Here is a 72,089-nt window from a genome sequence, read left to right as displayed (position 1 = left end):
GTGGAAGTGACTAATACCAGGGGGTACAGATCGAGTGAAGAGACAGAGACTGTTTTCCCAGGGTGGAAGTGACTAATACCAGGGGGTACAGATCGAGTGAAGAGACAGAGACTGTTTTCCCAGAGTGGAAGTGACTAATACCAGGGGGTACAGATCGAGTGAAGAGACAGAGACTGTTTTCCCAGGGTGGAAGTGACTAATACCAGGGGTACAGATCGAGTGAAGAGACAGAGACTGTTTTCCCAGGGTGGAAGTGACGAATACCAGGGGGTACAGATCGAGTGAAGAGACAGAGACTGTTTTCCCAGGGTGGAAGTGACTAATACCAGAGGTACAGATCGAGTGAAGAGACAGAGACTGTTTTCCCAGTGTGGAAGTGACTAATACCAGGGGGTACAGATCGAGTGGAGACTGTTTTCTCAGGGTGGAAGTGACTAATACCAGGGGGCACAGATCGAGTGAAGAGACAGAGACTGTATTCCCAGGGTGGAAGTGACTAATACCAGGGGGTACAGATCGAGTGAAGAGACAGAGACTGTTTTCCCAGGGTGGAAGTGACTAATACCAGGGGGTACAGATCGAGTGAAGAGACAGAGACTGTTTTCCCAGGGTGGAAGTGACTAATACCAGGGGTACAGATCGAGTGAAGAGACAGAGACTGTTTTCCCAGGGTGGAAGTGACCAATACCAGGGGGTATAGATCGAGTGAAGAGACAGAGACACTTTTCCCAGGGTGGAAGTGACTAATACCAGGGGGTACAGATCGAGTGAAGAGACAGAGACTGTTTTCCCAGGGTGGATGTGACTAATACCAGGGGTACAGATCGAGTGAAGAGACAGGGACTGTTTTCCCATGGTGGAAGTGACTAATACCGGGGGGTACAGATCGAGTGAAGAGACAGAGACTGTTTTCCCAGGGTGGAAGTGACTAATACCGGGGGGTACAGATCGAGTGAAGAGACAGAGACTGTTTTCCCAGGGTGGAAGTGACTAAAACCAGGGGGTACAGATCGAGTGAAGAGACAGAGACTGTTTTCCCAGGGTGGAAGTGAGTAATACCAGGGGTACAGATCGAGTGAAGAGACAGAGACTGTTTTCCCAGGGTGGAAGTGACTAATACCAGGGGTACAGATCGAGTGAAGAGACAGAGACTGTTTTCCCAGGGTGGAAGTGACTAATACCAGGGGTACAGATCGAGTGAAGAGACAGACACTGTTTTCCCAGGGTGGAAGTGACTAATACCAGGGGGTACAGATCGAGTGAAGAGACAGAGACTGTTTTCCCAGGGTGGAAGTGACTAATACCAGGGGTACAGATCGAGTGAAGAGACAGAGACTGTTTTCCCAGGGTGGAAGTGACTAATACCAGGGGGTACAGATCGAGTGAAGAGACAGAGACTGTTTTCCCACGGTGTAAGTGACTAATACCAGGGGTACAGATCGAGTGGAGAGACAGAGACTGTTTTCCCAGGGTGGAAGTGACTAATACCAGGTGGTACAGATTGAGTGAAGAGACAGAGACTGTTTTCCCAGGGTGGAAGTGACTAATACCAGGGGTACAGATTGAGTGAAGAGACAGAGTCTGTTTCCCCAGGGTGGAAGTGACTAATACCAGGGGGTACAGATCGAGTGAAGAGACAGAGACTGTTTTCCCAGGGTGGAAGTGACTAATACCAGGGGGTATAGATCGAATGAAGAGACAGAGACTGTTTTCCCAGGGGGGAAGTGACTAATACCAGGGGGTACAGATTGAGTGAAGAGACAGAGACTGTTTTCCCAGGGTGGAAGTGGCTAATACCAGGGGTATAGATCGAGTGAAGAGACAGAGACTGTTTTCCCAGGGTGGAAGTGACTAATACCAGAGGGTACAGATCGAGTGAAGAGACAGAGACTGTTTTCCCAGGGTGGAAGTGACGAATACCAGGGGGTACAGATCGAGTGAAAAGACAGAGACTGTTTTCCCAGGGTGGAAGTGACTAATATCAGGGGGTACTGATCGAGTGAAGAGACAGAGACTGTTTCCCCAGGGTGGAAGTGACTAATACCAGGGGGTACAGATCGAGTGAAGAGACAGAGACTGTCTTCCCAGGGTGGAAGTGACTAATACCAGGGGGTACAGATCGAGTGAAGAGACAGAGACTGTTTTCCCAGGGTGGAAGTGGCTAATACCAGGGGTATAGATCGAGTGAAGAGACAGAGACTGTTTTCCCAGGGTGGAAGTGGCTAATACCAGGGGTATAGATCGAGTGAAGAGACAGAGACTGTTTTCCCAGGGTGGAAGTGACTAATACCAGGGGGTACAGATCGAGTGAAGAGACAGAGACTGTTTTCCCAGGGTGGAAGTGACTAATACCAGGGGGTACAGATCGAGTGAAGAGACAGAGACTGTTTTCCCAGAGTGGAAGTGACTAATACCAGGGGTACAGATCGAGTGAAGAGACAGAGACTGTTTCCCCAGGGTGGAAGTGACTAATACCAGGGGGTACAGATCGAGTGAAGAGACAGAGACTGTCTTCACAGGGTGGAAGTGGCTAATACCAGGGGTATAGATCGAGTGAAGAGACAGAGACTGTTTTCCCAGGGTGGAAGTGACTAATACCAGGGGGTACAGATCGAGTGAAGAGACAGAGACTGTTTTCCCAGGGTGGAAGTGACTAATACCAGGGGGTATAGATCGAGTGAAGAGACAGAGACTGTTTTCCCAGGGTGGAAGTGACTAATACCAGGGGTACAGATCGAGTGAAGAGACAGAGACTGTTTTCCCAGGGTGGAAGTGACTAATACCAGGGGGTACAGATCGAGTGAAGAGACAGAGACTGTTTTCCCAGGGTGGAAGTGACTAATACCAGGGGGTACAGATCGAGTGAAGAGACAGAGACTGTTTTCCCAGGGTGGAAGTGACTAATACCAGGGGTACAGATCGAGTGAAGAGACAGGGACTGTTTTCCCAGGGTGGAAGTGACTAATACCAGGGGTACAGATCGAGTGAAGAGACAGAGACTGTTTTCCCAGGGTGGAAGTGACTAATACCAGGGGTACAGATCGAGTGAAGAGACAGAGACTGTTTTCCCAGGGTGGAAGTGACTAATACCAGGGGGTACAGATCGAGTGAAGAGACAGAGACTCTTTTCCCAGTGTGGAAGTGACTAATACCAGGGGGTACAGATCGAGTGAAGAGACAGAGACTGTTTTCCCAGGGTGGAAGTGACTAATACCAGGGGGTACAGATCGAGTGAAGAGACAGAGACTGTTTTCCCAGGGGGGAAGTGACTAATACCAGGGGGTCCAGATCGAGTGGAGAGACAGAGACTGTTTTCCCAGGGTGGAAGTGACGAATACCAGGGGGTACAGATCGAGTGAAGAGACAGAGACTGTTTTCCCAGGGGGGAAGTGACTAATACCAGGGGTACAGATCGAGTGAAGAGACAGAGACTGTTTTCCCAGGGGGGAAGTGACTAATACCAGGGGTACAGATCGAGTGAAGAGACAGAGACTGTTTTCCCAGGGTGGAAGTGACTAATACCAGGGGGTACAGATCGAGTGAAGAGACAGAGGCTGTTTTCCCAGGGGGGAAGTGACTAATACCAGGGGGTACAGATCGAGTGAAGAGACAGAGACTGTTTTCCCACGGTGGAAGTGACTAATACCAGGGGGTACAGATCGAGTGAAGAGACAGAGACTGTTTTCCCAGGGTGGAAGTGACTAATACCAGGGGTACAGATCGAGTGAAGAGACAGAGACTGTTTTCCCAGGGTGGAAGTGACTAATACCAGGGGTACAGATCGAGTGAAGAGACAGAGACTGTTTTCCCAGGGTGGAAGTGACTAATACCAGGGGGTACAGATCGAGTGAAGAGACAGAGACTGTTTTCCCAGGGTGGAAGTGACTAATACCAGGGGCTACAGATCGAGTGAAGAGACAGAGACTGTTTTCCCACGGTGTAAGTGACTAATACCAGGGGTACAGATCGAGTGAAGAGACAGAGACTGTCTTCCCAGGGTGGAAGTGACTAATACCAGGGGTACAGATCGAGTGAAGAGACAGAGACTGTATTCCCAGGGTGGAAGTGACTAATACCAGGGGGTCCAGATCGAGTGGAGAGACAGAGACTGTTTTCCCAGGGTGGAAGTGACTAATACCAGGGGGTACAGATCGAGTGAAGAGACAGAGACTGTTTTCCCAGGGTGGAAGTGACTAATACCAGGGGGTACAGATCGAGTGAAGAGACAGAGACTGTTTTCCCAGGGTGGAAGTGACTAATACCAGGGGGTACAGATCGAGTGAAGAGACAGAGACTGTTTTCCCAGAGTGGAAGTGACTAATACCAGGGGGTACAGATCGAGTGAAGAGACAGAGACTGTTTTCCCAGGGTGGAAGTGACTAATACCAGGGGTACAGATCGAGTGAAGAGACAGAGACTGTTTTCCCAGGGTGGAAGTGACGAATACCAGGGGGTACAGATCGAGTGAAGAGACAGAGACTGTTTTCCCAGGGTGGAAGTGACTAATACCAGAGGTACAGATCGAGTGAAGAGACAGAGACTGTTTTCCCAGTGTGGAAGTGACTAATACCAGGGGGTACAGATCGAGTGGAGACTGTTTTCTCAGGGTGGAAGTGACTAATACCAGGGGGCACAGATCGAGTGAAGAGACAGAGACTGTTTTCCCAGGGTGGAAGTGACGAATACCAGGGGGTACAGATCGAGTGAAAAGACAGAGACTGTTTTCCCAGGGTGGAAGTGACTAATATCAGGGGGTACTGATCGAGTGAAGAGACAGAGACTGTTTCCCCAGGGTGGAAGTGACTAATACCAGGGGGTACAGATCGAGTGAAGAGACAGAGACTGTCTTCCCAGGGTGGAAGTGACTAATACCAGGGGGTACAGATCGAGTGAAGAGACAGAGACTGTTTTCCCAGGGTGGAAGTGGCTAATACCAGGGGTATAGATCGAGTGAAGAGACAGAGACTGTTTTCCCAGGGTGGAAGTGGCTAATACCAGGGGTATAGATCGAGTGAAGAGACAGAGACTGTTTTCCCAGGGTGGAAGTGACTAATACCAGGGGGTACAGATCGAGTGAAGAGACAGAGACTGTTTTCCCAGGGTGGAAGTGACTAATACCAGGGGGTACAGATCGAGTGAAGAGACAGAGACTGTTTTCCCAGAGTGGAAGTGACTAATACCAGGGGTACAGATCGAGTGAAGAGACAGAGACTGTTTCCCCAGGGTGGAAGTGACTAATACCAGGGGGTACAGATCGAGTGAAGAGACAGAGACTGTCTTCACAGGGTGGAAGTGGCTAATACCAGGGGTATAGATCGAGTGAAGAGACAGAGACTGTTTTCCCAGGGTGGAAGTGACTAATACCAGGGGGTACAGATCGAGTGAAGAGACAGAGACTGTTTTCCCAGGGTGGAAGTGACTAATACCAGGGGGTATAGATCGAGTGAAGAGACAGAGACTGTTTTCCCAGGGTGGAAGTGACTAATACCAGGGGTACAGATCGAGTGAAGAGACAGAGACTGTTTTCCCAGGGTGGAAGTGACTAATACCAGGGGGTACAGATCGAGTGAAGAGACAGAGACTGTTTTCCCAGGGTGGAAGTGACTAATACCAGGGGGTACAGATCGAGTGAAGAGACAGAGACTGTTTTCCCAGGGTGGAAGTGACTAATACCAGGGGTACAGATCGAGTGAAGAGACAGGGACTGTTTTCCCAGGGTGGAAGTGACTAATACCAGGGGTACAGATCGAGTGAAGAGACAGAGACTGTTTTCCCAGGGTGGAAGTGACTAATACCAGGGGTACAGATCGAGTGAAGAGACAGAGACTGTTTTCCCAGGGTGGAAGTGACTAATACCAGGGGGTACAGATCGAGTGAAGAGACAGAGACTCTTTTCCCAGTGTGGAAGTGACTAATACCAGGGGGTACAGATCGAGTGAAGAGACAGAGACTGTTTTCCCAGGGTGGAAGTGACTAATACCAGGGGGTACAGATCGAGTGAAGAGACAGAGACTGTTTTCCCAGGGGGGAAGTGACTAATACCAGGGGGTCCAGATCGAGTGGAGAGACAGAGACTGTTTTCCCAGGGTGGAAGTGACGAATACCAGGGGGTACAGATCGAGTGAAGAGACAGAGACTGTTTTCCCAGGGGGGAAGTGACTAATACCAGGGGTACAGATCGAGTGAAGAGACAGAGACTGTTTTCCCAGGGGGGAAGTGACTAATACCAGGGGTACAGATCGAGTGAAGAGACAGAGACTGTTTTCCCAGGGTGGAAGTGACTAATACCAGGGGGTACAGATCGAGTGAAGAGACAGAGGCTGTTTTCCCAGGGGGGAAGTGACTAATACCAGGGGGTACAGATCGAGTGAAGAGACAGAGACTGTTTTCCCACGGTGGAAGTGACTAATACCAGGGGGTACAGATCGAGTGAAGAGACAGAGACTGTTTTCCCAGGGTGGAAGTGACTAATACCAGGGGTACAGATCGAGTGAAGAGACAGAGACTGTTTTCCCAGGGTGGAAGTGACTAATACCAGGGGTACAGATCGAGTGAAGAGACAGAGACTGTTTTCCCAGGGTGGAAGTGACTAATACCAGGGGGTACAGATCGAGTGAAGAGACAGAGACTGTTTTCCCAGGGTGGAAGTGACTAATACCAGGGGCTACAGATCGAGTGAAGAGACAGAGACTGTTTTCCCACGGTGTAAGTGACTAATACCAGGGGTACAGATCGAGTGAAGAGACAGAGACTGTCTTCCCAGGGTGGAAGTGACTAATACCAGGGGTACAGATCGAGTGAAGAGACAGAGACTGTATTCCCAGGGTGGAAGTGACTAATACCAGGGGGTCCAGATCGAGTGGAGAGACAGAGACTGTTTTCCCAGGGTGGAAGTGACTAATACCAGGGGGTACAGATCGAGTGAAGAGACAGAGACTGTTTTCCCAGGGTGGAAGTGACTAATACCAGGGGGTACAGATCGAGTGAAGAGACAGAGACTGTTTTCCCAGGGTGGAAGTGACTAATACCAGGGGGTACAGATCGAGTGAAGAGACAGAGACTGTTTTCCCAGAGTGGAAGTGACTAATACCAGGGGGTACAGATCGAGTGAAGAGACAGAGACTGTTTTCCCAGGGTGGAAGTGACTAATACCAGGGGTACAGATCGAGTGAAGAGACAGAGACTGTTTTCCCAGGGTGGAAGTGACGAATACCAGGGGGTACAGATCGAGTGAAGAGACAGAGACTGTTTTCCCAGGGTGGAAGTGACTAATACCAGAGGTACAGATCGAGTGAAGAGACAGAGACTGTTTTCCCAGTGTGGAAGTGACTAATACCAGGGGGTACAGATCGAGTGGAGACTGTTTTCTCAGGGTGGAAGTGACTAATACCAGGGGGCACAGATCGAGTGAAGAGACAGAGACTGTTTTCCCAGGGTGGAAGTGGCTAATACCAGGGGTATAGATCGAGTGAAGAGACAGAGACTGTTTTCCCAGGGTGGAAGTGGCTAATACCAGGGGTATAGATCGAGTGAAGAGACAGAGACTGTTTTCCCAGGGTGGAAGTGACTAATACCAGGGGGTACAGATCGAGTGAAGAGACAGAGACTGTTTTCCCAGGGTGGAAGTGACTAATACCAGGGGGTACAGATCGAGTGAAGAGACAGAGACTGTTTTCCCAGAGTGGAAGTGACTAATACCAGGGGTACAGATCGAGTGAAGAGACAGAGACTGTTTCCCCAGGGTGGAAGTGACTAATACCAGGGGGTACAGATCGAGTGAAGAGACAGAGACTGTCTTCCCAGGGTGGAAGTGGCTAATACCAGGGGTATAGATCGAGTGAAGAGACAGAGACTGTTTTCCCAGGGTGGAAGTGACTAATACCAGGGGGTACAGATCGAGTGAAGAGACAGAGACTGTTTTCCCAGGGTGGAAGTGACTAATACCAGGGGGTATAGATCGAGTGAAGAGACAGAGACTGTTTTCCCAGGGTGGAAGTGACTAATACCAGGGGTACAGATCGAGTGAAGAGACAGAGACTGTTTTCCCAGGGTGGAAGTGACTAATACCAGGGGGTACAGATCGAGTGAAGAGACAGAGACTGTTTTCCCAGGGTGGAAGTGACTAATACCAGGGGGTACAGATCGAGTGAAGAGACAGAGACTGTTTTCCCAGGGTGGAAGTGACTAATACCAGGGGTACAGATCGAGTGAAGAGACAGGGACTGTTTTCCCAGGGTGGAAGTGACTAATACCAGGGGTACAGATCGAGTGAAGAGACAGAGACTGTTTTCCCAGGGTGGAAGTGACTAATACCAGGGGTACAGATCGAGTGAAGAGACAGAGACTGTTTTCCCAGGGTGGAAGTGACTAATACCAGGGGGTACAGATCGAGTGAAGAGACAGAGACTCTTTTCCCAGTGTGGAAGTGACTAATACCAGGGGGTACAGATCGAGTGAAGAGACAGAGACTGTTTTCCCAGGGTGGAAGTGACTAATACCAGGGGGTACAGATCGAGTGAAGAGACAGAGACTGTTTTCCCAGGGGGGAAGTGACTAATACCAGGGGGTCCAGATCGAGTGGAGAGACAGAGACTGTTTTCCCAGGGTGGAAGTGACGAATACCAGGGGGTACAGATCGAGTGAAGAGACAGAGACTGTTTTCCCAGGGGGGAAGTGACTAATACCAGGGGTACAGATCGAGTGAAGAGACAGAGACTGTTTTCCCAGGGGGGAAGTGACTAATACCAGGGGTACAGATCGAGTGAAGAGACAGAGACTGTTTTCCCAGGGTGGAAGTGACTAATACCAGGGGGTACAGATCGAGTGAAGAGACAGAGGCTGTTTTCCCAGGGGGGAAGTGACTAATACCAGGGGGTACAGATCGAGTGAAGAGACAGAGACTGTTTTCCCACGGTGGAAGTGACTAATACCAGGGGGTACAGATCGAGTGAAGAGACAGAGACTGTTTTCCCAGGGTGGAAGTGACTAATACCAGGGGTACAGATCGAGTGAAGAGACAGAGACTGTTTTCCCAGGGTGGAAGTGACTAATACCAGGGGTACAGATCGAGTGAAGAGACAGAGACTGTTTTCCCAGGGTGGAAGTGACTAATACCAGGGGGTACAGATCGAGTGAAGAGACAGAGACTGTTTTCCCAGGGTGGAAGTGACTAATACCAGGGGGTACAGATCGAGTGAAGAGACGGAGACTGTTTTCCCAGGGTGGAAGTGACTAATACCAGGGGCTACAGATCGAGTGAAGAGACAGAGACTGTTTTCCCACGGTGTAAGTGACTAATACCAGGGGTACAGATCGAGTGAAGAGACAGAGACTGTCTTCCCAGGGTGGAAGTGACTAATACCAGGGGTACAGATCGAGTGAAGAGACAGAGACTGTATTCCCAGGGTGGAAGTGACTAATACCAGGGGGTCCAGATCGAGTGGAGAGACAGAGACTGTTTTCCCAGGGTGGAAGTGACTAATACCAGGGGGTACAGATCGAGTGAAGAGACAGAGACTGTTTTCCCAGGGTGGAAGTGACTAATACCAGGGGGTACAGATCGAGTGAAGAGACAGAGACTGTTTTCCCAGGGTGGAAGTGACTAATACCAGGGGGTACAGATCGAGTGAAGAGACAGAGACTGTTTTCCCAGAGTGGAAGTGACTAATACCAGGGGGTACAGATCGAGTGAAGAGACAGAGACTGTTTTCCCAGGGTGGAAGTGACTAATACCAGGGGTACAGATCGAGTGAAGAGACAGAGACTGTTTTCCCAGGGTGGAAGTGACGAATACCAGGGGGTACAGATCGAGTGAAGAGACAGAGACTGTTTTCCCAGGGTGGAAGTGACTAATACCAGAGGTACAGATCGAGTGAAGAGACAGAGACTGTTTTCCCAGTGTGGAAGTGACTAATACCAGGGGGTACAGATCGAGTGGAGACTGTTTTCTCAGGGTGGAAGTGACTAATACCAGGGGGCACAGATCGAGTGAAGAGACAGAGACTGTTTTCCCAGGGTGGAAGTGACTAATACCAGAGGGTACAGATCGAGTGAAGAGACAGAGACTGTTTTCCCAGGGTGGAAGTGACTAATACCAGGGGGTACAGATCGAGTGAAGAGACAGAGACTGTTTTCCCAGGGTGGAAGTGACTAATACCAGGGGTACAGATCGAGTGAAGAGACAGAGACTGTTTTCCCAGGGTGGAAGTGACCAATACCAGGGGGTATAGATCGAGTGAAGAGACAGAGACACTTTTCCCAGGGTGGAAGTGACTAATACCAGGGGGTACAGATCGAGTGAAGAGACAGAGACTGTTTTCCCAGGGTGGATGTGACTAATACCAGGGGTACAGATCGAGTGAAGAGACAGGGACTGTTTTCCCATGGTGGAAGTGACTAATACCGGGGGGTACAGATCGAGTGAAGAGACAGAGACTGTTTTCCCAGGGTGGAAGTGACTAATACCAGGGGTACAGATCGAGTGAAGAGACAGAGACTGTTTTCCCAGGGTGGAAGTGACCAATACCAGGGGGTATAGATCGAGTGAAGAGACAGAGACACTTTTCCCAGGGTGGAAGTGACTAATACCAGGGGGTACAGATCGAGTGAAGAGACAGAGACTGTTTTCCCAGGGTGGATGTGACTAATACCAGGGGTACAGATCGAGTGAAGAGACAGGGACTGTTTTCCCATGGTGGAAGTGACTAATACCGGGGGGTACAGATCGAGTGAAGAGACAGAGACTGTTTTCCCAGGGTGGAAGTGACTAATACCGGGGGGTACAGATCGAGTGAAGAGACAGAGACTGTTTTCCCAGGGTGGAAGTGACTAAAACCAGGGGGTACAGATCGAGTGAAGAGACAGAGACTGTTTTCCCAGGGTGGAAGTGAGTAATACCAGGGGTACAGATCGAGAGAAGAGACAGAGACTGTTTTCCCAGGGTGGAAGTGACTAATACCAGGGGTACAGATCGAGTGAAGAGACAGAGACTGTTTTCCCAGGGTGGAAGTGACTAATACCAGGGGTACAGATCGAGTGAAGAGACAGACACTGTTTTCCCAGGGTGGAAGTGACTAATACCAGGGGGTACAGATCGAGTGAAGAGACAGAGACTGTTTTCCCAGGGTGGAAGTGACTAATACCAGGGGTACAGATCGAGTGAAGAGACAGAGACTGTTTTCCCAGGGTGGAAGTGACTAATACCAGGGGGTACAGATCGAGTGAAGAGACAGAGACTGTTTTCCCACGGTGTAAGTGACTAATACCAGGGGTACAGATCGAGTGGAGAGACAGAGACTGTTTTCCCAGGGTGGAAGTGACTAATACCAGGGGGTACAGATTGAGTGAAGAGACAGAGACTGTTTTCCCAGGGTGGAAGTGACTAATACCAGGGGTACAGATTGAGTGAAGAGACAGAGTCTGTTTCCCCAGGGTGGAAGTGACTAATACCAGGGGGTACAGATCGAGTGAAGAGACAGAGACTGTTTTCCCAGGGTGGAAGTGACTAATACCAGGGGGTATAGATCGAATGAAGAGACAGAGACTGTTTTCCCAGGGGGGAAGTGACTAATACCAGGGGGTACAGATTGAGTGAAGAGACAGAGACTGTTTTCCCAGGGTGGAAGTGGCTAATACCAGGGGTATAGATCGAGTGAAGAGACAGAGACTGTTTTCCCAGGGTGGAAGTGACTAATACCAGAGGGTACAGATCGAGTGAAGAGACAGAGACTGTTTTCCCAGGGTGGAAGTGACGAATACCAGGGGGTACAGATCGAGTGAAAAGACAGAGACTGTTTCCCCAGGGTGGAAGTGACTAATATCAGGGGGTACTGATCGAGTGAAGAGACAGAGACTGTCTTCCCAGGGTGGAAGTGGCTAATACCAGGGGTATAGATCGAGTGAAGAGACAGAGACTGTTTTCCCAGGGTGGAAGTGACTAATACCAGGGGGTACAGATCGAGTGAAGAGACAGAGACTGTTTTCCCAGGGTGGAAGTGACTAATACCAGGGGGTATAGATCGAGTGAAGAGACAGAGACTGTTTTCCCAGGGTGGAAGTGACTAATACCAGGGGTACAGATCGAGTGAAGAGACAGAGACTGTTTTCCCAGGGTGGAAGTGACTAATACCAGGGGGTACAGATCGAGTGAAGAGACAGAGACTGTTTTCCCAGGGTGGAAGTGACTAATACCAGGGGGTACAGATCGAGTGAAGAGACAGAGACTGTTTTCCCAGGGTGGAAGTGACTAATACCAGGGGTACAGATCGAGTGAAGAGACAGGGACTGTTTTCCCAGGGTGGAAGTGACTAATACCAGGGGTACAGATCGAGTGAAGAGACAGAGACTGTTTTCCCAGGGTGGAAGTGACTAATACCAGGGGTACAGATCGAGTGAAGAGACAGAGACTGTTTTCCCAGGGTGGAAGTGACTAATACCAGGGGGTACAGATCGAGTGAAGAGACAGAGACTCTTTTCCCAGTGTGGAAGTGACTAATACCAGGGGGTACAGATCGAGTGAAGAGACAGAGACTGTTTTCCCAGGGTGGAAGTGACTAATACCAGGGGGTACAGATCGAGTGAAGAGACAGAGACTGTTTTCCCAGGGGGGAAGTGACTAATACCAGGGGGTCCAGATCGAGTGGAGAGACAGAGACTGTTTTCCCAGGGTGGAAGTGACGAATACCAGGGGGTACAGATCGAGTGAAGAGACAGAGACTGTTTTCCCAGGGGGGAAGTGACTAATACCAGGGGTACAGATCGAGTGAAGAGACAGAGACTGTTTTCCCAGGGGGGAAGTGACTAATACCAGGGGTACAGATCGAGTGAAGAGACAGAGACTGTTTTCCCAGGGTGGAAGTGACTAATACCAGGGGGTACAGATCGAGTGAAGAGACAGAGGCTGTTTTCCCAGGGGGGAAGTGACTAATACCAGGGGGTACAGATCGAGTGAAGAGACAGAGACTGTTTTCCCACGGTGGAAGTGACTAATACCAGGGGGTACAGATCGAGTGAAGAGACAGAGACTGTTTTCCCAGGGTGGAAGTGACTAATACCAGGGGTACAGATCGAGTGAAGAGACAGAGACTGTTTTCCCAGGGTGGAAGTGACTAATACCAGGGGTACAGATCGAGTGAAGAGACAGAGACTGTTTTCCCAGGGTGGAAGTGACTAATACCAGGGGGTACAGATCGAGTGAAGAGACAGAGACTGTTTTCCCAGGGTGGAAGTGACTAATACCAGGGGGTACAGATCGAGTGAAGAGACGGAGACTGTTTTCCCAGGGTGGAAGTGACTAATACCAGGGGCTACAGATCGAGTGAAGAGACAGAGACTGTTTTCCCACGGTGTAAGTGACTAATACCAGGGGTACAGATCGAGTGAAGAGACAGAGACTGTCTTCCCAGGGTGGAAGTGACTAATACCAGGGGTACAGATCGAGTGAAGAGACAGAGACTGTATTCCCAGGGTGGAAGTGACTAATACCAGGGGGTCCAGATCGAGTGGAGAGACAGAGACTGTTTTCCCAGGGTGGAAGTGACTAATACCAGGGGGTACAGATCGAGTGAAGAGACAGAGACTGTTTTCCCAGGGTGGAAGTGACTAATACCAGGGGGTACAGATCGAGTGAAGAGACAGAGACTGTTTTCCCAGGGTGGAAGTGACTAATACCAGGGGGTACAGATCGAGTGAAGAGACAGAGACTGTTTTCCCAGAGTGGAAGTGACTAATACCAGGGGGTACAGATCGAGTGAAGAGACAGAGACTGTTTTCCCAGGGTGGAAGTGACTAATACCAGGGGTACAGATCGAGTGAAGAGACAGAGACTGTTTTCCCAGGGTGGAAGTGACGAATACCAGGGGGTACAGATCGAGTGAAGAGACAGAGACTGTTTTCCCAGGGTGGAAGTGACTAATACCAGAGGTACAGATCGAGTGAAGAGACAGAGACTGTTTTCCCAGTGTGGAAGTGACTAATACCAGGGGGTACAGATCGAGTGGAGACTGTTTTCTCAGGGTGGAAGTGACTAATACCAGGGGGCACAGATCGAGTGAAGAGACAGAGACTGTTTTCCCAGGGTGGAAGTGGCTAATACCAGGGGTATAGATCGAGTGAAGAGACAGAGACTGTTTTCCCAGGGTGGAAGTGGCTAATACCAGGGGTATAGATCGAGTGAAGAGACAGAGACTGTTTTCCCAGGGTGGAAGTGACTAATACCAGGGGGTACAGATCGAGTGAAGAGACAGAGACTGTTTTCCCAGGGTGGAAGTGACTAATACCAGGGGGTACAGATCGAGTGAAGAGACAGAGACTGTTTTCCCAGAGTGGAAGTGACTAATACCAGGGGTACAGATCGAGTGAAGAGACAGAGACTGTTTCCCCAGGGTGGAAGTGACTAATACCAGGGGGTACAGATCGAGTGAAGAGACAGAGACTGTCTTCCCAGGGTGGAAGTGGCTAATACCAGGGGTATAGATCGAGTGAAGAGACAGAGACTGTTTTCCCAGGGTGGAAGTGACTAATACCAGGGGGTACAGATCGAGTGAAGAGACAGAGACTGTTTTCCCAGGGTGGAAGTGACTAATACCAGGGGGTATAGATCGAGTGAAGAGACAGAGACTGTTTTCCCAGGGTGGAAGTGACTAATACCAGGGGTACAGATCGAGTGAAGAGACAGAGACTGTTTTCCCAGGGTGGAAGTGACTAATACCAGGGGGTACAGATCGAGTGAAGAGACAGAGACTGTTTTCCCAGGGTGGAAGTGACTAATACCAGGGGGTACAGATCGAGTGAAGAGACAGAGACTGTTTTCCCAGGGTGGAAGTGACTAATACCAGGGGTACAGATCGAGTGAAGAGACAGGGACTGTTTTCCCAGGGTGGAAGTGACTAATACCAGGGGTACAGATCGAGTGAAGAGACAGAGACTGTTTTCCCAGGGTGGAAGTGACTAATACCAGGGGTACAGATCGAGTGAAGAGACAGAGACTGTTTTCCCAGGGTGGAAGTGACTAATACCAGGGGGTACAGATCGAGTGAAGAGACAGAGACTCTTTTCCCAGTGTGGAAGTGACTAATACCAGGGGGTACAGATCGAGTGAAGAGACAGAGACTGTTTTCCCAGGGTGGAAGTGACTAATACCAGGGGGTACAGATCGAGTGAAGAGACAGAGACTGTTTTCCCAGGGGGGAAGTGACTAATACCAGGGGGTCCAGATCGAGTGGAGAGACAGAGACTGTTTTCCCAGGGTGGAAGTGACGAATACCAGGGGGTACAGATCGAGTGAAGAGACAGAGACTGTTTTCCCAGGGGGGAAGTGACTAATACCAGGGGTACAGATCGAGTGAAGAGACAGAGACTGTTTTCCCAGGGGGGAAGTGACTAATACCAGGGGTACAGATCGAGTGAAGAGACAGAGACTGTTTTCCCAGGGTGGAAGTGACTAATACCAGGGGGTACAGATCGAGTGAAGAGACAGAGGCTGTTTTCCCAGGGGGGAAGTGACTAATACCAGGGGGTACAGATCGAGTGAAGAGACAGAGACTGTTTTCCCAGGGTGGAAGTGACTAATACCAGGGGGTACAGATCGAGTGAAGAGACAGAGACTGTTTTCCCAGGGTGGAAGTGACTAATACCAGGGGTACAGATCGAGTGAAGAGACAGAGACTGTTTCCCCTGGGTGGAAGTGACTAATACCAGGGGGTACAGATCGAGTGAAGAGACAGAGACTGTTTTCCCAGGGTTGAAGTGACTAATACCAGGGGGTACAGATCGAGTGAAGAGACAGAGACTGTTTTCCCAGGGTGGAAGTGGCTAATACCAGGGGTACAGATCGAGTGAAGAGACAGAGACTGTTTTCCCAGGGTGGAAGTGACTAATACCAGGGGGTATAGATCGAGTGAAGAGACAGAGACTGTTTTCCCAGGGTGGAAGTGGCTAATACCAGGGGTACAGATCGAGTGAAGAGACAGAGACTGTTTTCCCAGGGTGGAAGTGACTAATACCAGGGGGTATAGATCGAGTGAAGAGACAGAGACTGTTTTCCCAGGGTGGAAGTGACTAATACCAGGGGTACAGATCGAGTGAAGAGACAGAGACTGTTTTCCCATTGTGGAAGTGACTAATACCAGGGGTACAGATCGAGTGAAGAGACAGAGACTGTTTTCCCAGGGTGGAAGTGACTAATACCAGGGGTACAGATCGAGTGAAGAGACAGAGACTGTTTTCCCAGGGTGGAAGTGACTAATACCAGGGGTACAGATCGAGTGAAGAGACAGAGACTGTTTTCCCAGGGTGGAAGTGACTAATACCAGGGGGTACAGATCGAGTGAAGAGACAGAGACTGTTTTCCCAGGGTGGAAGTGACTAATACCAGGGGGTACAGATCGAGTGAAGAGACAGAGACTGTTTTCCCAGGGTGGAAGTGACTAATACCAGGGGTACAGATCGAGCGAACAGACAGAGACTGTTTTCCCAGGGGGGAAGTGACTAATACCAGGGGTACAGATCGAGTGAAGAGACAGAGACTGTTTTCCCATTGTGGAAGTGACTAATACCAGGGGTACAGATCGAGTGAAGAGACAGAGACTGTTTTCTCAGGGTGGAAGTGACTAATACCGGTGGGCAGAGTTTTAAGGTGTTTGGAAGAAAGTATCGAGTGGATGGGAGAGGAAGGTGTTTTTACACAGAGGGTGATTTGTGTGTGAAAAACCCAGCCGGTAAACGCAGGTACATTAGCAGCATTTAAGAAACTCTCAGATAGGTACATGGACAATAGAAAAATTGAGAGGTGTGCAGGTGGGTTTAGATTAATCTTAGAGTCGTTTAAAAGGCCAGCACTGCAGTGTGGGCTGAAGGGCCTGTACCGTTCTATGTTCTACGTCACAGGTCTAGCTGGGCAGCGTCACTTGGAACCGGGGGGGTGGGGTAATATGAGGGAGGTGATCACTGACCACGAGCAGGTCAGCAAACTAGAAAACACAGCCCACTCTGTGTGTTAATGACTTGGGACCTCCCAGAATTTCCCCCAAACCCCCAATGCCCCAGTGTCACTGGGTATGGTTACCTACCTGTACAATACACAGCGTTACTCCAGGGTGTCGGCTTCAGCCAATACACAAAATAACCAGAGCAGTTTTTCACCCTGATCTCCCATCTCAAGAAATAGGTGTTGTTATGAGAAGTGAAGCAGACGGTCCTGGTCACCTCCCCCTCTCCCACGTTGGGATGGGGACCTGGAATGAGATTTATAAACACTGTAAAATGTACCCGGTCCCACAGTACAGCGGGGAATGTGAATCAGGACCCACTGTAAATCAGTGGTTCACAACCCACGGTCCGGTCCGGCCTCAGTCAGCACTGAGCTGCTGCCCTCTCCCTCTCCACCCCACCCTCCCCACAGCAGCACCTTCATCTTCTGAATGAGCCTCCCATGAGGGACCTTGTCAAACATCTGGGGATCTCACTGAAACCTATTGAATATTGAAAGGCCTGGATAGAGTGGACATGGAGAGGATGTTTCCTGTAGTGGAGGAGTCTGGGACCGGAGGGAACAGCCTCAGAACACAGGAGCCTCCCTTTAGAAGAGAAATAAGGAAGAATTTCTACAGACAGAAGGTGGTGAATCTGAGGAATTCATTGCCACAAGTGGCTGTGGAAGTCACGTCATTTGTAAATGTAAAGTGGAGTTGATAGCTTCTTCATTCATGAGGGTGTCAAAGGTTATGAGGGGAAGGCATGAGAATGGGACTGGGTGGGATAGTAAATCAGCCATGATGTAATGGTGTTTCAGACTCAATGGGCTGAATGGCCTAATTCTGCACCTCTCTCTGATGAGCTTATGGTCTAAAATCCATGAAGACAACATCCACAGCTCTACCTTCATCAGTCACCTCTGTCGACCCCTCAACAAACTCAAGCACGGCAGTAAGTCATGACCTGCCCTGCAGAAAGAGATGCTGACCATCCCTCATTCACCCACGGTCTGCCCAATGCTCAGAAGTCCCATCCGTAAGAATCCTCTCCACTGCCTTCCCTACCATTGATGTGAGACTTACTGGTCTGAGAGTCACAGAAAGCTACAGCACAGAAACAGGCCCTTCGGCCCATCCAATCCATGCTGAACCATTTAAACTGCCTTGTTCCATCAACCTGCACCTGGACCACAGCCGTCCATCTCTCCCATCCACGTACCAACCAAACTTCTCTTAAACATTGAAATCGAAATGGCATCCACCACTTGCTCAGGCAGCTCGATCCACACTGTAGTTTCCAGGATAATTCCTGTTTCCCAACATTTCCTCCACATTTGAACTGAATGTTCAGACCATTCTATTTATTTCTCTATTTGGCAATCGAGTGTGGTGTAGGGCCTTTTGACCCTTTGAGCCACAATAGCCCAGTGACCCTCAACAACACCAATTAACCCAAACCTAATCCTGGGACAATTTACAGTGACCAATGAACCCACCCGGTACGTCTTTGGACAGTGGGAGGAAACCGGAGAACCCGGGGAAAACCCATGTATTCCATGGGGAGGACGGACAGAGACTCCTTACAGATGACACTGGAATTGAACTCTGAACTCCGACACCCCGAGCTGTAATAGTGACGTGCTAACTGCTACGTTACCAAGGCAACCATTAATTTATCCCACTAATTGGTGAACGATGATGTCTGCAAACTCCCCCACCACTGAAATGAGTCTGCGGTCATTGAAACTCCTCCGGGTCGTATCCAGAATGGGGTCAGTGGGCAGATCAGTTCTGTAACCCAACTCCAGGAAGTTGTCACTCATCCACCGGACTCCATGACGATACAGGACCGTAGAGCGGTCTGAGTGACTGTGGGGAGACCTCTCAGGGAGATGGGGTTCTCTGTCCACGCTAGGGTCCTCTGAAGAGATCCGGGTCATCAGCTTGACCCTCCCCAAAAATAACCGAGCCCCACTGATGTAAACTCTGACCCTACCGTTTAACCAGCCTGGGGTATTCCCGGAGCAGCGATACTGTGGAACAACCGTCTCGGGAATCTTCCATCCTCTGGAACTGAAACAACAATCAGAGAGTCAGTCCCTGATCTGAGGGAGTTTATTCACTCAGAGAGACATGGGAAATTACACTCACCCTGTCCGTACCCAGTCTCTGGTCAATAACCCCAATCCTGGGAATTCCCTCTCTGTTGTACATCCCCCATGTCTCTACCCTGAGAATGCGGGATCTCCCCTCTCCCTGTATTTACTCCCCATCTCAGTGTAGTCACTGCATTTCCCATTCACACACCCCTTGTTCCCCTGTTTACATTCCCCTTCGGTGTCCAGTTTCTCAGTGATTATCTCCTCACTTTACCTGTTAAATCTGTACCATCCCACTGCAAGATTTCCATCATCCATCCTTTGTCCACCAGTACACTCAGTGTTGGGACAATTCGTGCTCCTCCAGGGCTGATCCAGGACGGTGTGGTTTACACACGGATCACCGAGTGCGGAGTCTGTGACTGAGGGACACAACGATGTTCAGTGTTAATGTACAGCTCACGTTCCCCATCCTCCTTCTCTGCCAAACACAACACCCATCTGCACTTACACCCTCAGCAACCTGGGCACAAATAATTATTTTTTATCCATCAAAAGGGATGAGAGTTTCAGAGATTGAGCCAGTGTTTAACTGTCCCACCAGAGGCGCCCCTGAGAATGTGGTGGTGGTGGCCTGTCCTTGGCCTGTTGCAATCCTTGATGTGTGGGGAAACCCACAATGATTTCAGGAGTTCCAGGGTTTTGACCCAGTGACACTGAGGGAGCAGCAAAGTATTTCCAAGATATGGCAATATGCAATTTGGAGGAAATCAGCCAGCTGTCTATAGCCCCCTCTCAACATCCCTCCTCCACTCCAGTCCCCTCTCAACATCCCTCCTCCTCACCAGTCCCCTCTCAACATCCCTCCTCCTCACCAGTCCCCTCTCAACGTCCCTCCTCCACTCCAGTCCCCTCTCAACGTCCCTCCTCCACTCTAGTCCCCTCAGTGTCCCTCCTCCACTCCAATCTCCTCTCTTCATCCCACAGCTCATTACTCTCTCCTCTCCCCTGGACGTGTCCATCTATATGCCCCATTTCCCTACTCCCTCCTCTCTTCCTCATTCACCTTTCCCTCGTCACTCTCCTCCACTCTCCCTTTCGGGCCAGTAAGCCCATGCTGTCCCTGTGACCAATTAGCCGACTAACCCGTATCTCTTTGCAATGTGGGTGGTTACAGGAACAGAGACATGGGAGAGGGGGAAACACCTAAACACTGTCCCTCTCTCCCTCCACTGTCCCTCCTCGACAATCTGTCACTCCCGGAGACTCCCAATAGCAGAATTGGGATGAAATTCTAGGACTGACCATGGGATGCAGCGTTCCCTTTGATGATTCCTACCTCTCATTCCCGAGCACTGTCCAGTTGTGGGCCTGTGAACGTCCGGGATACCTTTTCACCACATCCACTGTTACCCCCCCCACAAACCTTCTGTCACCTCTCTCAGCACCACTCCTCCCCCACTGTCCACTCTCATCCCACATCCCAGACCTCTCTCCCATCCCCAACTACTCTCCCTTTCCTACTTCCCTCCACCCCAGTCTCTCCCATCCTGTCCCTCCCTTCTCCAATATTCCAATCCCCTCCCCTCCATTAAAAACTTCACGAGGTCCTAGATTAGGTGCGTGGGGGGCGGGGGGTGGCTTCTGGTCACCTCAGTCTAGGAAGGTTGTGGAAGCTTTAGAAATGGTACAAAGCAGATTTACCAGGACAACACCTGGATCTGGGAGCACGTCTTCTGAGAAATGTTTGAGGGAGCTGGAGTTTCCCTCTTTGGGTCGATGGAGGATGAGAGGTGATTGACAGAGGTGTACAAGCTGATAAGAGACATAAATCGAGTGAAGAGACAGAGACTGTCTTCCCAGGGTGGAAGTGACTAATACCAGGGGTATAGATCGAGTGAAGAGACAGAGACTGTTTTCTCAGGGTGGAAGTGACTAATACCGGTGGGCAGAGTTTTAAGGTGTTTGGAAGAAAGTATCGAGTGGATGGGAGAGGAAGGTGTTTTTACACAGAGGGTGATTTGTGTGTGAAACACCCAGCCGGTAAACGCAGGTACATTAGCAGCATTTAAGAAACTCTCAGATAGGCACATGGACAATAGAAAAATTGAGAGGTGTGCAGGAGGGTTTAGATTAATCTTAGAGTCGTTTAAAAGGCCAGCACTGCAGTGTGGGCTGAAGGGCCTGTACCGTTCTATGTTCTACGTCACAGGTCTAGCTGGGCAGCGTCACTTGGAACCGGGGGGGTGGGGTAATATGAGGGAGGTGATCACTGACCACGAGCAGGTCAGCAAACTAGAAAACACAGCCCACTCTGTGTGTTAATGACTTGGGACCTCCCAGAATTTCCCCCAAACCCCCAATGCCCCAGTGTCACTGGGTATGGTTACCTACCTGTACAATACACAGCGTTACTCCAGGGTGTCGGCTTCAGCCAATAGACAAAATAACCAGAGCAGTTTTTCACCCTGATCTCCCATCTCAAGAAATAGGTGTTGTTATGAGAAGTGAAGCAGACGGTCCTGGTCACCTCCCCCTCTCCCACGTTGGGATGGGGACCTGGAATGAGATTTATAAACACTGTAAAATGTACCCGGTCCCACAGTACAGCGGGGAATGTGAATCAGGACCCACTGTAAATCAGTGGTTCACAACCCACGGTCCGGTCCGGCCTCAGTCAGCACTGAGCTGCTGCCCTCTCCCTCTCCACCCCACCCTCCCCACAGCAGCACCTTCATCTTCTGAATGAGCGCCCCATGAGGGACCTTGTCAAACGTCTGGGGATCTCACTGAAACCTATCGAATATTGAAAGGCCTGGATACAGTGGACATGGAGAGGATGTTTCCTGTAGTGGAGGAGTCTGGGACCGGAGGGAACAGCCTCAGAACACAGGAGCCTCCCTTTAGAAGAGAAATAAGGAAGAATTTCTACAGACAGAAGGTGGTGAATCTGAGGAATTCATTGCCACAAGTGGCTGTGGAAGTCACATCATTTGTAAATGTAAAGTGGAGTTAATAGCTTCTTCATTCATGAGGGTGTCAAAGGTTATGAGGGGAAGGCATGAGAATGGGACTGGGTGGGATAGTAAATCAGCCATGATGTAATGGTGTTTCAGACTCAATGGGCTGAATGGCCTAATTCTGCACCTCTCTCTGATGAGCTTATGGTCTAAAATCCATGAAGACAACATCCACAGCTCTACCTTCATCAGTCACCTCTGTCGACCCCTCAACAAACTCAAGCACGGCAGTAAGTCATGACCTGCCCTGCAGAAAGAGATGCTGACCATCCCTCATTCACCCACGGTCTGCCCAATGCTCAGAAGTCCCATCCGTAAGAATCCTCTCCACTGCCTTCCCTACCACTGACGTGAGACTTACTGGTCAGAGAGTCACAGAAAGCTACAGCACAGAAACAGGCCCTTCGGCCCATCCAATCCATGCTGAACCATTTAAACTGCCTTGTTCCATCAACCTGCACCCGGACCACAGCCGTCCATCTCTCCCATCCACGTACCAACCAAACTTCTCTTAAACATTGAAATCGAAATGGCATCCACCACTTGCTCAGGCAGCTCGATCCACACTGTAGTTTCCAGGATAATTCCTGTTTCCCAACATTTTCTCCACATTTGAACTGAATGTTCAGACCATTCTATTTATTTCTCTATTTGGCAATCGAGTGTGGTGTAGGGCCTTTTAACCCTTTGAGCCACAATAGCCCAGTGACCCTCAACAACACCAATTAACCCAAACCTAATCCTGGGACAATTTACAGTGACCAATGAACCCACCCGGTACGTCTTTGGACAGTGGGAGGAAACCGGAGAACCCGGAGAAAACCCATGCATTCCATGGGGAGGACGGACAGAGACTCCTTACAGATGACACTGGAATTGAACTCTGAACTCCGACACCCCGAGCTGTAATAGTGACGTGCTAACTGCTACGTTACCAAGGCAACCATTAAATTATCCCACTAACTGGTGAACAATGATGTCTGCAGACTCCCCCAACTCCCTGGAGATTGCCCCACCACTGAAATGAGTCTGGGGACATTGAAACTCCTCCGGGTCGTATCCAGAATGGGGTCAGTGGGCAGATCAGTTCTGTAACCCAACTCCAGGAAGTTGTCACTCCTCCACCGGACTCCATGACGATACAGGACCGTAGAGCGGTCTGAGTGACTGTGGGGAGACCTCTCAGGGAGATGGGGTTCTCTGTCCACGCTAGGGCCCTCTGAAGAGATCCGGGTCATCAGTTTGACCCTCCCCAAAAATAACCGAGCCCCACTGATGTAAACTCTGACCCTACCGTTTAACCAGCCTGGGGTATTCCCGGAGCAGCGATACTGTGGAACAACCGTCTCGGGAATCTTCCATCCTCTGGAACTGAAACAACAATCAGAGAGTCAGTCCCTGATCTGAGGGAGTTTATTCACTCAGAGAGACATGGGAAATTACACTCACCCTGTCCGTACCCAGTCTCTGGTCAATAACCCCAATCCTGGGAATTCCCTCTCTGTTGTACATCCCCCATGTCTCTACCCTGAGAATGCGGGATCTCCCCTCTCCCTGTATTTACTCCCCATCTCAGTGTAGTCACTGCATTTCCCATTCACACACCCCTTGTTCCCCTGTTTACATTCCCCTTCTGTGTCCAGTTTCTCAGTGATTATCTCCTCACTTTACCTGTTAAATCTGTACCATCCCACTGCAAGATTTCCATCATCCATCCATTGTCCACCAGTACACTCAGTGTTGGAACAATCCGTGCTCCTCCAGGGCTGATCCAGGACGGTGTGGTTTACACACGGATCACCGAGTGTGGAGTCTGTGACTGAGGGACAGAACGATGTTCAGTGTTAATGTACAGCTCACGTTCCCCATCCTCCTTCTCTGCCAAACACAACACCCATCTGCACTTACACCCTCAGCAACCTGGGCACAAATAATTATTTTTTATCCATCAAAAGGGATGAGAGTTTCAGAGATTGAGCCAGTGTTTAACTGTCCCACCAGAGGCGCCCCTGAGAAGGTGGTGGTGGTGGCCTCTCCTTGGCCTGTTGCAATCCTTGATGTGTGGGGACACCCACAATGATTTCAGGAGTTCCAGGGTTTTGACCCAGTGACACTGAGGGAGCAGCAAAGTATTTCCAAGATATGGCAATATGCAATTTGGAGGAAATCAGCCAGCTGTCTATAGCCCCCTCTCAACATCCCTCCTCCACTCCAGTCCCCTCTCAACATCCCTCCTCCTCACCAGTCCCCTCTCAACATCCCTCCTCCTCACCAGTCCCCTCTCAACGTCCCTCCTCCACTCCAGTCCCCTCTCAACGTCCCTCCTCCACTCTAGTCCCCTCAGTGTCCCTCCTCCACTCCAATCTCCTCTCTTCATCCCACAGCTCATTACTCTCTCCTCTCCCCTGGACGTGTCCATCTATATGCCCCATTTCCCTACTCCCTCCTCTCTTCCTCATTCACCTTTCCCTCGTCACTCTCCTCCACTCTCCCTTTCGGGCCAGTAAGCCCATGCTGTCCCTGTGACCAATTAGCCGACTAACCCGTATCTCTTTGCAATGTGGGTGGTTACAGGAACAGAGACATGGGAGAGGGGGAAACACCTAAACACTGTCCCTCTCTCCCTCCACTGTCCCTCCTCGACAATCTGTCACTCCCGGAGACTCCCAATAGCAGAATTGGGATGAAATTCCAGGACTGACCATGGGATGCAACGATCCCTTCGATGATTCCTACCTCTCATTCCCGAGCACTGTCCAGTTGTGGGCCTGTGAACGTCCGGGATACCTTTTCACCACATCCACTGTTACCCCCCCCACAAACCTTCTGTCACCTCTCTCAGCACCACTCCTCCCCCACTGTCCACTCTCATCCCACATCCCAGACCTCTCTCCCATCCCCAACTACTCTCCCTTTCCTACTTCCCTCCACCCCAGTCTCTCCCATCCTGTCCCTCCCTTCTCCAATATTCCAATCCCCTCCCCTCCATTAAAAACTTCACGAGGTCCTAGATTAGGTGCGTGGGGGGCGGGGGGTGGCTTCTGGTCACCTCAGTCTAGGAAGGTTGTGGAAGCTTTAGAAATGGTACAAAGCAGATTTACCAGGACAACACCTGGATCTGGGAGCACGTCTTCTGAGAAATGTTTGAGGGAGCTGGAGTTTCCCTCTTTGGGTCGATGGAGGATGAGAGGTGATTGACAGAGGTGTACAAGCTGATAAGAGACATAAATCGAGTGAAGAGACAGAGACTGTCTTCCCAGGGTGGAAGTGACTAATACCAGGGGTATAGATCGAGTGAAGAGACAGAGACTGTTTTCTCAGGGTGGAAGTGACTAATACCGGTGGGCAGAGTTTTAAGGTGTTTGGAAGAAAGTATCGAGTGGATGGGAGAGGAAGGTGTTTTTACACAGAGGGTGATTTGTGTGTGAAACACCCAGCCGGTAAACGCAGGTACATTAGCAGCATTTAAGAAACTCTCAGATAGGCACATGGACAATAGAAAAATTGAGAGGTGTGCAGGAGGGTTTAGATTAATCTTAGAGTCGTTTAAAAGGCCAGCACTGCAGTGTGGGCTGAAGGGCCTGTACCGTTCTATGTTCTACGTCACAGGTCTAGCTGGGCAGCGTCACTTGGAACCGGGGGGGTGGGGTAATATGAGGGAGGTGATCACTGACCACGAGCAGGTCAGCAAACTAGAAAACACAGCCCACTCTGTGTGTTAATGACTTGGGACCTCCCAGAATTTCCCCCAAACCCCCAATGCCCCAGTGTCACTGGGTATGGTTACCTACCTGTACAATACACAGCGTTACTCCAGGGTGTCGGCTTCAGCCAATACACAAAATAACCAGAGCAGGTTTTCACCCTGATCTCCCATCTCAAGAAATAGGTGTTGTTATGAGCAGTGAAGCAGACGGTCCTGGTCACCTCCCCCTCTCCCACGTTGGGATGGGGACCTGGAATGAGATTTATAAACACTGTAAAATGTACCCGGTCCCACAGTACAGCGGGGAATGTGAATCAGGACCCACTGTAAATCAGTGGTTCACAACCCACGGTCCGGTCCGGCCTCAGTCAGCACTGAGCTGCTGCCCTCTCCCTCTCCACCCCACCCTCCCCACAGCAGCACCTTCATCTTCTGAATGAGCGCCCCATGAGGGACCTTGTCAAACGTCTGGGGGATCTCACTGAAACCTATCGAATATTGAAAGGTCTGGATAGAGTGGACATGGAGAGGATGTTTCCTATAGTGGAGGAGTCTGGGACCGGAGGGAACAGCCTCAGAACACAGGAGCCTCCCTTTAGAAGAGAAATAAGGAAGAATTTCTACAGACAGAAGGTGGTGAATCTGAGGAATTCATTGCCACAAGTGGCTGTGGAAGTCACATCATTTGTAAATGTAAAGTGGAGTTAATAGCTTCTTCATTCATGAGGGTGTCAAAGGTTATGAGGGGAAGGCATGAGAATGGGACTGGGTGGGATAGTAAATCAGCCATGATGTAATGGTGTTTCAGACTCAATGGGCTGAATGGCCTAATTCTGCACCTCTCTCTGATGAGCTTATGGTCTAAAATCCATGAAGACAACATCCACAGCTCTACCTTCATCAGTCACCTCTGTCGACCCCTCAACAAACTCAAGCACGGCAGTAAGTCATGACCTGCCCTGCAGAAAGAGATGCTGACCATCCCTCATTCACCCACGGTCTGCCCAATGCTCAGAAGTCCCATCCGTAAGAATCCTCTCCACTGCCTTCCCTACCACAGACGTGAGACTTACTGGTCAGAGAGTCACAGAAAGCTACAGCACAGAAACAGGCCCTTCGGCCCATCCAGTCCATGCTGAACCATTTAAACTGCCTTGTCCCATCAACCTGCACCCGGACCACAGCCGTCCATCTCTCCCATCCACGTACCAACCAAACTTCTCTTAAACATTGAAATCGAAATGGCATCCACCACTTGCTCAGGCAGCTCGATCCACACTGTAGTTTCCAGGATAATTCCTGTTTCCCAACATTTCCTCCACATTTGAACTGAATGTTCAGACCATTCTATTTATTTCTCTATTTGGCAATCGAGTGTGGTGTAGGGCCTTTTGACCCTTTGAGCCACAATAGCCCAGTGACCCTCAACAACACCAATTAACCCAAACCTAATCCTGGGACAATTTACAGTGACCAATGAACCCACCCGGTACGTCTTTGGACTGTGGGAGGAAACCGGAGAACCCGGGGAAAACCCATGCATTCCATGGGGAGGACGGACAGACACTCCTTACAGATGACACTGGAATTGAACTCTGAACTCCGACACCCCGAGCTGTAATAGTGACGTGCTAACTGCTACGTTACCAAGGCAACCATTAATTTATCCCACTAATTGGTGAACGATGATGTCTGCAAACTCCCCCACCACTGAAATGAGTCTGCGGTCATTGAAACTCCTCCGGGTCGTATCCAGAATGGGGTCAGTGGACAGATCAGTTCTGTAACCCAACTCCAGGAAGTTGTCACTCATCCACCGGACTCCATGACGATACAGGACCGTAGAGCGGTCTGAGTGACTGTGGGGAGACCTCTCAGGGAGATGGGGTTCTCTGTCCACGCTAGGGTCTTCTGAAGAGATCCGGGTCATCAGCTTGACTCTCCCCTTAAATAACCGAGCCCCACTGATGTAAACTCTGACCCTACCGTTTAACCAGCCTGGGGTGTTCCCGGAGCAGCGATACTGTGGAACAACCGTCTCGGGAATCTTCCATCCTCCGGAACTGAAACAACAATCAGAGAGTCAGTCCCTGATCTGAGGGAGTTTATTCACTCAGAGAGACATGGGAAATTACACTCACCCTGTCCGTACCCTGTCTCTGGTCAATAACCCCAATCCCGGGAATTCCCTCTCTGTTGTACATCCCCCATGTCTCTACCCTGAGAATGCGGGATCTCCCCTCTCCCTGTATTTACTCCCCATCTCAGTGTAGTCACTGATGATCCCGGTCTCCCTGCATTTCCCATTCACACACCCCTTGTTCCCCTGTTTACATTCCCCTTCTGTGTCCAGTTTCTCAGTGATTATCTCCTCACTTTACCTGTTAAATCTGTACCATCCCACTGCAAGATTTCCATCATCCATCCATTGTCCACCAGTACACTCAGTGTTGGGACAATTCGTGCTCCTCCAGGGCTGATCCAGGACGGTGTGGTTTACACACGGATCACCGAGTGCGGAGTCTGTGACTGAGGGACACAACGATGTTCAGTGTTAATGTACAGCTCACGTTCCCCATCCTCCTTCTCTGCCAAACACAACACCCATCTGCACTTACACCCTCAGCAACCTGGGCACAAATAATTATTTTTTATCCATCAAAAGGGATGAGAGTTTCAGAGATTGAGCCAGTGTTTAACTGTCCCACCAGAGGCGCCCCTGAGAATGTGGTGGTGGTGGCCTGTCCTTGGCCTGTTGCAATCCTTGATGTGTGGGGAAACCCACAATGATTTCAGGAGTTCCAGAGTTTTGACCCAGTGACACTGAGGGAGCAGCAAAGTATTTCCAAGATATGGCAATATGCAATTTGGAGGAAATCAGCCAGCTGTCTATAGCCCCCTCTCAACATCCCTCCTCCACTCCAGTCCCCTCTCAACATCCCTCCTCCTCACCAGTCCCCTCTCAACATCCCTCCTCCTCACCAGTCCCCTCTCAACGTCCCTCCTCCACTCCAGTCCCCTCTCAACGTCCCTCCTCCACTCTAGTCCCCTCAGTGTCCCTCCTCCACTCCAATCTCCTCTCTTCATCCCACAGCTCATTACTCTCTCCTCTCCCCTGGACGTGTCCATCTATATGCCCCATTTCCCTACTCCCTCCTCTCTTCCTCATTCACCTTTCCCTCGTCACTCTCCTCCACTCTCCCTTTCGGGCCAGTAAGCCCATGCTGTCCCTGTGACCAATTAGCCGACTAACCTGTATCTCTTTGCAATGTGGGTGGTTACAGGAACAGAGACATGGGAGAGGGGGAAACACCTAAACACTGTCCCTCTCTCCCTCCACTGTCCCTCCTCGACAATCTGTCACTCCCGGAGACTCCCAATAGCAGAATTGGGATGAAATTCTAGGACTGACCATGGGATGCAGCGTTCCCTTTGATGATTCCTACCTCTCATTCCCGAGCACTGTCCAGTTGTGGGCCTGTGAACGTCCGGGATACCTTTTCACCACATCCACTGTTACCCCCCCCACAAACCTTCTGTCACCTCTCTCAGCACCACTCCTCCCCCACTGTCCACTCTCATCCCACATCCCAGACCTCTCTCCCATCCCCAACTACTCTCCCTTTCCTACTTCCCTCCACCCCAGTCTCTCCCATCCTGTCCCTCCCTTCTCCAATATTCCAATCCCCTCCCCTCCATTAAAAACTTCACGAGGTCCTAGATTAGGTGCGTGGGGGGCGGGGGGTGGCTTCTGGTCACCTCAGTCTAGGAAGGTTGTGGAAGCTTTAGAAATGGTACAAAGCAGATTTACCAGGACAACACCTGGATCTGGGAGCACGTCTTCTGAGAAATGTTTGAGGGAGCTGGAGTTTCCCTCTTTGGGTCGATGGAGGATGAGAGGTGATTGACAGAGGTGTACAAGCTGATAAGAGACATAAATCGAGTGAAGAGACAGAGACTGTCTTCCCAGGGTGGAAGTGACTAATACCAGGGGTATAGATCGAGTGAAGAGACAGAGACTGTTTTCTCAGGGTGGAAGTGACTAATACCGGTGGGCAGAGTTTTAAGGTGTTTGGAAGAAAGTATCGAGTGGATGGGAGAGGAAGGTGTTTTTACACAGAGGGTGATTTGTGTGTGAAACACCCAGCCGGTAAACGCAGGTACATTAGCAGCATTTAAGAAACTCTCAGATAGGCACATGGACAATAGAAAAATTGAGAGGTGTGCAGGAGGGTTTAGATTAATCTTAGAGTCGTTTAAAAGGCCAGCACTGCAGTGTGGGCTGAAGGGCCTGTACCGTTCTATGTTCTACGTCACAGGTCTAGCTGGGCAGCGTCACTTGGAACCGGGGGGGTGGGGTAATATGAGGGAGGTGATCACTGACCACGAGCAGGTCAGCAAACTAGAAAACACAGCCCACTCTGTGTGTTAATGACTTGGGACCTCCCAGAATTTCCCCCAAACCCCCAATGCCCCAGTGTCACTGGGTATGGTTACCTACCTGTACAATACACAGCGTTACTCCAGGGTGTCGGCTTCAGCCAATACACAAAATAACCAGAGCAGTTTTTCACCCTGATCTCCCATCTCAAGAAATAGGTGTTGTTATGAGAAGTGAAGCAGACGGTCCTGGTCACCTCCCCCTCTCCCACGTTGGGATGGGGACCTGGAATGAGATTTATAAACACTGTAAAATGTACCCGGTCCCACAGTACAGCGGGGAATGTGAATCAGGACCCACTGTAAATCAGTGGTTCACAACCCACGGTCCGGTCCGGCCTCAGTCAGCACTGAGCTGCTGCCCTCTCCCTCTCCACCCCACCCTCCCCACAGCAGCACCTTCATCTTCTGAATGAGCCTCCCATGAGGGACCTTGTCAAACATCTGGGGATCTCACTGAAACCTATTGAATATTGAAAGGCCTGGATAGAGTGGACATGGAGAGGATGTTTCCTGTAGTGGAGGAGTCTGGGACCGGAGGGAACAGCCTCAGAACACAGGAGCCTCCCTTTAGAAGAGAAATAAGGAAGAATTTCTACAGACAGAAGGTGGTGAATCTGAGGAATTCATTGCCACAAGTGGCTGTGGAAGTCACGTCATTTGTAAATGTAAAGTGGAGTTGATAGCTTCTTCATTCATGAGGGTGTCAAAGGTTATGAGGGGAAGGCATGAGAATGGGACTGGGTGGGATAGTAAATCAGCCATGATATAATGGTGTTTCAGACTCAATGGGCTGAATGGCCTAATTCTGCACCTCTCTCTGATGAGCTTATGGTCTAAAATCCATGAAGACAACATCCACAGCTCTACCTTCATCAGTCACCTCTGTCGACCCCTCAACAAACTCAAGCACGGCAGTAAGTCATGACCTGCCCTGCAGAAAGAGATGCTGACCATCCCTCATTCACCCACGGTCTGCCCAATGCTCAGAAGTCCCATCCGTAAGAATCCTCTCCACTGCCTTCCCTACCACTGACGTGAGACTTACTGGTCAGAGAGTCACAGAAAGCTACAGCACAGAAACAGGCCCTTCGGCCCATCCAGTCCATGCTGAACCATTTAAACTGCCTTGTCCCATCAACCTGCACCCGGACCACAGCCGTCCATCTCTCCCATCCATGTACCAACCAAACTTCTCTTAAACATTGAAATCGAAATGGCATCCACCACTTGCTCAGGCAGCTCGATCCACACTGTAGTTTCCAGGATAATTCCTGTTTCCCAACATTTCCTCCACATTTGAACTGAATGTTCAGACCATTCTATTTATTTCTCTATTTGGCAATCGAGTGTGGTGTAGGGCCTTTTGACCCTTTGAGCCACAATAGCCCAGTGACCCTCAACAACACCAATTAACCCAAACCTAATCCTGGGACAATTTACAGTGACCAATGAACCCACCCGGTACGTCTTTGGACAGTGGGAGGAAACCGGAGAACCCGGAGAAAACCCATGCATTCCATGGGGAGGACGGACAGAGACTCCTTACAGATGACACTGGAATTGAACTCTGAACTCCGACACCCTGAGCTGTAATAGTGACGTGCTAACTGCTACGTTACCAAGGCAACCATTAAATTATCCCACTAACTGGTGAACAATGATGTCTGCAGACTCCCCTAACTCCCTGGAGATTGCCCCACCACTGAAATGAGTCTGGGGACATTGAAACTCCTCCGGGTCGTATCCAGAATGGGGTCAGTGGGCAGATCAGTTCTGTAACCCAACTCCAGGAAGTTGTCACTCCTCCACCGGACTCCATGACGATACAGGACCGTAGAGCGGTCTGAGTGACTGTGGGGAGACCTCTCAGGGAGATGGGGTTCTCTGTCCACGCTAGGGCCCTCTGAAGAGATCCGGGTCATCAGTTTGACCCTCCCCAAAAATAACCGAGCCCCACTGATGTAAACTCTGACCCTACCAATTAACCAGCCTGGGGTATTCCCGGAGCAGCGATACTGTGGAACGACCGTCTCCGGAATCTTCCATCCTCCGGAACTGAAACAACAATCAGAGAGTCAGTGCCTGATCTGAGGGAGTTTATTCACTCAGAGAGACATGGGAAATTACACTCACCCTGTCCGTACCCTGTCTCTGGTCAATAACCCCTGAATCCTGGGAATTCTCTCTCTTTTGTATCTCCACTTGCCTCGACCCTGAGAATGCGGGATCTCCCCTCTCCCTGTATTTACTTCCCATCTCAGTGGAGTCACTGATGATCCCGGTCTCCCTGCATTTCCCATTCACACACCCCTTGTTCCCCTGTTTACATTCCCCTTCTGTGTCCAGTTTCTCAGTGATTATCTCCTCACTTTACCTGTTAAATCTGTACCATCCCACTTCAAGATTTCCATCACTCATCCATTGTCCACCGGTACACTCAGTGTTGGAACAATTCGTGCTCCTCCAGGGCTGATCCAGGACGGTGTGGTTTACACACGGATCACCGAGTGCGGAGTCTGTGACTGAGGGACAGAACGACGTTCAGTGTTAATGTACAGCTCACGTTCCCCATCCTCGTTCTCTGGCAAACACAACTCCCATCTGCACTTCCGCCTTCAGCAACCCCTGGGCAACAGTAATTTAGTTTTTTCACAGAAGGGACATAAATTTCAGAGGGTGAGCCAGTGTTTAACTGCCCTACCAGAGGAGCCCGTGAGAAGGTGGTGGTGGTGGCCTGTCCTTGGCCTGTTGCAATCCTTGATGTGTGGGGACACCCACAATGATGATCCGGAGTTCCAGGGTTTTGACCCAGTGACACTGAAGGAGCAGCAATGTATTTCCAAGTCACGGCAGAAGCTCCCCCACCACTAAAATATGGCTTCCTTTCCACTCTTCTTTCTCTCCCCTTTGTTCTCTTTTCTCCATCATTCTTCCTCTCTCCCCCACCCCCTTTACAATCTTCACTTGGACCCCATGTGTGGCAGAGTCGACTGTGAGGGTGTTTCTGGTCTCCTCATTACAGGAAGGGTGTGGAAGCTTCAGAGAGTGTGCGGAGGAGATTTACCAGGATGCTGCCTGGATTAATGTCTTATGATAATCCACTGAGTGAGTTCGAGCATTTATCATTGGAGTGAAGGAGGATGAAAGGTGACTTGATAGAGGTGTACAAGATGGTAAGAAGCATAAATTGAGTAAACAGCCAGAGACTTCTTTCCCCAGGGTAGACGCAGCTAACACCAGGGGGCATAATTTTTAAGGCAAAAGGAGGAAATTATAGGTTAGTGTCAGAGATAGATGGTTTCGGGTAGATGGAACTCGTCAGCCTGGGAAGGCAGTCCATCTAAGAGAGGGAAAACTCTTGATTTCAAACCTCCGCTGCCTTGCGGCCATGCCCACTCATGGGAAAGGCTTCGGGAGTGAACCCTGAGGACAAATCCGGAGCTGGAACCCCTAAGGCAGTCCGACATTGCCTTCAACCTCATTCCGGCAACTCCTGCGACGACACCGGTGCCAAGCTGGATTGGTCCTTGCCCTTCCCTTAGACAACATCGGTGGCGTGGAGAGGGGAGACTTGCTGCTTGGGCAACTGCCGGTTTTCCATTCAAACTTGCCCAGACCTGCGCCCTGGAGAGTGTCCTGCCAGGGTGGTGGTAGAGTCAGATACATTAGGGACATTTATGAAACATTTAGATAGGAATTGAAGTTATCCACACTGGTTCAGGGGCTTGCTAGTTTGAAGGGTAGTGTGGGACCAAAGGCTCTCGTACCTCCATCCTGTTGGCAACAGTGAGAAGACAGCATGAATTGGATGGTGGGGTCCTTGATGATGGATGCTGCTTGCAGATGTGTTTAATGGTGGGGAGGGCTTTTCCTGTGATGGACTGGGCTGTATCCACTCCTGTTCTGATCTTGGTCATTGGTGTTTCCATACCAGGCTGTCATGCAACCAGTCAGAAATACTCTCCACCACACATCTATAGAAGTGGGTCAAAGTTTTAGGTGACAGACTGAATCTGTGCAAACTTCTCAGAACGTCGAGGAGCTGCCATGCCTTCTTTGTAATGACACTTACATACTGGTCCCAGGACAGATCCTCTTATCGTACAAGATGTCTGTTCAAGAGTCTGATGACAGTGGGGGTAGATGCTGTCCTTGAGCCTGGTGGTACGTGCTTTCAGACTTCTGCATCTACTGCCCGATGGGAGGGGAGATGAGAGAATGTCCGGGGTGGGGTCTTTAATTACACTGGCTGCATTACTGAGGCAGCAAGATGGGTGAACAATGTCTGTCTGTTGCTACTATTTGCCATAGTAATTCTAATAATCCATATCACTGCCCCTAAAACCAACCTGACCCCTCACCTCCTACTCTGTACAACAAAAAAGACATGTATTTATTAAAAACAACTGAATCTGAGGCATCACCTTGATGGAGAGCTCAAATGGGCACCATCTTGACCATCGATTGTGCAACACTCCCCAGACACCACCTTGACCATCGATTGTACAACACTCCCCAGACACCATCTTGACAATCTATTGTACAACACTCCCCAGACACCATCTTGACTGTCTAATGTACAACATTCCCCAGACACCACCTTGACTATCTATAGTACAACACTCCCCAGACACCATCTTGACAATCTATTGTACAACACTCCCCAGACACCATCTTGACTGTCTAATGTACAACATTCCCCAGACACCACCTTGACCATCGATTCTACAACACTCCCCAGACACCATCTTAACAATCTATTGTACAGCACTTCCTGGACACCATCTTGACTGTCTAATGTACAACACTCCCCAGACACCATCTTGACCATCTATTGTACAACACTCCCCGGACATCATCTTGACCATCTATTGTACAACATTCCCCAGACACCATCTTGACCCTCTATCGTACAACACTCCCCAGACACCATCTCAACCATCGATTGTACAACACTCTCCAGACGCCATCTTGACCATCTATTGTACAACACTCCCCAGACACCATCTCGACCATTGATTGTACAATACTCCCCAGACACCATCTTGACCATCTATTGTACAACACTCCCCAGACACCATCTTGACCATCGATTGTACAACACTCCCCAGACACCATCTTGACCGTCTACTGTACAAGACTCCCCAGACACCACCTTGACCATCGATTGTACAACACTCCCCAGACACCATCTTGACAATCTATTGTACAACACTCCCCAGACACCATCTTGACCATCTATTGAACAACACTCCCCAGACACCATCTCAACCATCGATTGTACAACACTCCCCAGACACCATCTTGACCATCGATTGTACAACACTCCCCAGACACCATCTTGACCGTCTACTGTACAAGACTCCCCAGACACCATCTTGACCATCTATTGTACAACACTCCCCAGACACCATCTTGACAATCTATTGTACAACACTCCCCAGACACCATCTTGACCATCTATTGAACAACACTCCCGAGACACCATCTTGACCATCGATTGCACCACACTCCCCAGACACCATCTTGACCATCTGTTGTGCAACACTCCCCAGACACCATCTTGACCATCTATTGTACAACACTCCCCAGACATCATCTTGACCATCTATTGTACAACATTCCCCAGACACCATCTTGACCCTCTATTGTACAACACTCCCCAGACACCATCTTGACCATCTATTGTACAACACTCCCCAGACATCATCTTGACCATCTATTGTACAACATTCCCCAGACACCATCTTGACCCTCTATCGTACAACACTCCCCAGACACCATCTTGACCATCTGTTGCACAACACTCCCCAGACACCATCTTGACGATCTATTGTACAACTCTCCCCAGACACCATCTTGACCATCTGTTGTATAACACTCCCCAGACACCATCTCGACCATTGATTGTACAATACTCCCCAGACACCATCTTGACCATCTATTGTACAACACTCCCCAGACACCATCTTGACCATCTATTGTACAACACTCCCCAGACACCATCTTCACCATCGATTGTACAACACTCTCCAGACGCCATCTTGACCATCTATTGTACAACACTCCCCAGACACCATCTCGACCATTGATTGTACAATACTCCCCAGACACCATCTTGACCATCTATTGTACAACACTCCCCAGACACCATCTTGACCATCTATTGTACAACACTCCCCAGACACCATCTCAACCATCGATTGTACAACACCCCCCAGACACCATCTTGACCATCGATTGTACAACACTCCCCAGACACCATCTTGACCGTCTACTGTACAAGACTCCCCAGACACCATCTTGACCATCTATTGTACAACACTCCCCAGACACCATCTTGACAATCTATTGTACAAGACTCCCCAGACACCACCTTGACCATCGATTGTACAACACTCCCCAGACACCATCTTGACCATCTATTGAACAACACTCCCGAGACACCATCTTGACCATCGATTGCACCACACTCCCCAGACACCATCTTGACCATCGATTGTACTGCCCTGAAACCCAACATCTTCACACCCCCATAAACCAAGTCCTCTTCTCACCAGGGGGCCAAGCTCACCCCACACCACCAGTTCTACCTCCAGCAAACCCTACAACCCTCAACCCTACTTCCCCAACCTAATCCTAACATCCAAAGGATAACACACCCTAACTAAACCGGGCAACACCCCAGATAACCCTGGTCATACACCCACAAAGGGGTCTACTTAACGCTGGGCCCCATGCTCCTCTCCCTCTCTGTGGGTGCATCCACATTCCTCATCCCTATCCCTAAACCTAACAACTTCACCCATCCTACACACCTCCATAAACCTGAGCCCTCTCTCCACCAGGGGGCCAAGTTCACCCCCACTTCACCATCAGTTTGGGTGCTCTTTCAACCCCGCCCACCACAGCAAGCTCCCGCGGCCCCATCTCCCAGCCATACCCTCAGCCTAACAGTCACAACCCTCTTATACTTCCCCATAAACTCTTCCCACCAGGGAGCCAAGTTCACCCTGCATCACCAGTTTAACACTACCACGCCTCCCCACAAACATCCCCAACACCACTCTTCACCCTAATCCTGACTTCCAATGGACTGTGCACCTCAAATAAACCAGACCACAGCCCAAATAACCCAAACCAGACCCCACAAAGGGGCTTACCTAACACCAGCCCCCACCATCCCCTCCCACATCCTTAGTCCTTTGCCCTACCTGACATCTCCAACCCTCCTACACACCCCCATAAACCCAAGCCCTCGCCTCACCAAGGGGCCAAATTCACCCAATATCACCAGAAGTTCGGTTTCTCTTTCAGACGCCCCCCTACTGCAAGGTCCCACAGACGCTCTTCCCCCCCCGCGATGCTAGTTGCCATCCTACCTCCCTTCGCTGTGAATCCTCCACTCCCATTACCTAAGTCAAACCCCAGGCCTGTCCCTCCCCAAAACACCCCTCAAATAGTTACTGCACAATCCCCAGATCACAGCACCCATCCCCTATACCCCCCCAACACTATCCATAGGCAATAACGCCACCATTTTAACGAACTCCAGAACAACGGCTAACGAGGAGGAAGATTCCAATAAACCAAGTCAGGGATCTAGATGATGACAACGTAGGCCAAAAACAAAGTGGCAGGGAGAAGTGATACTGCATCTTCTGTACGAGATATTTTGGCCCAATGCACATGTAATCACTTCCAACTCTGTCCCCCAAACCAGACCACATGTACTTATTAAAAACAACTAAATCTGAGGCACTATCTTGATGGAGAATGCAGCTGGGCACCATCTTAACCATCTATTGTATAACACTTCCCAGACACCATCTTGACCATCTATTGTATAACATTCCCTGGACACCATCAGTCAGTGTCATGGGGTTGCTGGGGTGATTCACACGTTCCTGTACAGTACCTTCTAAATAATTATCTCTTGCAGTTGCAACCATTACAATTCTAATAAGAACATCCCATGGGTTAATTTTTCCATGAGAGAACAAAGTATGTTTCATTATCACAGACACATAGAAACATTTCACAGATGCAAATTGATTAGTGGATGTAAACAATGTGGAACGGGTTGGGAGGTGGTGGGTGGAGAGAAGCTGTCAACATCTCTGAAGATCTATTTTGGGCCCCACAGAATGACACAATCATGAAGAAGGCACACCAGCAGCTATATTTCATTCGGAGTTTGAGGAGGTTTGCCTTGTTACCAAAGACTCCAGCAAATTTCTACAGATGTACCGTGGAGAGGATTCTGACTGGTTGTAACACTGTCTGGTGTGGAGGGGCCACTACATAGAATTGGAAAAAGCTGCAGAGAGTTGTAAACTCTGCCAGCTCCATTATGGGCTCTATCCTCCCCATCAAAGAGGTCATTTTCAAAAGGGGATGCATCAAACTTTAAAGTTCAAAGTAAGATTATTATCAAAGTACTTGTATATTACTATACAATACCCTGAGATTCAGTTTCTTCCCGGCATTCACAGTGGAACAAAGAAATACAATAGAATCAATGAAAAACTACACACAAACAAAGACTGACAAGCAACAAATGTGCAATAGAAATCAACAAAGACAGTATCCATCAGTCAGGACCCCACCACCCAGGACAAGCCCTCTTCCTATTACCACCATCAGAGAGGAGGGACAGGAGCCTGAAGACACACACTCAACGTTTCAGGAACAGCTTCTTCCCCTCCGCCATCAGATTTCTGAACGGACAGTGAACCCGTGAACATTACCTCACTATTTTTGCTCTCTTTCTACACTACATATTTATTTTCTATATATTTGTTATTGTAACTTGTGTATTGCACTGTACTGCTGCTGCAAAACAACAAAATTCATGACATTTGTCAGTGATAATAAACCTGATTCTGATTCTGTGTTCTAGTACATGGAACATAGAACAGTACAGCACAGGAACAGGCCCTTCAGCCCACAATGTTGTGCTGACCCAGCTAAAAAACAAATCAGAAACACCCAAACACTAATCCCTTGAGATGTTCCCACAGCCAATGATCTCACTTTAAGGACTTTATCTTGTTATTTCATGTTCTCGTTATTTATTGCTATTTATTTATATTTGCATTTGCATAATTTGTTGCCCTCTGCAATCTGCTTCATCTGACATTGATCCTGTTATAGTTACTATTCTATAGATTTGCTGAGTATGTTTGCAGGAAAATGAATCTCTGAAAATAAAGTTTTCTTCGACTTTACTTTGATCTTTTCCCTCCGACCTACACAATGTTCACATCCCTCCATCTTCCTCACATCAAAGTGACTATCAAAGCGTCTCTGAAAAGCCTCTGATGTATTTGCCACTACCACCAACCACACCAGGCAGCACATTCAGGCATCCACCACTGAGTAAAAAATCTTACCCCTCACATCCCCCTTGAACTTGCCTTCTCTCACCTTCAATGCCTGCACTCTGGTGTATGACATTTCAACCCTGGGAAAGAGATACTCTCTGTCCACTCTATCTCTGCCTCTCAGATGTTATAAACCTCTATCTGATCTCCCCTCAGCCTCCGATGCTCCAGAGAAAACAACCCAAGTTTATCCTGCCTCTCGTGATAGCACATGCCCTCTAAACCAGACAGTATCCTGGTAAACCTCTTCTGCACCCTCTCCAAAGCCTCAACATCCTTCCTATAAGTGGGACTGACCAACACTGTATGCAAAATTCTACTCAGTTTTATAAAGTTGCAACAACACAACCTCTTGACTTTTGACCTCAATGCCCCGACCAACAACATCAGCATTCCATAAGCCTTCTTCACCACCTTATTGAACTCTGAGCCACTTTCAAGGAGTTCTGAACTTGGATCCCAAGATCTCTCTGCTCAACAACACTGTTAAGGATCTTGCCCTCAACATGGCAAACTTTGATTAGTAACTTTCCTGTGATCTATTGTGTTCTTTTTCATTAATTGTAGTGAAGAGATATGTGGCTCTTGCTCCTCGTCACACAAAATCTACTGTCACTGATTAAATGGACTCGCAAGTTAAGGGTTATCGTCATTCAACTACATAAACCTATACCACCAAACAAAACAATGCTCCACAGTACAACACAGTACACAATACTCACAGCACATTAAGTAATTTTACCACAAATAAACTAACAAATTATAAAATATATTCCAGAAGATTGACGTTTAGCATAAGGTGCATTGCAAAGTTCAGAGTAAATTTATTATCAAAAGTACAGATATGTCACGATATACAACCCTGAGATTCATTTTCTTGTGGGCATACTCAATAAATCTATAGAATAATAACCACAACAGAATCAATGAAAGACCGACCAGTTAGGCCATTCAACCAGAGTGCAGAAGACAACAAACTGTGCAAATACAAACGAAGAAATAATAATGATAAATAAATAACAATAAATATCAAGATCCTGAGATGAAGAGTCCTTGAAAGTGAGTCCATAGGTTGTGGGAACATTCCAATGATGGGACGAGTGAAGTTGAGTGAACTTTTCCCCTGTGCCGTGCAATAGATTTCTGAGCCGTTTCACAGACACCCGGTTCACCTGTCCTTTGTGAGGCCGGGAGGAGTCAGTGTACAATGTTTATATGAAGTGTGAGAGGTTGCAGCCCCTGTTTGAGTATCTGAAGGGGCAGCTGCTCATGTTTTGGTTGTACTTCAGCCCTGTGCTCCTGATATATGGTCACCCAGTACGGAGGGGTTGGGTCACTCAGAGAATCTACTGGTGGGCTTGTTCCTGGACCTGGCCGAGATGGCCATTCGTGGCTCCAGGCAGTCAAGGGCTCTGCCCAAGCTGAATGCCTGCCCCTCTTCTGGGGTTATGTTCATGCTGAAGTGTCTGTGCAGAGAGAGAATGAGGTCAGGGGGACTTCCGGGAATGGTGGGTCTTCCAGGGAATTGAGTGATTTGCAGACAGCAATAACTATATTTTAATTTGAAATTGTTAACAATCTCATAAATCACAGATGTTTGTATTTTGTGAGTGAATGAACTTTTATAATTTTGTAAAACAAAATGGGAGCGATGCTCTTTAAAGGCCATTGTTGTCAGGCTGTCTGCACTCTGTCTACAATTTACCCATGCCTGGACATCAATTAACCCTTGCCTTGCCACAACTTCCACACGACTCCCCCTTGCTGATGGAAATTACTCACCCAGAAAAACTATAACCAGCAACAGGATTCTCATCTTGCCAGCTAAAGGGGAAAAACATAATTTAATTTTCCATTCAATATATTTCTATATTATTATAATCTACAGTAAATATTATTCATTGCACTGTACTGCTTATATAAAACAACAAATCTCACGACATACGTCAGTAATAACACACCTGATCCTGAATGTAATTTAAATCAGAGAGAAATGAGGCAGTGGGGTACAGATCAGACTGCAAACTGGGACAATAACTGAGGATCCATCAATAGTGGGTGTGCTACACACACACACACACACACACACACACACACACACACACACGTCTGCTAACAGCACAGATGACAGATATCTGAGCCTGACCACGGTTTACAGTCTGCGTGAGAGACAGAGGGAGATGGAATTACCTGTATCCTGCTCAGTTTGGGGTCAGTCCGTGACTGGTGTCAGCCTTGGCCCCGACTACCTTCCACACCGGCTGCTGATGTGAAAGAACAGAGCACTAGGTAGCAACACGGTTGATTATATGATATGGGAGAACATGCAAAGTAAGGGAGTCGACATGTATCCTGGCTGCCGGGAATGAAGAGTCCATTGTTCTCATTTTCTAAACTTCCTCAACAGACACAGCATCGGCAACAGCTCAGGGCAGGAAAAGGGCTCTGTGTATCGGGACAGAAATGGCCACATGGACTAGGGAGTTGAATAAACCCAAAGCATGAATTAGGGAGTGGGATAAACCCCTGACAAAACATTCTGCACTGGGCTGTGTATCGGACACACAAAATAATGGGGAGTTCAGCAGGTCAGGCAGCATCTATGGAGAGAAATAAAGTCAACGTTTCGGGTCTCTTCAGCCGTTTACCTTCTCCACCTATCACCTCCCAGCTTCTCACTTCACACTCCCACTCACTTACCTCCCCCCTCGCCTGGTTCCACCTATCACCTCCCAGCTTCTCACTTCACCCTCCCACTCACTCACCTTACCCCTCACCTGGCTCCACTATCATCTCCCAGCCTATGTTGCTTCTCTTCCCCCACCTTCTTATTTCAGTTTCTTCCCTCGTCCTTTCCAGTCCTGATGAAGGGTCTCAGCACAAAACGTCCACTGTTCATTCCTCACCGTGGATGCTGCCTGACCTGCTGAGTTTCTCCAGCATTTTCTGTAGATTTTCAGCATCTGCAGAATCCCGTGTGTTTGTAACTGACATGGGCAGTAGGTATGAGGGAGGGAGGGAGGGAGAAGGGGGGAGGACACAGTATGAACACAGAATGGGTACTGGGCTGTGCCACACGAATCTGATACACAGGAGCTGTGAAATATCCACAAAATAAACCACATTGCGCACTGGGCTCTGTAGAGAAATGGGTCTTTCTGCCCACCTCCCCCAGACAGACCATTTCCCAACTAAATTACTCCCACGTGCCGGCGTGAGGAACATATCACAGACAAGATGGCACCATAGCTGTGGTCTCCATCGAGGTCACAGCTCCAATGTAGTGATTTTTTTTTTCAGTTCATCGGGACAGAGACAGGAGTTAGGAGTCACTTTGGGATTTAGGGACAGGGATGAGGTGGAGTTATACATCAGGCTGCAGTTTCGGACTGCTCCCCATTCAGAGGCCTGTGACATGGACCTGTTACAAAAGACGTCTGTGGATATCTGACTGTCCTGGATAAGTGGGTCCCAGAATCAAATGTCCACTTATATATAGCCAGGGTGCCTAAGACTTTTGGACAGTACTTGTAGTCATTTTATGTATTGCACTGTACTGCTGCCACAAGAAAAACAAATTTCATGACATATGTGAGTGACGATAAACCTGATTCTGATCTGGATTTCTATTGTGGACTGAGAGTGGAAAGGATTTAGGGAGAGAGGCTGGGAAAGGGAAAAGGGAGCAGGGAGCACCAGAGACATTCTGTAATGATCGATAAACCGATTGTTTGACCTTGCCTGTTGTCTCAGGGCTGGGTGTGTCTGCACACCTTCTCCGCCACCTGTCCCACACCCCTCACCATTCCACAACATCCTTTGCTCCTGCCAGATTTACAAACTCTCTCTCCTCTCCACGTTGGGAAATACAGGACCGTGCAACGGTCTTTGACACCCTCACACAGTACTTTTGCGGTGATAATAAAGCAGATTCTAATCTAGAGCACATGTTTTTACAAACTCTCTCTCCTCTCCACGTTGGGAAATACAGGACCGTGCAACGGTCTTTGACACCCTCACACAGTACTTTTGCGGTGATAATAAAGCAGATTCTAATCTAGAGCACATGTTTTTACAAACTCTCTCTCCTCTCCACGTTGGGAAATACAGGACCGTGCAACGGTCTTTGACACCCTCACACAGTACTTTTGCGGTGATAATAAAGCTGATTCCAATCTAGAGCACATGTTTTTTTTTAAAGCGGCGTTACAGGTACACGAGCTGGTGAAGGTGCTGTTTGGCATGCGCGCCTTCCTCAGTCAGGGCACTGAGTACAGAACTTAAGACACTACGCTGCAGTTCTTCAGGACTCCGGTGGAATATTGTGAAGAGTTTTCGTCACCACACCCACCCCACCCAACAATGGGAAAGAAGTCATTAAACTGGAAAGAGTAAACAAGCCATTATGGGAATCATACATAGGCCTCCAAATAGTAGACAAGATGTGGGGTTGAGACTGCAAAGGGAGCTGGGAAGGGCATGTAATAAGGGTAATGACACAGTTTTAATGGAGGACTTCAATATGCAAGGGGATTGGGGAAATCAGGCTGGTGTCAGATCGCAGGAGACAGAATTTGTTGAAAGCCTGTGAGATGGACTTTTAGAGCAGCTTGTGCTTGAGCCTGCTTGGGGAAAGGCTATCGTAGGTTGGGTGCTGTGTAGCAATCCAAATTTTATTAGGGAGCTTGATGTAAAGGAACCCTTAGGAAGCAGTGATCATAATATGACTGAATTCATACTGCAGTTTGAGAGGGAGAAGCACAAGTCACATGTATCGGTATCACAATGGAATAAAGGGAATTACAGACGCGTGAACGAGGATGGATTGGAGAGGATACTGGTGGGGATGACGGCAGAGTAGACATGGCCAAAGTTTTTGGGAATAGTTCACAATGTGCAGGATGGATTTATTCCACAGCTGTTCTCAAATGGCAGGGATAGGCAACCGTGGCTAACAAGGGAAGTTAAGAACTGCATAAAAACCCAGGAAAGGGCATATAAAGTATCAAAAGTGGGAAGTTGGATGATTGGGAAGATTTTAAAATCCAACAAAAGGCAACTAAAAGAGCTGTAAGAAGGGAAAAGATGAAATAGGAGGGCAGGCTAGCTGACAGTATAAAGCAGGATACTAGAAGTTTTTCAGTTATATAAAGAGTAAAATGGAGTTGAGAGTTGATATTGGATCACTGGGAAATGATGCTGGTGTGGTAGTGATGGGGGACAAAGAAATAGCAGATAAACATAATGGGTACTTTGCATCTGTCTTCACTGTGGAAGACACTAGCAGTGTGCCAGAGGTCTGTGAGTGTCAGGGAGCAGGAGTGAGTGCCATTGCTTTTACAAAGGAAAAAGTGCTAGGGAAACTGAAAGGTCTTAAGGTGGATAAGTCACCTGCACCTGATGGACTCCATTCCTGGATTCTGAAAGAGGTTGATGAAGAGATAACGGATGCATTGGTCATGATCTTTCAAGAATCACTGATTCTGGCATGGTTCCAGAGGACTGGAAAATTGCAAATGTCTCTCCACTCTTTAAGAAGTGAGGAAGGCAAAAAAAAGGAAATTATAGACCAGTTAGCTTAACCTCAGTGGCAGGGAAAGTGTTGGAGTCCATTATTAAGAATGAGGTTTCAGGGTACTTTGAGACTAATGATAAAATAAGTCAGTCAGTATGGTTTCTGTGAAGGGGAATCTTGCCTGACAAATCTGTTAGAGCTTTTCGAGGAAGTTACAAGCAGGATGGACAAAGGAGAGGCAGTGGATGTCATTTACTTGGATTTTAAGAAGGCATTTGATAAGGTGCCATAGATGAGGCTGCTTAACAAGATAAAATCCCATAACATTCCATGAAATATACTGTCATTGATAGAGGAATGGCTGACAGGCAGGAGGCAGGAGTGGCAGTAAAACCAGCCTTTTCTGGTTGGCTGTCAGTGACCAGTAGTGTCCCTCAGGGGTCAGTATTGGGACTGCTACTTTTTACATTGTTTGTCAATGATTTAGATCATGGAATTGATGGCTTTGTAGCAAAGTTTGCAGATGACATAAAGATAGGTGAAGGGGTAGGTAATGATGAGGAAGCCATGCCATTGCATAAGGACTTGGACAAATTGGAAGTATGGACAAAAAAAGTGACAGGTGGAATAGAGTGTTGGGAAATGTAGGATAATGCATTTTGGTAGAAGGAATGATAGTGAAGACTATTATCTAAATGGGGTGATGATTCAAACATCAGAGGTGCAAAGGGACTTAGGAGTCCTTGTGTAAGACACCCAGAGGGTTAATTTACAGGTTGAGTCTATGGTAAAGAAGGCAAATGCAATGTTGGCATTCATTTCAAGGGAACAGTATATAAAAACAAGGGGACAAGATGGGTGCTCACCTCTTTTCAGACTGTGAGTTTGCAAAGAGGGTGTGAAGAAATTTGCAAGAGTCGGTGTCAAGGTCAGAGTTAACATATGAGGAGTGTTTGATGGCTCTGGGCCTGTAATTGCTGGATTTTAGAAGAATGAGGGGGGAATCTCATTGATCTATTAAATATTGAAAAGCATGGATAGACCAGACTTGTAAAGGATGTTTCCTATAGTGGGGGAGTCTAGGACCACATCCTCAGAATACAAGGACATCCCTTTGAAAAAGAGATGAGGAGGAATTTCTTTGGCCAGAGGGTGGTGTATCTGTGAAATTCATTGGCACAGACGCTGTGGATGACAAGTCATTTGGCACATTTAAAGTGGACGTTGATAGGTTTGTGATTATGTGGCACCGTGGGAAAGGTTTCACTGCTAACGTAATGGTCTGTCGGTAGAAGCAGTGCTTGGGTTATGGCTGGAGATAACGAGTGCTCTGGAATGTGAGCTGTCCAAAGAGGGGAGCGTCTTTTGTCGTGTTGTGTGCCTGACACCAGTGTGTGAGTGGGGTCTTTTGTTCGGTGGGGGATGAAGGGAGAAGATGCCAGAGAGAAGAGGTCATAGGACTCGACCCGGAGCTTGGGGAGATCAAAAGGGGATGGCAAAGGGAAACCACGAGCTCCAACCTAGACTGTTTCATGAAAATGGGCCTTTGTTTTTTCTTTACTAACCCTTTGGTCAAATAAAGAATTATAAAGCAAACTTCTTTAATTGTATGCAGTGTACTGTCTGTTATTTTGTGGTACTGACTTGTAACAGGGTAACGAATCACGCAGCATCCACACAAACAGTGGGGTTTCGGGGTGGGCTTGCGCTTTAATCTCCCACGCCTGGCAGGGCTGGATATTGTCTTCCCTAGACTTACACAGGCGATGGAACCAGTGTTTCAATTAGGAAGGGTGTGCCTTGGCAAAAAGACTATAAATATATAAAAAGCATATAAATAGCTAGATTGCCTAAGACTTCTGCACAGTGCTGTGGTAATTTTACATATCGCACTGTCCCGCTGCCGCAAATAAAAAACGCATTTCATGACATATGTGAGAAATGATAAACCTGATTCTGATACGGGTCTCTATTGTGGACTGAGAGTGGGAAGGGGGCAGGGAGAGGACAGTCATGGTTGGGAAACGAGGAAGGGAGTGGGAGCACCAGGGAGAAATTCTGTAATGTTCATTAAACCAACTGTTTATAGATTCAAATGACCTTGCTTGGTGTCTCAGGGCTGGGTGTGACTGCAACCATGCCAGCCCCAGCCCTGGCACCTGCTGTCTGCCACCTGTCCCACACTCCTCACCATTCCCAACGTCCTTTACTCCTGCCAGATTTACAAACTCACTCTCCACTCCACATTGACAAATACATACTATCCAAAGTCTTAGGCATCTTGAGATACACACATGTGCCTGAGACATTTGCACAGCACTGTATGTCAGTGATAGTAGACCTGATAATAAACTAGTAAAGATGTGCAGTGGGGAGAACTTTGACTGACTGCGTCACATCCTTGAACGGAAAATCCGACAAAGTGTAGTGGATATGTCCCGGTCCATCACGAGTAAAGCCCCCCCGCCCCCACCATTGAGCACATCTACATGAAATGCTGTTGCAGGAAATATGCAGTCTCTGCCCTCAGGACCACCACCTCTCAGATCTTGCTCCCTTCTTGCTGCTGCCGTCCGAAAAAGATACAGGAGCCTCAGGGCCCTCACCACCAGGTTCAGGGGTAGTTATTACCACTCAACCATCAAAGGGGATAACTTCACTAGCCCCATCATTGAACTGTTCCCACACTCTGTGGAACTAGAATAAGTCCCTTCAACCACAATGCTGTCTTCTTTGGGCAAGCCAGTTCTGAATGCAAGCAGCCAATTCACCATGGATCCTTTGCATCCTAATACTCAGGTAAGCCTCATGTGGGGGACAAACATCTTACTAAAATCCACGTAGACAACATCCACAGCTCTATCTTCATCAACCACCCTCGTCACCTCATCATGAAAATCAATCTAGTATTGCCCCACACAAACCCATGCCTGCTCACCCTAATTAGGCCACGGTTTTCCAAATGCTCTTCAATCCTCCCCCTGAGAATTATCTCGAGTGACTTCCCGACCGCTGACGAGAGATCCGTCGGCATATCATTTCCAGTGTTATCCCTGGATCCCTTCTGGAATAGCGGAACAGCACAAGAGACACCAGGGTGGTGTTTTGCCTCCCGGGTGCTAGGGTCGTTGATATATCGGAGCTGCTGGAGGATACTCACAAATCGGACGGGGAATGGCCAGAGGTTGTGGTGCATATTGGAACAAATGACGTAGGTAGAAAAGGGGAAGAGATCCTCTGCAGTGAGTATACAGTTAGGAAGTTACTGAAGAGAAGGACCTCCGAGGTAGTAATCTCCTGATTACCCCCAGTGCCACGGGCTAGCGCAGGTAGGAATGGGGTGATAGCACGGATGAATGAGTGGCTGAGGAGATGGTGCAGGGGACAGGGTTTCATGTTCTTGGATCACTGGAACCTTTTCTGAGGAATGGGTGACCTGTACAGGAGGGACGGGTTGCACCTGGACTGGAGGGGAACCAATATCCTGGCCGGGAGGGGTGACCTGTACACGAGGGACGGGTTGTACCTGAACTGGAGGGGAACCAATATCCTGGCCGGGAGGGGTGACCTGTACACGAGGGACGGGTTGTACCTGAACTGGAGGGGAACTAATATCCTGGCCGGGAGGGGTGACCTGTACAGGAGGGACGGGTTGTACCTGAACTGGAGGGGAACCAATATCCTGGCCGGGAGGGGTGACCTGTACACGAGGGACGGGTTGTACCTGAACTGGAGGGGAACTAATATCCTGGCCGGGAGGGGTGACCTGTACAGGAGGGACGGGTTGTACCTGAACTGGAGGGGAACCAATATCCTGGCCGGGAGGTGTGACCTGTACAAGAGGGACGGGTTGGACCTGAACTGGAGGGGAACTAATATCCTGGCCGGGAGGGGTGACCTGTACAAGAGGGACGGGTTGTACCAGAACTGGATTGGAACCAATATCCTGGCCGGGAGGGGTGACCTGTACAAGAGGGACGGGTTGTACCAGAACTGGATTGGAACCAATATCCTGGCCGGGAGGGGTGACCTGTACAAGAGGGACGGGTTGTACCTGAACTGGAGGGGAACCAATATCCTGGCCGGGAGGGGTGACCTGTACACGAGGGACGGGTTGTACCTGAACTGGAGGGGAACTAATATCCTGGCCGGGAGGTGTGACCTGTACAAGAGGGACGGGTTGTACCTGAACTGGAGAGGAACCAATATCCTGGCCGGGAGGGGTGACCTGTACAAGAGGGACGGGTTGTACCTGAACTGGAGGGGAACTAATATCCTGGCCGGGAGGGGTGACCTGTACAAGAGGGACGGGTTGTACCAGAATTGGAGGGGAACCAATATCCTGTGAGGGAGGGGTGACCTGTACAAGAGGGACGGGTTGTACCTGAACTGGAGGGGAACCAATATCCTGGCCGGGAGGTGTGACCTGTACAAGAGGGACAGGTTGTACCTGAACTGGAGGGGAACCAATATCCTGGCCGGGAGGGGTGACCTGTACAAGAGGGACGGGTTGCACCTGAACTGGAGAGGAACTAATATCCTGGCTGGGAGGTTAGCAGATGCTACTCGGGAGAGTTAAACTAGTTTTGCTAGGAACCGGAGCCCCGGTCAGTAAGGGAAGGATTGGATTGGATAGTACATATCCGGGAAAGTAGTGGGAAGCAAAATCAAACCAGCAAGTATGATAGGTCGGATAGTTTGAAGTGTGTATATTTTATTTCTGGGAGCATTATGGTTAAGGGTGATGAACTTAGAACATGGATCAGCACGTGGAACTACAATCTTGTAGCCATTACTGACTGAGAGAGGGGCAGGAACGGGTGATTTATGTATCCTCTTTTCAAAGTTTTAAAAAAGGTAGAGGTGGAGGTAAAAGAGGTGGTCAGTGGCGAGGGGGGGGAGTGGCTCTCCTATTCAGGGACAGTGTCACAGCTGCTCTCAGGGGAGATATAAAGGAGGGGTCAGAGACCGAGTCCATTTGGGTAGAGTTCAGTAATAGGAAGGGTTCAATCACACAGATGGGATTGTACTGCAGACACCCCCAATAGCCACTGGGACACTGAGGAACAGGTACAGGTTTCCCCCGCTATTCGAAGGTAGAGCGTTCCTATGAAATGGTTTGTAAGCCGGAATGTCGTAAGGTGAAGAAGCAATTACCATTTATTTACATGGGAAAAATTTGTGAGCGTTTGCAGACCCAAAAAATAACCTACCAAATCATGCCAAATAACACATAAAACCTAAAATAACAGTGACATATAGTAAAAGCAGGAGTGATCTCATAAATACACAGCGTAGATAAAGTAGGAATACTTTTCTGCAATTATTGAAGCACTGTCCACCGTAGCAAAAATCTCACGCAAGCGCTCTTGGTAGAAACACTCGACACAAGTGCTCTCGGCAGAAGCACTCTTTCCAGTAACCTTTAAGTTATGAAGCTGCCAAATCATACCAAACAACACACAAAAATACACAGCCTATATGAAGTAGAAATGATGTACGTCCAGTGTAGTTTCACTTACCTGAATCGGGAAGACTGTGAGCACACTGATGATGGTGGGTTAGGCCAAGTCATCTGAGGTTGGGGTGTTTAGGAGACCGGGCTGTCCTCTCACCGTCATGTTTCTATCAGGGCAGGCATGTCACCTTCTTCTACGTCTGCCGGCCTCGATGTCGAAGGTCGAGGTTCGTCATCTGCTGTGGAAGGCTTGAAAAACAACAGTATGCCTGACTGCTTTGCCTCCAGCATTTTTCTATCGTACATTTCTTTCTAAGCACTCAAACCATCCTGCAAATATGCCCTAAACCTACATACCCTTTCAAAATTAAAGTCATACTTTTCTGCAATCATTGCAGCGTTGTCAAACGCAGTGAAAATCTCATGCAATTGCTTCACATTCAGTTCCTGGATGACTTCACTTTCGGGTCGTTCGCTACTGCATTTGGCTTCAATTGTTCTCCTTTTCCTCTTCATCTGTCAGTTCTTGGTCATGGGATGACAAAACCTCTTCAACATCATCTTTGTCAACTTCCACAAACCCTTAGCCAAACTCACTATGTCCTTACTTCGCTCACCACGATTGAAATGCTATACTATGACTGGTTTTACACTAAGTGTAACACCCTTACGCGCTCATTTAGGCTTCTCCGATACCTTAGAACTCATCTTGCTAACGGATACACAAAATAGATCGACATAAAGGACAGATGCTCACAGGCACGTGTTTCAGCAATGCCGGCTAGAAAGCAGTTCTGGGGAGGAGCCTGGCTGCTCGGGGCGTGCGCTGCCTTTTCTCGTAACAGCAAAAACAGGTAACTAATGTAGGTCTTTCATAACAGCGAGGTGTCATAAAGCCAACATTCAAAACACGGGGGACGCCTGTATGTAATCAGGTTAAGGAAATGTGTAAAAATAAAGGGGTTATTGTCATGGAGGATTCAACTTCCCTCATGTAAACTGGGGTTAGATGGGGCAGAATTTGTTAAGTGTATTCAGGAGGGTTTCTTAAATCAATATGTGGACGGTCCATCGAGAGGAGGGGCTGGACCTGGTGTTGTGTGGTGATCCTGGCCAGGTGACTGACCTTTCAGTGGCTGAGCAGTTAGTGAACAGTGACCACAATTCCTTAACTTTCAGGATAGCTATAGATAAGGATAGGTGCGGTCCTTGCAGGAGAGTTTTAAAGTGGAGTAGGGCAAATTACGAGGGGATTTAAGTGACTAAGTAGAGTTAATTGGGAACATCTTTTTTCTGGCAAGTCCACATCAGACACATGGAGAGTGTTTAAAGATCAAATGCACAGGGTGCAGGAAAGGTGTGGTCCTGTTAGACATAAGGATGGGGATGGAAACGTAAGAAAAACTTGGATGTCCAGAGAAGTGAAGAATTTAGTCAAGAAGGAAAAGGAAAAGCATATAAAGCTTTGGAAGTTCGGATCAAACGAGGCACGAGGATGATAAAGAAACCAGAAAAGAGGGGAATTAGGAAATCCAGGAGGGGCCATGAAAAGTCCCTGGCAACGAGGATTAAGATGAATCCTAAGGCATTCTATAAATACACCGAGAGCAAGACGATAACTAGGGAGCCGGTAGGGCCACTCGATGATGGGGGGGGGGGGTGAAACGACATTTGCTTGGATGTGGAGAAAGTGAATGAGGTACTAAGCGAGCACTTTGCTTTGGCATTTACCAGAAAAGGGAGGTGGAGGACCCGGATTTCAGTGCTGAGTGTATAAATATGTTTGGGCACTTAGAGGCTAACGAAGCCTCCTAATGATGCAATAAGATGGCTATGTCCACAGGTTTTACCCTAGGTTATTGAAGGAAGCAAGAGACGAGATTGCTGGGGGCTTGATCAGCATCTCTGTGTCCTCTCTAGGCACACGCGAGGTCCCGGAGGACAGGCAAGTGGCTAATATTGTACCTCTATTTTAAAAGGGAAGAAGGGAAAACCCTGGGAACTATGGAGTGGTGAGCCTCACATCAGTTGTAGGGACAGTGCTGGAGGAAATTCTTAGGGGTAGGATACACGAGCATTTGGAACCCCATCACCTAATTCGGGAGAGCCAGCGTAGCCTTGTGAATGGCAGGTCGTGCCGTACCAACTTGACAGGGATTTTTGACAAGGTGATGAGAGAGATTGAAGAGGATAGGGCAGTGGATGTTGTCTGTGTGGATTTTAATGAGGTGTTTGACAAATACCCTCATGGGAGGCTAATCCAGAAGATTTAGACGCACGGGGTCCGTGACGAATTGGCTATTTGGATCAGAACTGGTGTACTGCAGGGATCTGTCCTGGGACATCTGCTGATTGTAATGTACATCAATAACCTCGATGAAAACGTGGATGGGTGTGTTCATAAGTCTGCGGCTATACCAAGATTGGTGGAATTGCTGATCGTGTGGAAGACTGGCAGAGAATACAGCGCGATGTAGATCAGATGAGAAACGGCAGATGGAATTTAACCCAGATAAATGCGAGGTGTTCCACCTTGGTCGGGTAAATGCAAGAAGACAGCAAAACCCATAACAGTGTTGCTGAGTAGAGAGAGCTTGGGGTCCAAGTTCATTAATTCCTGAAAATGGCTACACAGGTCGATCATGTTGTTCAGAAGGCTGATGGAATGTTTGTTTTTATTAGTCAAGGCCTTGAGTTCAAACGTCAGGAGGGCGTTACCGGACGTTCAAGAAATCGATGTTCCTGCCATCAGGTTGGAGGCCACCCAGTCGGAATATCAGGAGTTGCTCCTCCAACCTGAGTGTGGCCGCATCGTGACAGTAGAGGAGACCATGGATGGACATGTTGGAATAGGAATGCGAAGTGGAATTAAAATGTGTGGCCGCATCGTGACAGTAGAGGAGACCATGGATGGACATGTTGGAATAGGAATGCGAAGTGGAATTAAAATGTGTGGCCTCATCGTGACAGTAGAGGAGACCATGGATGGACATGTTGGAATGGGAATACGAAGTGGAATTAAAATGTGTGGCCTCATCGTGACAGTAGAGGAGACCATGGACTGACATGTTGGAATAGGAATGCGAAGTGGAATTAAAATGTGTGGCCTCATCGTGACAGTAGAGGAGACCATGGATGGACATGTTGGAATAGGAATGTGAAGTGGAATTAAAAAGTGTGGCCTCATCGTGACAGTAGAGGAGACCATGGATGGACATGTTGGAATAGGAATGCGAAGTGGAATTAAAATGTGTGGCCTCATCGTGACAGTAGAGGAGACCATGGACTGACATGTTGGAATAGGAATGTGAAGTGGAATTAAAAAGTGTGGCCTCATCGTGACAGTAGAGGAGACCATGGATGGACATGTTGGAATAGGAATGCGAAGTGGAATTAAAATGTGTGGCTTCATCGTGACAGTAGAGGAGACCATGGATGGACATGTTGGAATAGGAATGCGAAGTGGAATTAAAATGTGTGGCCTCATCGTGACAGTAGAGGAGACCATGGACTGACATGTTGGAATAGGAATGCGAAGTGGAATTAAAATGTGTGGCCTCATTGTGACAGTAGAGGAGACCATGGATGGACATGTTGGAATAGGAATGCGAAGTGGAATTAAAATGTGTGGCCTCATCGTGACAGTAGAGGAGACCATGGATGGACATGTTGGAATGGGAATGCGAAGTGGAATTAAAATGTGTGGCCTCATCGTGACAGTAGAGGAGACCATGGATGGACATGTTGGAATAGGAATGCGAAGTGGAATTAAAATGTGTGGCCTCATCGTGACAGTAGAGGAGACCATGGATGGACATGTTGGAATAGGAATGTGAAGTGGAATTAAAATGTGTGGCCTCATCGTGACAGTAGAGGAGACCATGTACTGACATGTTGGAATAGGAATGCGAAGTGGAATTAAAATGTGTGGCCTCATCGTGACAGTAGAGGAGACCATGGATGGACATGTTGGAATAGGAATGCGAAGTGGAATTAAAATGTGTGGCCACCGGGAGATCCTGCTTTTTCTGTCAGATGGAGCGTGGGTGCTCGGCAAGGATAGGAGGGATGTTGTAGCTTTGGAGAGGGTGCAGAAGAGGTTTACCAGGACGCTGTCTGGTTTAGAGGGCATGTGATATCATGAGAGATCGGATAAACTCGGGTTGTTTTCTCTGGAGCGACTGAGGCTAAGTGCAGGTCTGATAGAGGTTTATAAGATTATGAGAGACAGAGGTTTATAAGATTATGAGAGGCAGAGGTAGAGTGGACAGGGAGTTTCTGTTTCCCAGGGTTGAAACGTCACGTACCACAGGGCATGCATTGAAGGTGAAAGGGGGTAGGTTCAAGGGGGATATGAGGGATAAGTTTTTTTACTCAGAGTGGTAGATGCCTGGAATGAGCTGCTTGGTGAGGTGGTAGAGTCAAATACATTTAAGAGATGTTTAGATAGACACATGGATGTGAGGAAGATGGAGGGATATGGAGGGATGAGTGTTCGGGTGTTAATTGATTTGCTTTTTAACTTGTAGACCGAAGGGCCTGTTCCCGTGCTGTACTGTTCTACGTTCTATGTCCTTGAGTGCCCCAGTCAGAGCCCTGACTTTAGTCTGATCGAAATCAAGATTGCTGTACACCGTTGCTCCCCAGTTAACCTGGCACAGCTTGAGCAATTTTGCAGGGAGGAACAGGCAAATCTCGCTCCATCACGCTGTCCACAGCTAATGGAGACTTATTCAAAGAGGATACTGACTGTAATAGCTCTGAGAGGTGATTCAATTAAGTACTGAGCAAAGGGGTGTGAATACATTCGAACTGCTGACATTTCAGATTTTGAACTTTTAGGTTTTCTATGCCTTACAATTTTCCCTGTTGTTTGGTCTCGATTGTGGGGCGATAAAAGGAGCATGTGATTCACAAATAATTTTTAAAAATCACAGTTATCTTGATCAAGCCCCATGGTTGCAATACACGTTATTGTATGTGAACAAATGACTGGGGGCTGAATACATTTTTCAAGGCACTGTGGATAGATAGATAGATCAATAAATAATACCGAGAACAGGAGCTGTGGAGTCCTTGAAAGTGAATCAGTTTAGTATTGAGGTGAGTAAACTTATCCACGCTGGTTAAAGGGTAACAACTGTTCTTGACCTGGTGGTGTGGGACCTGAGACTCCTGTTTCTCCTGCACAATGGCAGCAACGAGCAAAGAGAGCATGGTCTGGCTGGTGGGGGGGGTTCCCGTGATGACAGAGGCTGCTTTCTTGTGCCAACTCTCCTTGTAGATGTGCTCAATGGTGGGAGAGCTTTTCCTGTGATGGACTGGACTGTATCTACCACTTTTAACAGGCTCTCTGTTCTTGTGTACTGGTGTAGGACTGGGCAGATCAATATTGAGAGGCTGAGAGACATCTTCTGCTCCTGGTGTGTTGTCTTTTTGTATAATGAGATAGCGGCGCCTCAGGAGTTAACTCCAGAGCAGGGTGTCCTGGTTTCAATGATTGGTAATTCCTGGCTCTCCCCAATACCTCACATAGCATTGATGCCCCATGTTTCACCCTGTGACCTTTCACCAAATGTGACCTGTGTCTCTGATGTGAAAACCCCTCTGTTCTCAATCTGTTTGCATCCGGTGGCAAACAGGAGAACAGAACAGGGCAGAATTAACCAGAGGGATGTTCCTATTGGAACTGTAATGGCCACAGAAGTGGAGTGAATAATTTGGAAAGTTTTGCAGAGAAACTGAATATTCAGCCCCACAAACTACATGGGAATCTCTCTGACCCTCTCTCACAACCCCCCCCCCCCCCACCTTTCTGTCTCACTCTCTCTGCATGAGCTCAGCACCCTGTTCCAGGAACTCCTCTCAGTTCGGTCTCTGGGTGAATTTGCATCTGTGGCTTTCAACACTCTGTACCTGTGTGAGTGAAAAGAACAGCCCATTGTTCTCAACCTGTGTGCTTCCTGTTGTAAACATGCTGTCAGATCGAGACAAGATTAAACTGTGCAGTGTTTCTATCCAAACTCATCCTACAGAAATCAGTGTAAATTATTTAGGAGGAATCTGTAAAAACAGGTCACTCGGAACAAAAGTTTCTCTTTAAATTTACCCAATGACTTGGTCTCCAGAGCAATCTGTTGAAATTAATTCTGATGACCATTCTCTTCATCGCTGTTCTAAATGGACGTCCCTCTATCCGAGACTTGACCACGACAGGAAACATCCTCTCCATCACCACTCTATCCAGAACTTTCAATATTCGATAGGTTTCAGTGAGATCCTCCTCATTCTTGTAAAATCCAGGGAGCAGCTGCCCAGAAACATCATTTGTCCCGATACATTAACCCTTTCAGTCACGGGATCACACTCATGAACCTCCCTTGGACCCTCTTCAATGCCAGTGAATCCTTTTTTAAATAAGGGACCCAAGACGACTCAATACTTCAAATGCAGTCTGACAAATGCCTTACAAAGCCTCAGCATTTCTCCCTTGCTTTTATATTCTAGTCTTCCCCACACTGTATCCTATCTGCCACTTCTTTCCCCATTTTCCTCATTTGTATATGTCCTTCTGCAGACAGCCCGCTTCCTCAACACTACCTTCCTTTCTATCATTCACAAAGCTCTCAAATCTGTCATCCAAATCACTGACATACAGTATAAAATGCAAAGAATCAGTCCAACGCCGACCGCTGGGAAACACAACTAGTCACTGGCAGCCAATCAGAAAAGGGCCCCTTTAATCCCACTCTTTGCTTCCTGCCAGTCGGGCATTCTTCTATCCACGTTCGTACCTTTCCTGCAATACCATGGGCTCTTGTCTCGTCAAGCAGCCTCTTGCCAAAGGCCTTCTGAATATGAAAACAACATCCACTGTTTATCCTGCCTGATTCTTTTCCCTCAAAGCATTCCAACAGATTTGTCAGGCAAGATTTCCCCTCAAGGAAATCATACTGACTGTGGCCTATTTTATCATCTGCTGCCATGTACCCCAAATCTTCATAATGGGCATCTTACCAACCGCTGCAGTTGGGCTAACTGGCCTATAATTTCTTGTCTTTTGCCTCCCTCCCTTCTTAAAGGGTGGAGTGATATTTGCAATTTTCCAGTCCTCCAAAGCCATCCCAGAATCTAGTGTCCCTACAATCATTTCAGCTACCTCTTTCAGAACACTGGAATGTCGTACATTTGGTCCAGATGATTTATCAACTTTCAGGCCTTTCAGCTACCCAAGCACCTGAGCAACTACACTCACTTCTGCCCCGACACTCTAATTTGGTGCTCCGATGGTGTCTTTCACAATGAAGACTAACACAAAGTACTTATTGAGCTTGTCCACCTTCTTTGTCCCCATTACTACCTCTCCAGGACGTTCTCCACTCTTGCCTCTCTTTTACTCTTTGTATTTCTGAGAAAGTTTTTGGTATTGACCTTTATATTATTGGCTAATTAACCTTCATGGTTCATCTTTTCTTCTTGCTTTTTTATTGTCTTCACTTTGTCTTTAAAATCCTCTAGCTTCTCACAAATTAATGCTCTTTCTTTTACTTTTAAGCTGTCTTTGCCTTCCCTTTCCACCAGTAGCCTCATCCTCCCTACGTACTCTCACATCTTTGAGATGCTCCTCCCGAGCCTTCCAAATTACTGCCCAAAGCTCCAGCCATTACTGCTCTGCCATCATCCCTGCTAGTAGCCCCTTCCAATCAACTTTGGCCAGCTCCTTTCTCGTGCCCCTTACTCCACAGAAATACTGACTTTAGATTCTCCTTCGCAAAATGCAAGGTGAATTCTACCATATTCTGATCACAGTCTCCTAAAAGCTCCATTACCTTAAGCTCTCTAATCAAATATGTTTCATTGCACAAATCCAGTCGGCTAACAAGTTTCGAATCATGATGAGCATTCTGAATGGTAGCATCACTATCTGGTATGATGGTGCCACAGGTTCAGAAAGTTGCAGCAAGTTGTAAACCCAGCCATCCCCAGCACGAGTACTAGCCTTCCTATTATCAAGGACAACCTCGAAAGGCGATGCCTCAAGAACAGTCGCCAGGGAAGCATCAGAGGTAGCAGGAGGCAGGCGGAGCGCCACCAAACGCGGTGAGCTCCTTCTCCTTGCGTGAGGGCTTTTCGTGTCTTTTGAACCATGAAAGGAAGATAGGGTCTAGCAGAGCAGCCATCGTTGGAGCGGGGGCTGGTGTCAGAGTGGGAACTTGACTCAAGAGGCTTCGACGAGAAGAAGTTGAGGCCAAAGAAACAGGTAAGAAGGCTGGGTTTTTCCTTTCATTATTGCTGATTTGGTCTCGGTTGCCCATAGTACAGAGCAGACAGGACGGCGGAGGAATGCTCCCCCTGTTGGACGAGGGAATTCCTGGAACCGGATAGTCTCCCTGATGACCACACCTGCAGGAAGTGCAGCCCACTCCAACTCCTGAAAGACCACATGAAGGAGCTGGATGAAGGAAGTGCAGCCCACTCCAACTCCTGAAAGACCACATGAAGGAGCTGGATGAAGGAAGTGCAGCCCACTCCAACTCCTGAAAGACCACATGAAGGAGCTGGATGAAGGAAGTGCAGCCCACTCCAACTCCTGAAAGACCACAAAAAGGAGCTGGATGAAGGAAGTGCAGCCCACTCCAACTCCTGAAAGACCACATGAAGGAGCTGGATGAAGGAAGTGCAGCCCACTCCAACTCCTGAAAGACCACATGAAGGAGCTGGATGAAGGAAGTGCAGCCCACTCCAACTACTGAAAGACCACATGAAGGAGCTGGATGAAGGAAGTGCAGCCCACTCCAACTCCTGAAAGACCACATGAAGGAGCTGGATGAAGGAAGTGCAGCCCACTCCAACTCCTGAAAGACCACATGAAGGAGCTGGATGAAGGAAGTGCAGCCCACTCCAACTGCTGAAAGACCACATGAAGGAGCTGGATGAAGGAAGTGCAGCCCACTCCAACTCCTGAAAGACCACATGAAGGAGCTGGATGAAGGAAGTGCAGCCCACTCCAACTCCTGAAAGACCACATGAAGGAGCTGGATGAAGGAAGTGCAGCCCACTCCAACTCCTGAAAGACCACATGAAGGAGCTGGATGAAGGAAGTGCAGCCCACTCCAACTGCTGAAAGACCACATGAAGGAGCTGGATGAAGGAATTGCAACCCACTCCAACTCCTGGAAGACCACATGAAGGAGCTGGATGAAGGAAGTGCAGCCCACTCCAACTCCTGAAAGACCACATGAAGGAGCTGGATGAAGGAAGTGCAGCCCACTCCAACTGCTGAAAGACCACATGAAGGAGCTGGATGAAGGAAGTGCAGCCCACTCCAACTGCTGAAAGACCACATGAAGGAGCTGGATGAAGGAAGTGCAACCCACTCCAACTGCTGAAAGACCACATGAAGGAGCTGGATGAAGGAAGTGCAGCCCACTCCAACTCCTGAAAGACCACATGAAGGAGCTGGATGAAGGAAGTGCAGCCCACTCCAACTCCTGAAAGACCACATGAAGGAGCTGGATGAAGGAAGTGCAGCCCACTCCAACTCCTGAAAGACCACATGAAGGAGCTGGATGAAGGAAGTGCAGCCCACTCCAACTGCTGAAAGACCACATGAAGGAGCTGGATGAAGGAAGTGCAGCCCACTCCAACTGCTGAAAGACCACATGAAGGAGCTGGATGAAGGAAGTGCAGCCTACTCCAACTCCTGAAAGACCACATGAAGGAGCTGGATGAAGGAAGTGCAACCCACTCCAACTGCTGAAAGACCACATGAAGGAGCTGGATGAAGGAAGTGCAGCCCACTCCAACTGCTGAAAGACCACATGAAGGAGCTGGATGAAGGAAGTGCAGCCCACTCCAACTCCTGGAAGAGCACATGAAGGAGCTGGATGAAGGAAGTGCAACCCACTCCAACTGCTGAAAGACCACATGAAGGAGCTGGATGAAGGAAGTGCAGCCCACTCCAACTCCTGAAAGACCACATGAAGGAGCTGGATGAAGGAAGTGCAGCCCACTCCAACTCCTGGAAGACCACATGAAGGAGCTGGATGAAGGAAGTGCAGCCCACTCCAACTCCTGAAAGACCACATGAAGGAGCTGGATGAAGGAAGTGCAGCCCACTCCAACTCCTGGAAGACCACATGAAGGAGCTGGATGAAGGAAGTGCAGCCCACTCCAACTCCTGAAAGACCACATGAAGGAGCTGGATGAAGGAAGTGCAGCCCACTCCAACTCCTGAAAGACCACATGAAGGAGCTGGATGAAGGAAGTGCAGCCCACTCCAACTGCTGAAAGACCACATGAAGGAGCTGGATGAAGGAAGTGCAGCCCACTCCAACTCCTGAAAGACCACATGAAGGATCTGGATGAAGGAAGGATCATCTGGGAGGCAGAGCAATCAATAGAAATGACTTTTGAGCGGGTGGTCATACCCAGAGTGCAGAATTCGGGGAGTAGATGGTGAACAGCGGGAGAGGTAAAGGGAGAAGGAAGTCAGTGCTGTCCAATGAGGGGAGTGTCTTTTGTCGTGTTGTGTGCCTGACACCGGTGTGTGAGTGGGGTCTTTTGTTCGGTGGGGGATGAAGGGAGAAGATGCCAGAGAGAAGAGGTCATAGGACTCGACCCGGAGCTTGGGGAGATCAAAAGGGGATGGCAAAGGGAAACCACGAGCTCCAACCTAGACAGTTTCATGAAAATGGGCCTTTGTTTTTTCTTTACTAACCCTTTGGTCAAATAAAGAATTATAAAGCAAACTTCTTTAATTGTATGCAGTGTACTGTCCGTTATTTTGTGGTACTGACTTGTAACAGGGTAACGAATCACGCAGCATCCACACAAACAGTGGGGTTTCGGGGTGGGCTTGCGCTTTAATCTCCCACGCCTGGCAGGGCCGGATATTGTCTTCCCTAGACTTACACAGCCGATGGAACCAGTGTTTCAATTAGGAAGGGTGTGCCTTGGCAAAAAGACTATAAATATATAAAAAGCATATAAATAGCTAGATTGCCTAAGACTTCTGCACAGTGCTGTGGTAATTTTACATATCGCACTGTCCTGCTGCTGCTGCAAAAAAAACGCATTTCATGACATATCTGAGTGACGATAAACCTGATTCTGATACGGGTCTCTATTGTGGACTGAGAGTGGGAAGGGGGCAGGGAGAGGACAGTCATGGTTGGGAAACGAGGAAGGGAGTGGGAGCACCAGGGAGAAATTCTGTAATGTTCATTAAACCAACTGTTTGGATTCAAATGACCTTGCTTGGTGTCTCAGGGCTGGGTGTGACTGCAACCATGCCAGCCCCAGCCCTGGCACCTCCTGTCTGCCACCTGTCCCACACTCCTCACCATTCCCAACGTCCTTTACTCCTGCCAGATTTACAAACTCACTCTCCACTCCACATTGACAAATACATACTATCCAAAGTCTTAGGCATCTTGAGATACACACATGTGCCTGAGACATTTGCACAGCACTGTATGTCAGAGATAGTAGACCTGATAATAAACTAGTAAAGATGTGCAGTGGGGAGAACTTTGACTGGCTGCGTCACATCCTTGAACGGAAAATCCGACAAACTGCAGTGGATATGTCCCGGTCCATCACGAGTAAAGCCCCCCCGCCCCCACCATTGAGCACATCTACATGAAATGCTGTTGCAGGAAATATGCAGTCTCTGCCCTCAGGACCACCACCTCTCAGATCTTGCTCCCTTCTTGCTGCTGCCGTCCGAAAAAGATACAGGAGCCTCAGGGCCCTCACCACCAGGTTCAGGGGTAGTTATTACCACTCAACCATCAAAGGGGATAACTTCACTAGCCCCATCATTGAACTGTTCCCACACTCTGTGGAACTAGAATAAGTCCCTTCAACCACAATGCTGTCTTCTTTGGGCAAGCCAGTTCTGAATGCAAGCAGCCAATTCACCATGGATCCTTTGCATCCTAATACTCAGGTAAGCCTCCTGTGGGGGACAAACATCTTACTAAAATCCACGTAGACAACATCCACAGCTCTATCTTCATCAACCACCCTCGTCACCTCATCATGAAAATCAATCTAGTATTGCCCCACACAAACCCATGCCTGCTCACCCTAATTAGGCCACGGTTTTCCAAATGCTCTTCAATCCTCCCCCTGAGAATTATCTCCAGTGACTTCCCGACCGCTGACGAGAGATCCGTCGGCATTCGTTTCCAGGGTTATCCCTGGATCCCTTCTGGAATAGCGGAACAGCACAAGAGACACCAGGGTGGTGTTTTGCCTCCCGGGTGCTAGGGTCGTTGATATATCGGAGCTGCTGGAGGATACTCACAAATCGGACGGGGAATGGCCAGAGGTTGTGGTGCATATTGGAACAAATGACGTAGGTAGAAAAGGGGAAGAGATCCTCTGCAGTGAGTATACAGTTAGGAAGTTACTGAAGAGAAGGACCTCCGAGGTAGTAATCTCCTGATTACCCCCAGTGCCACGGGCTAGTGCAGGTAGGAATGGGGTGATAGCACGGATGAATGAGTGGCTGAGGAGATGGTGCAGGGGACAGGGTTTCATGTTCTTGGATCACTGGAACATTTTCTGAGGAAGGGGTGACCTGTACACGAGGGACTGGTTGTACCCGAACTGGTGGGGAACCAATATCCTGGCCGGGAGGTGTGACCTGTACAAGAGGGACGGGTTGTACCTGAACTGGAGGGGAACCAATATCCTGGCCGGGAGGTGTGACCTGTACAAGAGGGACGGGTTGTACCTGAACTGGAGGGGAACCAATATCCTGGCCGGGAGGTGTGACCTGTACACGAGGGACGGGTTGCACCTGAACTGGAGAGGAACCAATATCCTGGCCGGGAGGGGTGACCTGTACAAGAGGGACGGGTTGCACCTGAACTGGAGAGGAACCAATATCCTGGCCGGGAGGGGTGACCTGTACAAGAGGGACGGGTTGCACCTGAACTGGAGAGGAACCAATATCCTGGCCGGGAGGGGTGACCTGTACAGGAGGGACGGGTTGTACCTGAACTGGATGGGAACCAATATCCTGGCCGGGAGGGGTGACCTGTACAAGAGGGACGGGTTATACCTGAACTGGAGGGGAACCAATATCCTGGCCGGGAGGTGTGACCTGTACACGAGGGACGGGTTGTACCTGAACTGGAGGGGAACCAATATCCTGGCCGGGAGGGGTGACCTGTACAGGAGGGACGGGTTGTACCTGAACTGGAGGGGAACCAATATCCTGGCCGGGAGGGGTGACCTGTACACGAGGGACGGGTTGTACCTGAACTGGAGGGGAACCAATACCTGGCCGGGAGGGGTGACCTGTACACGAGGGACGGGTTGTACCTGAACTGGAGGGGAACCAATATCCTGGCCGGGAGGGGTGAACTGTACACGAGGGACGGGTTGTACCTGAACTGGAGGGGAACCAATATCCTGGCCGGGAGGGGTGACCTGTACAGGAGGGACGGGTTGTACCTGAACTGGAGGGGAACTAATATCCTGGCCGGGAGGGGTGACCTGTACAAGAGGGACGGGTTGTACCTGAACTGGAGGGGAACCAATATCCTGGCCGGGAGGGGTGACCTGTACACGAGGGACGGGTTGTACCTGAACTGGAGGGGAACCAATATCCTGGCCGGGAGGGGTGACCTGTACACGAGGGACGGGTTGTACCTGAACTGGATTGGAACCAATATCCTGGCCGGGAGGGGTGACCTGTACAAGAGGGACGGGTTGTACCTGAACTGGAGGGGAACTAATATCCTGGCCGGGAGGGGTGACCTGTACAAGAGGGACGGGTTGTACCTGAACTGGAGGGGAACCAATATCCTGGCCGGGAGGGGTGACCTGTACAAGAGGGACGGGTTGTACCTGAACTGGAGGGGAACCAATATCCTGGCCGGGAGGTGTGACCTGTACAAGAGGGACGGGTTGTACCTGAACTGGAGGGGAACCAATATCCTGGCCGGGAGGGGTGACCTGTACAAGAGGGACGGGTTGCACCTGAACTGGAGGGGAACCAATATCCTGGCCGGGAGGGGTGACCTGTACACGAGGGACGGGTTGTACCTGAACTGGAGGGGAACCAATATCCTGGCCGGGAGGGGTGACCTGTACAAGAGGGACGGGTTGTACCTGAACTGGAGGGGAACTAATATCCTGGCCGGGAGGGGTGACCTGTACAAGAGGGACGGGTTGTACCTGAACTGGAGGGGAACCAATATCCTGGCCGTGAGGGGTGACCTGTACAAGAGGGACGGGTTGTACCTGAACTGGAGGGGAACCAATATCCTGGCCGGGTGGTGTGACCTGTACAAGAGGGACGGGTTGTACCTGAACTGGAGGGGAACCAATATCCTGGCCGGGAGGGGTGACCTGTACACGAGGGACGGGTTGTACCTGAACTGGAGGGGAACCAATATCCTGGCCGGGAGGGGTGACCTGTACAAGAGGGACGGGTTGTACCTGAACTGGAGGGGAACCAATATCCTGGCCGGGAGGGGTGACCTGTACAAGAGGGACGGGTTGTACCTGAACTGGAGGGGAACTAATATCCTGGCCGGGAGGGGTGACCTGTACAAGAGGGACGGGTTGTACCTGAACTGGAGGGGAACTAATATCCTGGCCGGGAGGGGTGACGTGTACAAGAGGGACGGGTTGTACCTGAACTGGAGGGGAACTAATATCCTGGCCGGGAGGGGTGACGTGTACAAGAGGGACGGGTTGTACCTGAACTGGAGCGGAACCAATATCCTGACCGGGAGGGGTGACCTGTACAAGAGGGACGGGTTGTACCTGAACTGGAGGGGAACCAACATCCTGGTCGGGGGGGGGTGACCTGTACAAGAGGGACGGGTTGTACCTGAACTGGAGGGGAACTAATATCCTGGCCGGGAGGGGTGACCTGTACAAGAGGGACGGGTTGTACCTGAACTGGAGGGGAACCAATATCCTGGCCCGGAGGGGTGACCTGTACAAGAGGGACGGGTTGTACCTGAACTGGAGGGGAACCAATATCCTGGCCGGGAGGGGTGACCTGTACAGGAGGGACGGGTTGTACCTGAACTGGAGGGGAACCAATATCCTGGCCGGGAGGGGTGACCTGTACAAGAGGGACGGGTTGTACCTGAACTGGAGGGGAACTAATATCCTGGCCGGGAGGGGTGACCTGTACAAGAGGGACGGGTTGTACCTGAACTGGAGGGGAACCAATATCCTGGCCGGGAGGTGTGACCTGTACAAGAGGGACGGGTTGTACCTGAACTGGAGGGGAACCAATATCCTGGCCGGGAGGGGTGACCTGTACACGAGGGACGGGTTGTACCTGAACTGGAGTGGAACCAATATCCTGGCCGGGATGGGTGACCTGTACAAGAGGGACGGGTTGTACCTGAACTGGAGGGGAACTAATATCCTGGCCGGGAGGGGTGACCTGTACAAGAGGGACGGGTTGTACCTGAACTGGATGGGAACTAATATCCTGGCCGGGAGGGGTGACCTGTACAAGAGGGACGGGTTGTACCTGAACTGGAGGGGAACCAATATCCTGGCCGGGAGGGGTGACCTGTACAGGAGGGACGGGTTGTACCTGAACTGGAGGGGAACCAATATCCTGTGAGGGAGGGGTGACCTGTACAAGAGGGACGGGTTGTACCTGAACTGGAGGGGAACCAATATCCTGGCCGGGAGGGGTGACCTGTACAGGAGGAACCGGTTGTACCTGAACTGGAAGGGAACCAATATCCTGGCCGGGAGGGGTGACCTGTACACGAGGGACAGGTTGTACCTGAACTGGAGGGGAACCAATATCCTGGCCGGGAGGGGTGACCAGTACACGAGGGACAGGTTGTACCTGAACTGGAGGGGAACCAATATCCTGGCCGGGAGGTGTGACCTGTACAAGAGGGACGGGTTGTACCTGAACTGGAGGGGAACCAATATCCTGGCCGGGAGGGGTGACCTGTACAAGAGGGACGGGTTGCACCTGAACTGGAGGGGAACCAATATCCTGGCCGGGAGGGGTGACCTGTACAAGAGGGACGGGTTGTACCTGAACTGGAGGGGAACCAATATCCTGGCCGGGAGGGGTGACCTGTACAAGAGGGACGGGTTGTACCTGAACTGGAGGGGAACTAATATCCTGGCCGGGAGGTGTGACCTGTACAAGAGGGACGGGTTGTACCTGAACTGGAGTGGAACCAATATCCTGGCCGGGAGGGGTGACCTGTACACGAGGGACGGGTTGTACCTGAACTGGAGGGGAACCAATATCCTGGCCGGGAGGGGTGACCTGTACAAGAGGGACGGGTTGTACATGAACTGGAGGGGAACCAATATCCTGGCCGGGAGGGGTGACCTGTACAAGAGGGACGGGTTGTACCTGAACTGGAGGGGAACTAATATCCTGGCCGGGAGGGGTGACCTGTACAAGAGGGACGGGTTGTACCTGAACTGGAGGGGAACCAATATCCTGGCCGGGAGGGGTGACCTGTACAAGAGGGACGGGTTGTACCTGAACTGGAGGGGAACCAATATCCTGGCCGGGAGGGGTGACCTGTACAAGAGGGACGGGTTGTACCTGAACTGGAGGGGAACCAATATCCTGCCCGGGAGGGGTGACCTGTACAGGAGGGACGGGTTGTACCTGAACTGGAGGGGAACCAATATCCTGGCCGGGAGGGGTGACCTGTACACGAGGGACACGTTGTACCTGAACTGGAGGGGAACCAATATCCTGGCCGGGAGGGGTGACCTGTACACGAGGGACAGGTTGTACCTGAACTGGAGGGGAACCAATATCCTGGCCGGGAGGTGTGACCTGTACAAGAGGGACGGGTTGTACTTGAACTGGAGGGGAACCAATATCCTGGCCGGGAGGGGTGACCTGTACAAGAGGGACGGGTTGTACCTGAACTGGAGGGGAACCAATATCCTGGCCGGGAGGGGTGACCTGTACAAGAGGGACTGGTTGCACCTGAACTGGAGAGGAACCAATATCCTGGCCGGGAGGGGTGACCTGTACAAGAGGGACGGGTTGTACCTGAACTGGAGGGGAACCAATATCCTGGCCGGGAGGGGTGACCTGTACAAGAGGGACGGGTTGTACCTGAACTGGAGGGGAACTAATATCCTGGCCGGGAGGGGTGACCAGTACAAGAGGGACGGGTTGTACCTGAACTGGAGGGGAACTAATATCCTGGCCGGGAGGGGTGACCTGTACAAGAGGGACGGGTTGTACCTGAACTGGAGGGGAACCAATATCCTGGCCGGGAGGGGTGACCTGTACAAGAGGGACGGGTTGTACCTGAACTGGAGGGGAACCAATATCCTGGCTGGGAGGTGTGACCTGTACAAGAGGGACGGGTTGTACCTGAACTGGAGGGGAACCAATATCCTGGCCGGGAGGGGTGACCTGTACAAGAGGGACGGGTTGCACCTGAACTGGAGAGGAACTAATATCCTGGCCGGGAGGGGTGACCTGTACAAGAGGGACGGGTTGTACCTGAACTGGAGGGGAACCAATATCCTGGCCGGGAGGGGTGACCTGTACAAGAGGGACGGGTTGTACCTGAACTGGAGGGGAACTAATATCCTGGCCGGGAGGGGTGACCTGTACAAGAGGGACGGGTTGCACCTGAACTGGAGGGGAACCAATATCCTGGCCGGGAGGGGTGACCTGTACAAGAGGGACGGGTTGTACCTGAACTGGAGGGGAACCAATATCCTGGCCGGGAGGGGTGACCTGTACAAGAGGGACGGGTTGTACCTGAACTGGAGGGGAACCAATATCCTGGCCGGGAGGGGTGACCTGTACAAGAGGGACGGGTTGTACCTGAACTGGAGGGGAACTAATATCCTGGCCGGGAGGGGTGACCTGTACAAGAGGGACGGGTTGTACCTGAACTGGAGGGGAACCAATATCCTGGCCGGGAGGGGTGACCTGTACAAGAGGGACGGGTTGTACCTGAACTGGAGGGGAAACAATATCCTGGCCGGGAGGGGTGACCTGTACAAGAGGGACGGGTTGTACCTGAACTGGATTGGAACCAATATCCTGGCCGGGAGGGGTGACCTGTACAAGAGGGACGGGTTGTACCTGAACTGGAGGGGAACCAATATCCTGGCCGGGAGGGGTGACCTGTACAAGAGGGACAGGTTGTACCTGAACTGGAGGGGAACTAATATCCTGGCCGGGAGGTGTGACCTGTACACGAGGGACGGGTTGTACCTGAACTGGAGAGGAACCAATATCCTGGCCGGGAGGGGTGACCTGTACACGAGGGACGGGTTGTACCTGAACTGGATTGGAACCAATATCCTGGCCGGGAGGGGTGACCTGTACACGAGGGACGGGTTGTACCTGAACTGGAGAGGAACCAATATCCTGGCCGGGAGGGGTGACCTGTACAAGAGGGACGGGTTGTACCTGAACTGGAGAGGAACCAATATCCTGGCCGGGAGGGGTGACCTGTACAAGAGGGACGGGTTGCACCTGAACTGGAGGGGAACCAATATCCTGGCCGGGAGGGGTGACCTGTACAAGAGGGACAGGTTGTACCTGAACTGGAGGGGAACCAATATCCTGGCCGGGAGGGGTGACCTGTACAAGAGGGACGGGTTGTACCTGAACTGGAGGGGAACCAATATCCTGGCCGGGAGGGGTGACCTGTACAGGAGGGACGGGTTGTACCTGAACTGGAGGGGAACCAATATCCTGTGAGGGAGGTGTGACAAGTACAAGAGGGACGGGTTGTACCTGAACTGGAGGGGAACCAATATCCTGGCCGGGAGGGGTGACCTGTACAAGAGGGACGGGTTGTACCTGAACTGGAGAGGAACCAATATCCTGGCCGGGAGGTGTGACCTGTACAGGAGGGACGGGTTGTACCAGAACTGGAGGGGAACTAATATCCTGGCCGGGAGGGGTGACCTGTACACGAGGGACGGGTTGTACCAGAACTGGAGGGGAACCAATATCCTGGCCGGGAGGGGTGACCTGTACACGAGGGACGGGTTGTACCAGAACTGGATTGGAACCAATATCCTGGCCGGGAGGTGTGACCTGTACACGAGGGACGGGTTGTACCTGAACTGGAGGGGAACCAATATCCTGGCCGGGAGGGGTGACCTGTACAGGAGGGACGGGTTGTACCTGGACTGGAGGGGAACTAATATCCTGGCCGGGAGGGGTGACCTGTACAAGAGGGACGGGTTGCACCTGGACTGGAGGGGAACTAATATCCTGGCCGGGAGGGGTGACCTGTACACGAGGGACGGGTTGTACCTGAACTGGAGGGGAACCAATATCCTGGCCGGGAGGGGTGACCTGTACACGAGGGACGGGTTGTACCTGAACTGGAGGGGAACTAATATCCTGGCCGGGAGGGGTGACCTGTACAAGAGGGACGGGTTGTACCTGAAATGGACAGGAACCAATATCCTGGCCGGGAGGGGTGACCTGTACAAGAGGGACGGGTTGTACCTGAAATGGACAGGAACCAATATCCTGGCCGGGAGGGGTGACCTGTACAAGAGGGACGGGTTGTACCTGAACTGGAGGGGAACTAATATCCTGGCCGGGAGGGGTGACCTGTACAAGAGGGACGGGTTGTACCTGAACTGGAGGGGAACCAATATCCTGGCCGGGAGGGGTGACCTGTACAAGAGGGACGGGTTGTACCTGAACTGGAGGGGAACCAATATCCTGGCCGGGAGGTGTGACCTGTACAAGAGGGACGGGTTGTACCTGAACTGGAGGGGAACCAATATCCTGGCCGGGAGGGGTGACCTGTACAAGAGGGACGGGTTGTACCTGAACTGGAGGGGAACCAATATCCTGGCTGGGAGGGGTGACCTGTACAAGAGGGACGGGTTGTACCTGAACTGGAGGGGAACTAATATCCTGGCCGGGAGGGGTGACCTGTACAAGAGGGACGGGTTGTACCTGAACTGGAGGGGAACCAATATCCTGGCCGGGAGGGGTGACCTGTACAAGAGGGACGGGTTGCAACTGAACTGGATTGGAACCAATATCCTGGCCGGGAGGTGTGACCAGTACAGGAGGGACGGGTTGTACCTGAACTGGAGGGGAACTAATATCCTGGCCGGGAGGTGTGACCTGTACAAGAGGGACGGGTTGTACCAGAACTGGATTGGAACCAATATCCTGGCCGGGAGGGGTGACCTGTACAAGAGGGACGGGTTGTACCTGAACTGGAGGGGAACCAATATCCTGGCCGGGAGGGGTGACCTGTAAAAGAGGGACGGGTTGCACCTGAACTGGAGAGGAACCAATATCCTGGCCGGGAGGTGTGACAAGTACAGGAGGGACGGGTTGTACCTGAACTGGAGGGGAACCAATATCCTGTGAGGGAGGTGTGACAAGTACAAGAGGGACGGGTTGTACCTGAACTGGAGGGGAACCAATATCCTGGCCGGGAGGGGTGACCTGTACAGGAGGGACGGTTTGTACCTGAACTGGAGGGGAACCAATATCCTGTGAGGGAGGTGTGACAAGTACAAGAGGGACGGGTTGTACCTGAACTGGAGGGGAACTAATATCCTGGCCGGGAGGGGTGACCTGTACAAGAGGGACGGGTTGTACCTGAACTGGAGGGGAACCAATATCCTGGCCGGGAGGGGTGACCTGTACAAGAGGGACGGGTTGTACCTGAACTGGAGGGGAACTAATATCCTGGCCGGGAGGGGTGACCTGTACAAGAGGGACGGGTTGTACCTGAACTGGAGGGGAACCAATATCCTGGCCGGGAGGGGTGACCTGTACAAGAGGGACGGGTTGTACCTGAACTGGAGGGGAACTAATATCCTGGCCGGGAGGGGTGACCTGTACAAGAGGGACGGGTTGTACCTGAACTGGAGGGGAACTAATATCCTGGCCGGGAGGGGTGACCTGTACAAGAGGGACGGGTTGTACCTGAACTGGAGGGGAACCAATATCCTGGCCGGGAGGGGTGACCTGTACAAGAGGGACGGGTTGTACCTGAACTGGAGGGGAACCAATATCCTGGCTGGGAGGTGTGACCTGTACAAGAGGGACGGGTTGTACCTGAACTGGAGGGGAACCAATATCCTGGCCGGGAGGGGTGACCTGTACAAGAGGGACGGGTTGCAACTGAACTGGATTGGAACCAATATCCTGGCCGGGAGGGGTGACCTGTACAAGAGGGACGGGTTGCAACTGAACTGGATTGGAACTAATATCCTGGCCGGGAGGGGTGACCTGTACAAGAGGGACGGGTTGTACCAGAACTGGAGAGGAACTAATATCTTGGCCGGGAGGGGTGACCTGTACAAGAGGGACGGGTTGTACCAGAACTGGATTGGAACCAATATCCTGGCCGGGAGGGGTGACCTGTAAAAGAGGGACGGGTTGCACCTGAACTGGAGGGGAACCAATATCCTGGCCGGGAGGGGTGACCTGTACACGAGGGACGGGTTGCACCTTAACTGGAGGGGAACTAATATCCTGGCCGGGAG

The 72,089-nt window shown here is 49.8% G+C and overlaps 1 protein-coding gene and 1 long non-coding RNA gene across 2 annotated transcripts; both read right to left on the bottom strand.

Moving 5' to 3' along the window:
* Positions 1-22,366: 22,366 nt before the first annotated feature.
* LOC132390518 (pancreatic secretory granule membrane major glycoprotein GP2-like) lies at positions 22,367-32,620 on the bottom strand. The gene is made up of 9 exons (XM_059963135.1): positions 32,613-32,620; positions 32,217-32,293; positions 30,297-30,461; positions 28,177-28,324; positions 27,782-27,858; positions 25,881-26,045; positions 23,761-23,908; positions 23,384-23,460; positions 22,367-22,449 (listed from the first exon to the last, which is right to left on the bottom strand). The coding sequence occupies exons 4-9, from the start codon at positions 28,218-28,220 to the stop codon at positions 22,367-22,369; spliced, it is 594 nt and encodes a 197-aa protein (XP_059819118.1). The 5' UTR covers positions 28,221-28,324; positions 30,297-30,461; positions 32,217-32,293; positions 32,613-32,620.
* A 10-nt stretch (positions 32,621-32,630) lies between these two features.
* On the bottom strand, positions 32,631-50,833 carry LOC132390519 (uncharacterized). Its single transcript, XR_009510930.1, has 3 exons — positions 50,662-50,833; positions 41,407-41,448; positions 32,631-32,760 (listed from the first exon to the last, which is right to left on the bottom strand). It is a non-coding gene; the product is annotated as an uncharacterized LOC132390519 (long non-coding RNA).
* Positions 50,834-72,089: the final 21,256 nt, after the last annotated feature.

This window comes from Hypanus sabinus, unplaced genomic scaffold, assembly GCF_030144855.1.
Source record: "Hypanus sabinus isolate sHypSab1 unplaced genomic scaffold, sHypSab1.hap1 scaffold_940, whole genome shotgun sequence".
NCBI lineage: Eukaryota > Metazoa > Chordata > Chondrichthyes > Myliobatiformes > Dasyatidae > Hypanus > Hypanus sabinus.
The sequence above is the reverse complement of the archived record's forward strand: the minus strand, read 5'-3'. Positions and strand labels throughout refer to the sequence as shown.

What these genes read in the sequence shown, in the direction of transcription:
- LOC132390518 (XM_059963135.1), bottom strand. Translation starts at nt 28,220, where the DNA reads ATGGATGATGGAAATCTTGCAGTGGGATGGTACAGATTTAACAG. An exon ending in GGATGGTACAGATTTAACAG is followed by an intron (nt 27,859 to 28,176) that starts GTAAAGTGAGGA and finishes TTGTTGTTTCAG; the next exon opens with TTCCGGAGGATGGAAGATTC. An exon ending in TAACGCTGTGTATTGTACAG is followed by an intron (nt 23,909 to 25,880) that starts GTAGGTAACCAT and finishes TCTGTCCCTCAG; the next exon opens with TCACAGACTCCACACTCGGT.